Source organism: Hordeum vulgare, chromosome 7H (genome assembly GCF_904849725.1).
Source record: "Hordeum vulgare subsp. vulgare chromosome 7H, MorexV3_pseudomolecules_assembly, whole genome shotgun sequence".
Lineage (NCBI taxonomy): Eukaryota > Viridiplantae > Streptophyta > Magnoliopsida > Poales > Poaceae > Hordeum > Hordeum vulgare.
This window is the reverse complement of record NC_058524.1, coordinates 604,027,121-604,098,449: the sequence shown is the minus strand read 5'-3', so window position 1 is coordinate 604,098,449 and position 71,329 is coordinate 604,027,121. Positions and strand designations below refer to the sequence as shown.

Here is a 71,329-nt window from a genome sequence, read left to right as displayed (position 1 = left end):
TCCTAATGCTTCTGGTAATTTTTCTTTCCCATATTACTATTTTATACAACTTAATATGTAACATTTCCTAACTAATCCTTCTATTTGAATCAGCTTCACCAAGCAAGCACAAATCGTCAATCTCCCCAGCATCCGCTGCTCGCCTGGCTCAAGAGTGGACCGTCGCACTAACTGCAGAGGATACCAATGGAGATGAACAACAACATAGATACATAGTAGAAAATCCACCATCCCACCTTCTAAGAGATAAAAACACCCAAAAAATAAAGCGGAATGCGAAAATTTTACCCCCCTTTCTGACCAAGCAATGCTCAGTAACACGTACTGATACACGGGTAGCCCGCTCAACTTATTCATACATTCAAACAATATCGAATAAAGCCTTGTTAGAGTGAGCATTAGTAAAAAAAGTTTTAATATCTCAACAGACCTATTTTATGACTTTTAACTAATAATGTTTATCTCGCACCACCAGTGAAGTATGGCTTCAAAGTTTTAGTCCGTTCAACATCTCCATAAAGTTACGGACTCTCCAGGAATACATTGCACGTGGTGGCTGGATGGATACTGACTGCTTAAATTTTGCTATTCGCAAAATGTTCTTGAATAAGGTACAATGGTTCGACGGAACAAACTATTTGGGATGGAGACACTTCATAAACCTCGACTTTGTAATAAGACTTTATCTACAACACGAGCATTTCTTCAATCATTTTTAATCCATGATTAATTTGTACTATGCCTGTAGAGATTCGCCTTGGCGGGGGGCGAATTCTGGGTTCGAGAGCACCAGCTAGGACACTTCACTGGAACACATATACCATATGATGTTTCACAAAGCCATCAGGTATCAACATATATATACTGTACCGGGCACCACTATTTAATCATTTTACCTTATAATTTCACGATTTCATTTATCCTTTCCAGATACTCAAACCAGTACATCTAGTTAATCACTATGCATTGTATGCATTCGACATGGAGAACAAGAAAACATCGATACTCAACTCCCTCAGTGGATTAGTCCCCTTTAATGAATCTAGAATGGCTAGACATCAGAAGACATGTCATGCATAGCGTATCATCTCGCCGAGTGCATGAGGTTAGCTTTTCCTGGATGGGACGAGGACATATCAAGCTGGGATATCGAGGTGGTAGAGAACATACCCGAACAACAAAACTCGTAAGTTCTACTCTTTTCGGTTGCTTCTTAAGTCACCATCGCTAATTCATATAACATTCAAGAACTACCAGGGATGATTGTGGTTTTCATGTCCTGAACTTCATGCGGAACTGGAATGGCCTCCGTCTAATAAATTTAATAACCAAGGTATTTACTCGCTACTTAAACATGACAACTTTTACAATCACAAGTAGCTCAACCTCTTCATCATCAATTTATAATGCAGGATTCTGACGACCTAAGGTGCACTTTTCTACTGGACTTGCTCACGTTCAAGATGAATGAAGTTTCTCTTCCAGATTGGGTCAAACTCCAGCTCAGCCAGCTTAGGGATTAGAGTAATACTTACCATTATCCGCATTCATTTGTACTCAAACCAACTACCGTTTCAGACATTTACATACATATTTTCTTGATACGTATCCACACACACTATACCTCGCATCACTATGTTATTGTACGTGCATAATCTAGTTACTTTCAGAAATTAATATCGATTGCACTCTTCTACCTATATCCTCTGTGTCATTGACCATACTCCAATTTATTCAACATTAACATACCTAAAGACCCTTCACATCAAACGACATACTACAAGGTGCTCAAAGGAGTAGTACTACACCCCATACAGGATCTACCTTTTCACTTCATCCTACCCATTACCTGCAATATAAACCAACATTCCCTGTTCAATAACCCTATTACTATCTACAAGTACCAATCAACCACCCCCAAAATTAGGACCAAAGAAAAATTCAGCAACCTTCATTTTTCTTGTACGGTGTCGACTATATATAGAGAACGTTTGATCTTCCTTTATTCTCTGTGTCATTGACCATATACAATTTTTAACTTTTACATACCTCCCGACCCTTCATAACAAACATACTACAAGGTGCTCAAAGCAGTACATACTGTAGACCAGACACTATATACCTTTTCACTCCATCATACCCAATACCTGCAATATAAACCAAAATTTCCTTTTAAAAAACCCAATTACTATCTACAAGTACCATTCAACCACCTGCAAAATTTACGACCAAAGAAAAATTAATCAACCTTCAGTTTTTCGTACTGTGCCTACTATACATATATAACCACTCATCACCAGTACCATTAATGTATGAAAACTGTTCACGCAAACTTTTGCATTATCAATGAAGACCAAACAAGACTAGAATAAAGACATGTTCCAAAATTTGCAATACGCAGTGCTTACAACCTATTTAGTCACCGCTAAAAAAATAACAACCACTAAAGGCAACTATTCCTTGTAAACATACTTCCTCTTGTATGTGGACGGCTTCCCACAAGTCGACTTATTATGTCCTGGGTCGCCACATTCTCCACAATACATAATGATGTCTGTCTCTTTCTTCCCAGAAGCATTGCCACCTTCGCATGTGGTATCACTACTGCCACCCACTTTCTTACCACTTTTCTTCGTACTAGCTACTTCCCCACCAGTTTTCCATCTTTTAGTTTTTGGCCTGCCTCTGGGACGATTCTTAACAGGTGGCAAAATATCTTCCATACTCACCCCTTTATCAAATGGGCCTTCACCGACTTCATGGACATTCAGACTACTATTTCCTTTACTCTGGGTTGTATCACCATCACCTGTTGTAGGATCATGTGTCTTGATTATGTTCTTCAGCCTGCATTTCAGCCCCTTCCATATTAGCCTGCTCTTCCTCCAAAATAACCTTTCTTAGGTTTTCCACCAACTGATTTAGGTCTTCCATCGCCACCTTGTAAGCCTTCATGCTTTTGTTACCAAGACGAGTTACCTCCTCTGATGTCGTATGGAGCACCAAATGCATGCACATCTGAGAAGCGGCGGCATCAACATAATCTTTGTAACTCTCCACGAATGAAGGCACACGCTCTCTAGCATCCTTCCTCCATCGCTTCAAAACATACTCTCTGGGATCTCAGCGCAGCCATCATGTATCAGGACCTACAAAAACAATGAAAAGACCATTATATGATTTTATACTAAGTGTGTCCAAAATTGTATGGTTAGGGCCTGTTCGGCAGCTCCCTAACTCCTGGAAATCCTCAAATCCAGCTTCTTGTTTCAGTCGCCAGCTTTCGAGTGGAGCGCTCCCGAGATCTGAAAATCGTTCGGTACGTCAGCTCCAGTTTCCTCTCGCTACCTATGGGCTGACATCCTTTTTTACTTGATCCAGTTTCCTCTCGCTTCCGAGTGGAGGGCAGCCGCCAGCCACGCGCGAGAAGAGACGGCAAGGCCTGGCGACGGGGGTCAGGGCAGCGGCCTTCGTTCGCTGGCTGCTGCAGGGGTCGGAGATGGTCATCGCTCGTCGGAGGGAGGAGGAGTCAGGGGAGGACCGGGCGGCGGGGTGAGGAACCCTAGCGCGCTCGGAGGGGAATCGAGCGAGGAGACACGGGACGAGTGGGGATCGAGATGTATCAGGCTCTCTATCAAACAGGTATGGCACTTGGCGGTGGCACATCCTTGTAATATAAGCGAACTCCAGCTTTTGCGTTTTCTGGGAGGTCCAAACGAGCCGCTCCAGTTTTTTGTACGTGCCCAGGCTACACATCTCAGAAGCTAGCTCCCGGAGCCAGCGTGTTCGGGCCAGTTCCGCTGCTAGATTCGGTGAAACTGGGAGTTGGCGAGCTGTCGAACAGGCCCTTCAATGCCAAGGAACTTACACTAAGCACCTGACAACACAGTATACCCTTGTGCTCAAACATCTTATGTTAGGGCATAGTTTATGCCTAAGTAATTTTGGTGATTGATGACAGTACCGCAAAGGACTAACCGTGTGTGTTAAGATTTCAGATAACACATGTCAACGGCACAAGACGACTCGCCCCCTCTTTCCATGGAACACAAGCACGGTGTACTCTACGATTCTCTTTCTTTGAGTCATAGGAACGTCGTACTATTAAGAGGGGACCCGTAGTGGAAAGGTTTGGGTGGACTCAATTTTGCACGCACTCACTTTATCTTCCTTCCCCTTACCTGCAACTTTGGAGTGGCTCCCGCCTCTGTGCTTATCTCATCTAAGCAAATGGTCCCTCAGCGGTAGTACCACTGTGCCTAGCGGTAGTACCGCTAGCCCTAGCAATAGTACCGCTAGCCCTAGCGGTAGTACCGCTGCAGCCAGCGGTAGTACCGCTAGCTGGCGGTAGTACCACCCCTGGTCAGCGGTAGTACCGCTCCAGGAGCTTAGTACCGCCTTCCTAGCGGTTGTACTTCGACGGACCTTTTTGCGAAGACTTTTTGGCGGTGGTTGGCCCGGTAGTGCTTATGCACTACCATGGGCCCAGCGGTAGTACCGCTGTAGCCAACGGTAGTACTGCTGGAGTGCCAGCGGTAGTACCGCTGCAGCCAGCGGTAGTACCGCTGCATCCAGCGGTAGTATCGCTAGGCACGGGCTGTGAGTGGGAAAACGGTTGGATTCCCCCCCCCCACTATATAAGGGGTTCTTCTAGCTGTGGAACCCTATCTCTTACCCTCCCAAGCTCCATTGTTGCTCCCTAAGCTCAAAAGTGCCCGATCTCTCTCCCTAGCCAATCAAACTTGTTGATTCTTTAGGGATTGGTTGAGAAGGCCTACATCTACACTTTAACCAAGAGAAAAGTTGATTCCCCCACCAATCCCTTGTGGATCTTATTACTCTTGGGTGTTTGAGCATCCTAGACGGTTGAGGTCACCTCGGAGCCACATTCCATTGTGGTGAAGCTTCGTGGTCTTGTTGGGAGCCTCCAAGCTTTGTGTGGAGTTCGCCCCAACCTTGTTTGTAAAGGTTCGGTCGCCGCCTTCAAGGGCACCTATAGTGGAATCACGGTACCTTGCATTGTGTGAGGGCGTGAGGAGAATACGGTGGCCTTAGTGGCTTATTGGGGAGCATTGTGCCTCCACACCGCTCCAACGGGAACGTACTTCCTATCAAAGGGAAGGAACTTCGGTAACACATCCTCGTCTTCATTGGTTCCACTTGTGGTTATCTCTAACCTTTACTTTGTGTATGCTTATGTTGTTGTCTATCTCTTACTTGTCTTAGTAGCTCTTGTTGTTAGCCTCATTACGGTTCACCCCATTGTTGTTATTCTTGTGAACCCGTATGTTGTTTACCCTAACTTGCTAAGATTAATTAAAAAGAGGTCGTTGCCTATTCACCCCCCCCCCCTCTAATCAACCATATCGATCATTTCATCTTACATACATAGGAAAATGTCATGCTTTGAATGTCTGCATACACTTCATAATGGTGTCGTCGCCAAATGTTTCGAGCAAAGCCCCCAATACGTACTATTTTAAAAATAGTCTCGTCATCAGTGGTGATGACCTTGAAGGACAAACTTTCGGATAGCTGCTCCACGAATAATTTGAACACACCACGAGTATATACCTTGGAAGCATGTCTTTCCAATGGCGATCTAGTCTTCATAACAACTTTGTCATGCATGCTCTGTTCTGTCATAATGTATTACTGTGCCAAAGTGGTATACTCAAAAAATTAGAAAGCAACAAATATACTTACATGTCGAGTATGAAATTCCTCATAATCTTCCATCTGCAATCTATCTTGAAGAATCTCTCATACTTCCATACAAAACCATTCATCGAAGAGGCTGGCATAACAAACCTTTTCAAAAGAAAATTCACAGACTCACTCCTTTGTGTAGTGGTCATTCCAGCATAGAACAGGTGTCCAAAATATGGGAACGCCCACTTTTCCCTGATATCCCACATCTGCTTTAGGTACACACAATCTTCCAGCTTATACTCCGACATTAATTCCTTCCATGCCCCCTCAAACTCATCGACTATCAACATCTGAGTTAAAACCCTGTGGAAGTCTTCTTTGAACGTTTCTATAATGCTGTAAATATTTCCACAATTTTCCCTCACTTTCTTAAGTATATGCCACTTGCAAACACGATGGGAAGCTTTTGGAAAAACTTTCGCAATAGATGCTGCCATCTGTTGGCAATTATCTATCATAAAACTCTAGGTAATCAGTAAAACAAAGTAACTTACATATATATACTCTACAATAACATAACAACATTACCAGTAAGTATGCACTGCGGCTCCTTTCCATTCATGCACTTCCTGAAAGTAGAGGACAACCAATTGAAAGACTCAACTGTCTCATCTCTAAGTAATGCACACCCAAACAATATGCTCAGAAAATAATTATTGACTCCTACAAACGGAGCAAACGGCATGTTGTAACTATTAGTCTTATATGTAGTATCAAATGTCACAACATCACCACAGGCCTGATAATTCCTCCTAGATACAACATGTGACCAAAATATATTCTTCACACGGCATGCCTTGTCAACCTACACACTATAGAAAAAGTTGTTGGAATTGCTCTGCAACTCTTTAAAAACATCAAGGGTCAGCTGAACATCTTGACCGCACTCATCCCTCTTGATAGCATAAGCTAGCCTATCCATCATCCTACGCGTGAATGGGACCATTGAAGCTCCTCCATTAAACCCTGATAATAAACCATACATGTTGGTCGACCTCATACCACTATCCACCATGTCTGCAATGACATTTCTAGTCCCCTCATCAATTTGATTATGTGACTTGTAATTCTTAGTCACGCCAATTGTCTCCTTCGGTTCATGGTTATGGTCCTCTACAAACTTAGTCACTGTCCACGAACCCTCACCGGTTGGTCTATTAATCCTCAACATGGCACCACAACCAACACGTACATAAGGTTTTTTTGTCTTAGGATTATTTCCCTACAAAAAGACCACAAAAATTGCATAGTTATACCACATTGTCGTACATATATGGCCAGTCCCAAAAAAATACATCGTTATCAGTTACCTAATGCAAACAACAAAATTCCCGCATACTCAATTTCTTCGCTGCATTGTAACGCAGCTTCGATAGCCGAATTCCAAAACCAATCCGTACATCATAGATGTTGTACAGATTGAAAGCATCTCTTTCAGTCATGAAAATCTTTCCCACCTTAGAAACTAGTATCGCATGATCGGCGTATTCATGTGGCAAATCAAGTAATCCTTCTTCATCATCTACAACAACCCTGTCGTGGTATAACAAAATAGTTTACAAAAAAATGAAGTAGTACGTACGACATTTCCTAGTTACAAAGGAAGGACTACATACGACATTCACAGGAAGTATATACTTATAAACAAATGAAGTATATACTTAGCACCAAAAAATGAAATACGTAATAATCAGAGATAAATGAAGTATACACTAATCACAGATAAGTGAAGTATATACGGATCACAGATAAATGAAGTATATGTGCTGCAAAAAACAGATAAAAGAAGTACATAAGGAATCACATATAAATGAAGTACATACTTAGCATAAAAATATGGAAGTATATACTAATCATGAATACATGAACCATAACCTAATATGTCAGCAAGAAAGCCCGTACAAGTACAAACAGCAAGAATTTTTTTAGCAACGATGGAACATACTCCTACTCCCTATATGAAGTATATGCTCCTACATAGAATTTTTCAACACCCATGAATCAGGAATGAAGTATTTGATACTACTCGTCTAAAGTATACAGATAAAGAAAAGGTATATAGTGCTACTTCAATCGACACTTATACCACGTCCGCATGATCCATCTTCGCTGGAACTCCTTCAGTCCAATCAAAACACAACGGCAGATCCCTATACCCAGTATCATAAATAAGTATTCACCGAAGTCGCCGCCGGACGTATATTTGTCATACTCGCAAAACGACGGCCATCCGTCCGACCAGACAGAGGAACAAGAAACATAGAACACAAGTTCATATACATATTGGATGCAAGATGAAATGGATACCAAATACGTGTTCCTTATAAGTCCTGGTTCTTCCTAGTTAGCCACTTACTGTCACAATAGTGCATGTAGATCACTGCGGCATACTTGCATAGATCTATCAACATGTAGGTCTTCTTATTTTTGTAAGTAACTAAAGTGGTGGATATAAAGCATTATGCCAAGGATAATTTCTTATCTGAGGACCTTTTGCTATGGAGTTTTCGTTTTTATTGTTGTTGTAAATGCGCATACATGCAGATAATATGTAGGTGAGTATGCTTTTTTTCTAAGGTTATTAGTGACCATGCATAAATGCTCTTTGAAGACTAGAAACAATTCATAGCAATGCATGGTGGCAATGTGAATGTGTCATGTATGGATACGTGCAGCCTAGTCTAGTCAAATTTAAAATTCTTTTGAAGCATTATAGTGGGAGAATAATCATATACCCATTAATTAATTGTTAATCCATCCATCCAATTACGTCCCAGGGTAGGGTAGTCTCAGGAGTCTACTTTTAAGATACACGTGGTATAGAGTTAGTCTTCTAAATGGACATAGATGGAAAGGGGCTTCGACAAGGGGACCCTATTTCCCCGCTTCTATTTGTCATCGCCGTCGACCCGCTTCAAAAAAATTCTTGACATGGCAACACAGAAGGGGCTACTCCATAAAATCCGGGGAAGGGGAGTCATGATGAGGACTTCTCTCTATGCAGACAACGCGGCCGTATTCTTGGCACCGAACAAGCAGGATGTTGATAAAACTTTGCCGTCGTATTGAAGGGGTTTGGGGACGTCACGTGCCTCTGCACCGACTTCCAAAAGAGCTCGGTCATGCCCATTCATTCCAACCATGTTGATCTGGACCACCTAACTCAAAGCTTTCCGGCTGCGTGGACGTCTTTTCCGTTGCGATACCTGGGACTCCCCCTCTCCGTCTAGAAGCTGAAATTGATGGACCTTCAATTTGGACAAAGTGACTGCCAAGCTGCCAGCATATGATGTCCGGAACATCACCATCATCGGGCGAACGACCCTTGTCAAGTTCGTGCTCACATCCCAACTGGTCTACCCCGTCACCACGTTGATCATCCGGCCAACCATCCTCCACAATGTCAACAAGCTCGAAAGAGCTTTCCTATGGTCCGGCTCGGACAAGACAACCGGGACTAAATGCAAGGTGAACTCGGGGAAAGTCTGTCGACCACTTTCATATGGTGAGCTTGGGGTGCTCAACACCAACAAGTTCATGAGGGCTCTCCGGTTGCGATGGCCATGGTATGAATGGACATAATCCACCAAGATGTGGGTGGGATTGGGGAATCCATGTGATGCGGAGGACCTCAGTATTTTCTATGCTTCCACCACCATCACCGTTGGTAAAGGCACAATGACACCCTTTTGGGACTCTCCTTGGCTTCTAGGGCGTATGCCAAAAGACATTGCCCCTCTCATATGAAGCTTTTAAGAGAAATAATTGGAAGGTTAGGGAGGCCCTCAAGCACAACGCGTGGATCCTCAAGATCAAAAACCCCACCAACATCACAGCCGAGCACATCACACAATTCCTCACTCTTTGGATGCTTCTCAATGAGCTCCACCTTGACGAGCTCACCGAGGATGAAATCATCTCGAAGCATACAAGCAACGGGCAGTACTCGATGACTTCAGCATATACAAGGAGCAAGTCCTAGGGATGGTCCTTGTCAATGGACATGATGGTATGGAAGGTTTGGACACCCCCAAAAGTAAAAAAAAAAAAAGCTGCCTGGCTCGCTCTTCAGGATAAAATCTGGATGGCGGATAGATTGTGAAAGCGGGGACGGCCAAATTTTGATGTTTGCCCTCTCTGCACGAGGATACAGGAGTGTGGGCCCCATCTCTTCTTCAAGTGTCGCTACACCCGGCGCCTTTGAACTTTGGTCATTGCGAAATTCCCCATGCTCGGGCTAGACACTTCCACTTGGCCCCTGTTTGACACGATTGAGGATTGGTGGGCAAGCACTTGCATCGATGGAACACCAGATCGACAAGCCAAGGCCTCCATCACCATGCTTGTCTTTTGGATGGTCTGGAACTAGAGAAATGTGTGGGTTTTCAAGCATAAGAGTGCCCCGCCGTCAATCCTGCTTGCTTTCATCTCCACCGAGGCAAACCTTTGGGTAATTGGTGGAGCGAAGGAATTAGGGTCTTTTATTGATCACGAGTAATCCGCATGTCGTATATTTTGGTGGCATGTAGCAAACTCCATTCTCTCTTATTTAATGGATGAGGCAAATTTTTTGCCTCTGTTTCAAAAAATGGACATAGAAGGAACCTTGCTTAGGCCATTTCTAGCCAATCCCCAATAAGGCCGGGCTGGTGGCCGGCGAATGGGTAAGTCCAGTGCTCCGACGTGGACTTTGAGGAGGTCTACGTGCCGGTGGCACGTCTAGAGTCGGTAAGGGTGCTCCTGGCCATTTTCGCACATCGCGGATGGGAAGTGCACCACATGGACGTGAAATCAGTGTTCTTCAATGGTGTCCTTGAAGAGGTGGTGTACGTGACACAACCGCCCGACTTCTCATGGAGGGGCGAGGAAGAGAAGGTGTACAAGCTACGAAAGGCGCTCTACGGCCTCGGGCAAGCGCCTCGCGGGTGGAACCCCAATCTGGACAACACTCTTGTGCCGCTGGGGTCACACACAGCAAAACGGAGCACGCCGTGTATACTCGCGGCATCGGAGCATCCCAGCTACTTGTCGCCGTCTATGTAGATGACCTCGTCATCACGGGAGACAACACACAGGAGATGCACTGATTCAAGGAGGAGATGAAGCGTCTCTTTGACATGAGTAACCTGGGGCTGTTGAGGTACTACCTCGGCCTCGAGGTGCACTAGAGCACGCTCGGCATCACCATAAATCAAGCATCCTACGCCGAGAAGCTGTTGGAATGGCATGAAGCAGTGCAACCCAACGCACTTGCCGCTCGAGCCAAACTACAAGCTGAGCAAGGCGAGCTCCGTCCCTCCAGTCGATGCCATGCTTTACAGGAGCATCATCGGCAGCCTTCGATATCTGGTTCACACATGTCCTGACATCACCTACGCTGTTGGGCTCATGATCCTGTTCATGGAGGCACCAACATCGGAGCACTTCGCCGCTGTCAAGCACATCCTCCGGTACATCTCCGGGACGCTCACCATCGGCTGCACCTATCTCCACGGTGACCGTCTGGAGCTTGTAGGCTTCAGCGACTCCGACATGGCCGGCGATTTGGACGGGAAGAGCACATCAGGAGCAATCTTCTTCCTTGGTGGGATTCCAATTATCTGGCAATCACAAAAGCAAAGGATGGTGGCTCTCTTCTCATGTGAGGGAGAGTACATCATCCGATCGACCGCGGCCTGCCAGGGGATATGGCTGGCGCGCATGCTTGGAGAACTGTTGGGAAAAGGTATAGGTGCATTCAAAATTTTCATCGACAACAAATCTGCTATTTCGCTTGGGAAGAATCTTGTTGTGCACGACAGGAGTAAACACATCGACCTCAAGTATCACTTCGTACATGATCACATCAGGAAGGGGACTTTGGTGGTCAAGTTCATCTGCTCCAGCAAACAGAAGGCCGATATCTTGACCAAGGTCAATCGGAGGAACCCGTTTCCAAGAGTTGTACAAGAAGAAGATCGGCATCCTCGACGTCAGGGGGTGCACCTGAATTAGGGGGAGACTGTTGGATATGTCAGATGCGTAAAAATAAGGTAGGTGTTAGTTTTTGCATCATAAGTTTAGTAGTTTCAGAAACTTTCCGACTTTCGTTTTTTCTTCAGTTAGTTTTCTCTTAGTGCATGAGGGCACAACCGCTTTGTGCTCCGTGCGAATAGGGAGCAAGCCAGCTGCACGACTTCGCCCGTGGGATGGCGCAGGCACGACGGGGTTGTTGCGAGTTGTTCGGCAACACGTTGAATCACTGAATAAAAGGATCGAAGAAACCAAAAAGCAGTAGAACTTGCGCTGCACAAATCGTGTCTCTATAGTCTGCTTGTCTGTGTACGAGCGCTTATGTGAGCGGGTGCACTCGCATGAAGGGCCTTTTTTGCTTTCATGCGCATGGCGGCTTGGCTTCCACATGGAAGTTGATCCATGTTACATGATTGGCTCTTTGGTTTCCTTCTATAATTGATATTTCCTGTCCAACAATAGAAAAACAAAATGTCTTCTCTTTTCGAAGGAATAGCATTATAAATAACTGAGAAGTGGCATGAACCGGTGAAAACCAAATAAGAATTACTAAAAAATAATCACAAATTCTCGAGCAATCAACTTCCCTAAGCTTAAAACTTGCCCGTCCTCGAGCAACTAAGAGATCGAGAGAATGAAAGGGAGCTTGACATGAGTAGAAAGAAGTTTTACCGACTCAGAAAGATATGATATATCCATCTTCACTTACCCTGCAATTTCAGTTAGGAGAGCATTTGCATATGAATAGTTGCACATAAGCTCGTTGCCTAACCATGTATAGTCTCCTATCACTAATTATAATTTCTCAAACCAAAATTTTCGTTGTTGACCAAGTTTTAGGCTAGCAAAAAGTGTTTCTCTCAATAGAATGGCTTTTCTTTGAAGTGTTTATAAAACTAAGGAGTTTTGGAAGAAGAAAACAAAGTACTCAAGTATTTCATTAACACCCACAAGCACCTCCTAGTCATGACTTACAAATACTTCTCTCAATCCTTATTCTTTAGAACTTCAATTTTCGGTGGCGGGGTTATGCCAAAATTTACTAAATGCAATGGGGTTCTGTCATGGCTTAATTTTGTTCATTATGCATCAAAAATGGTTGCTCTTTCAAGTTCAACGATCAGTGCTCTTATTTACCTCATACATGCTTCTTTGGAGAAGGTCGGTCATGTACCACTCAATCTGCAAATTAGTGACGGCATTGAAGTTAAGCGAATTATCTCAACATATAGCACACAAGATATAAAGCCAGCCAAAATATGAAAATCAAGTATCTGAAGTCTCTTCATATGGCACATATTACAAATATCAACCGTGAACAAAATTTAGTTCCAGATTTTTTTATCAAAGTTTGCTAGATCGGAAGGTAGAACTGTAGTCTGGCTGGGCTCTGGCCTCCGAGAAGTTATTCAGTTATGTAAGGTAGATTGTACGGTTGATGATCGAATAATATAAGTTTTACCAGCAAAAATATTGTTAGGACAATTTTTTAAACCGACAACAATGATGCAGCCGCCCGACGATCGGCGTTTTTTGGGTTGATGTGGCGACCATCGGCGACGAATCAAGCAGGGCGGGACAATCGGTTTACTAAGAGCATCTACGGCCTGACCCCTCAAATCCAGACCCTCAAACGTCCGCGGACGCTATACCTTTGCATCTCCGGACCGGACCCAAAATCCAGGGCCTAGGACTATGGGCTTGGCCATGAGTCGGGCTTGGGCCTGAGTTTTGAGCCCACCAGCAAGGCCGGACCGGTTTGGGATTGACATATTAGGATTTTAAGAAAGAGGCCCGGCCCACGGCCCCAAGCCCGACGGGCTTTTCAATAGATGGGCTGGGTTTGGGCTTCAAGGTATGCCTGATGGCAGGGCCTAGGCTGGGCCTGGGCCTCATTTTTCTGTCATGGGCTTTTTAGGGCCCGGCCCGGCCATGGCCAGATATAGCGGACGCGCCCGGGCACGTCCGTAGACACTGACCGGCCACGTCTCAAATAATGCAGTTTTTATTCGGACACACACGTCGATGCACACACGTCGTCCGGCTACTCCATCACTACTAAACATGCCATCGGAATGCCAAAATTTGGCATGTCTGGCTATGGTGGAGATCATCTACAGCTGCCCTTGTCCTTTCCGACGTCCTTGCCTTGTCACGGAAGTACCAATCGAATATGCAGCACGAATCGAGTCGGATTTGCTCATCGCCGGAGCTGTCCATGGCACCACCCCGACCTCCTTCTCCTCCTTTGGCGGCAGTCCGGCCATTCCATGGAACACCTGATTCTGCTCACGGGCGAGGACGTGCGTATTCCGTCATTACCGTTTTTTCAAAATACAGGCGCGGATGGCTTCCTCCTCTACGACCGCCCACACCGCCGCATTAGCCGCCTCTGCCTCTGTCATTTCCTCCGCGAGATAGGCCTATCCTCTCTGATGGGACTCGAAGTCCACGAGTCCGATCAATGGATCCGCGCATCGGGAGATGGACGATCCCGTCCTAGAGGAACCGGGTGCTCTTTGAACAGACGCTATGAAGTCACGGCGGACATATCCTCCCGTCAGCACAGGGGTTATGGTTTGCTTTTGCTTTCTTTTTAACGAAGCGGTTGGGGAAGAAAAGGACATCGTGCGGCTAAAATCACGCTTATTTTACGTGGGCGATTCTACTAGTCGAAATTTCATCCGGACAATTTGCCAATAGAAATAAACAGTTAGGAGGTCCCATTAACATAGGACATCTTAACAACGAGCTGTTTTAGCATGTTTCCCTCTTATCCTCCTTTTTTTAGAAGAGATGAGAGTAGATAATATATCCTAGCCATTGATCAAATCATCAATCACTCGCTGTACTTTAAATTGCAGAAAAAACAATTCTTGGGTAGTCATAATTGGGTCATATGTCTGACTCCGAAGAAACGACAACGGTTCTCCTTTTAATATTAAGGGACTGATCTGCATCGGCGTGTCGGTCGAAACTTTCGACCAGTCGAACGCGAGCCGGCAGATCTGCCATATCAGTCAGATCGAATATTGTTTGATCGTCAGATCTGTCCATGCAGCAAAAATCATTGATGGTAGAAAAAACAAGCAGCGATGTAGCAAATTTCGACCACGAATGTAGCAAAAACATGGTTGTAACAAAAATTATCAACGTGGTCCTAGCAAAAAAAAATGACGCTGATGATGCGTGGTAGCAAAACAAAATGTGGGTTATAGCAAAACAATCTGGTGAACTTGGGTTGCAACTCTGACGAACGTGTATAAAGCCGTTTTAGTGAATGGTTGTAGGAAAAATTAATACCGGTTGTAGCGAAAATCAACACGGATTGTAGCAACGATCAAACGCCGATTGTAGCAAAAAAAAATCGACGAACTCGGATTGCAACCAAACATGGATACGGCTTTTTTCATAGATAATTGTAGCAAATTTGAACGTCGATTATAATAAATTTGAACACCGGCCTAGCCAACTACAGGCTACGTGCCTGCCCAGCTACACGCACGGACCGCGTGTGACCGGCCGAAAGGTTCGGTCGACGCGCCGGCTACCCAACGTTTCCCTTAATATTATCAACAAGATTCAGATTGTGACCGGCATTGTACAGACAACAGCAAACTGATCTCCCAACGAGATGAAACGGACATCAAGAATAGGGCTCCCATTTTTACCTTTGCAATGGTCCTTCTTTTTTCTAAGACCCTGGTTGTTTCATAAGTCCTAAATTTTTTTTAAGTCCCAACTTATAAGTCATAAGTCTCTATCTCTTTGTTTACAGGAACTTATAAGTCTTAAGTCCCTACCTGTTTGTTTACAGGGACTTATAAGTCCATGTTGCACCTAATAATACACTTGTTCACATGGATCGTCATCGGCCAACGCATACGGCACACAGGATAAGCACCGCTGCAACGAGGCTCGGAAGAGGGTCTGTCCGGCGATTGGAGGCACCGCTGCAACGAACCGAGGCAGAACGAACCGAGGCGGGGCGGCGACGGGGCGGCGAACCGAGGCAGAACAAACCGAGGCGGGACGGCGACGGGGCGGCGACGGGGCGGCGAACCGAGGCAGAACAAACCGAGGGGGGACGGCGACGGGGCGGCGACCGGAGCGAGAGGCAGGGCGGCGACGGGGCGGCGACCGGAGTGAGAGGCGGGGCGGCGACGGGGCGAGAGGCGGGGCGGCAGCGCCGATTGGACCGAGAGGCGCGGCGGCGTGCGGGGAACGAGCCTGGAGCGATGCGGGGTAGGTCCGGCCCGGGATAAGTCCCGATAAGCTCCTCCCTGAGAGTCTTATTTGATAAGTCCCAAATCATCACAATAAGTTCCAACAAGTCCCTTGTGTTTGGTTTAGGTGGGATTTATAGAGACTTTTTAAGTCCCTAAACCAATAAGTCCCAGGAAACAAACACCGTCTAAGAGCATCTCCAACAGGCGCGCTATACAAGCGCCGCGCCGCAAAAAAGGCAGTTTTAGAGCGCGCGCAACGCGGCGGGCAGCTCCAGCGGGCGCGCAAAAACGACGCGCGCGCCATTTCCATTTCAGCGCGTTGGCCGAAACGCAATCCCGCGCCCCTTATTTGCTGCGCCGGCTCCCGCGCGCACGACTCTCCCGCGCTCGCTCCTGCTCTCTCCCGCGGTTGCTCCTCCTCTCTCCCGCGCTCCTCCTCTCTCCCGCGCTCCTGCTCCTCCCTCATCCGACCGCGCCGCCGCCGCCGCTCGCGCCCCCGCGACCGTTCAGCGCTTCCCCAGCCTATCCCCGGGCCAACGTCGCCGCCCGCGCCCGCCGGCGACCACTCAGGCGCTTCCCCGGCCTGTCTCCGCTGCGGGCGCCGCCCGCGCCCCCCGGCGACCGTTCAGGCGCTTCCCCGGCCTCCCCGCGCCGCCGCGCTTCCGCCCCACCCCCTCCCAGTCCGGCCGGCCCTCGCGCGCCTCCGAAGTCCTGCGTATATGTGATGTATATGTCGTTTGTGCGTGCTGCGTGCGCTGGCTTTTTAGGCACTGCTGGAGCGATGCGCGCGCTGTATTATAGCGCGGCTGTTAGAGCCAGCGCCTATCCCCGCGCTAAACCAGCCGAAGCGCACGCTATAAACGCATTTTTTGGACGCGGCGCGAAGCGTGCCTGCTGGAGATTCTCTATGATAGTACAGTGGCCAACTTTTTTGGTGGTGGGAAGTGCAGCGTCCGGTCTGCTGGCAGCACAAGCAGGCCTTCCACCCGGCCCGTCTTCTTTCCTTGCGAGCCGTGTACGTACGTACCTCTGGTTGCTCGATCTGACCGGAGCAACTGACGTCCCAAGGATCCACGGCCCGCCACCTTGGACGGCTCGCTGGAACCCGGAGCTCTCGCATCGCGCCGACTCAGTCTCTCAACTCCAGTGATCTGGCTCCGCCTCCGTCCGCAAGCCGATGCCGCCCGCGCCGCCGCTCCCGTGGCGCCTCCTGCTCCCGCTCGCCGCCTTCGTCTCCGTCCCGTTCCTCCTCCCGCTCACCCTCCCCCTCCTCCTCCTGCTCCGCCCCTCCGCCACCTCCCCGCACGCTCTCTCCTCCCACCGCCTCTCCTGGCTCCCCTCCATTCGCGTCTCACACCCGTCACCACCACCACCTCCACGGACGGCGAGAACGCCACCACCTCCGCCACAGGCTACCTCGTCACCTTCTTCACCACCACCACCGCCCCCGCCGACGGCGTCACCTCTCCTACCGTCCACGCCACCGCCGCCGCTGAAACAGACGGCGTCACCTCTCCCACCGCCCACGCCACCGCCGCCGCTGAAACAGACGACGTCACCTCTCCCACGGCCCACGCCGCCGCCGCCGCTGAAACAGGCGACGTCACCTCTCCCACGGCCCACGCCACCGCCGCCGCTGAAACAGACGACGTCACCTATCCCACGGCCCACGCCGCCGCCGCCCAAGGCAGCCGGCGGGGATACATCTGAAGAACGGTGCGACATCTACGACGGGACGTGGGTCAGGGACGACGACGAGGAGCCGACGCGGCCGCTGTACGCGCCGGGAGCGTGCCCGTACGTGGACGAGGCGTACGCGTGCGCGTCCAACGGGCGGCAGGACGCCGGGTACACGCGGTGGCGCTGGGCGCCGCGCCGGTGCCTGCTGCCCAGGTTCAACGCGACGGACCTCCTGTGGAGGCTGCGCGGGCGGCGGCTGATGCTGGTGGGCGACTCCATGAATCGGAACCAGTTCGAGTCCATGCTCTGCATCCTCCGCGCCGCGCTCCCCGACAAGTCGAGGATGTTCGAGACCCACGGGTACCGGATCTCCAAGGGCCGCGGCTACTTCGTCTTCAGGTTCCCGGTATGGTAACCTCCGTCCCATGCATGGCCCGCGCGCGCGATCGATCAACCAAGCAAGCTCCATTGATGGAAGGTTGGACGATGGGTGATTCTTGTTGTACGTAGGATTTTGACTGCACGGTGGAGTTCGTGCGGTCGCATTTCCTGGTCCGGGAAGGGGTGCGGGTGAACCGGCAGGGGAGCTCCAACCCGACCCTCCAGATCGACCGCATCGACAAGACGGCCGGCCGGTGGAAGAAGGCCGACGTCCTCGTCTTCAACACCGGCCACTGGTGGACGCACGGCAAGACGGCCAGGGGGTACGTGCCATTGCCACCGCTCCGATCCGTCCATTGATTTGCTCCTCTGCAGCAGGTTCAAATCATCGATCGATCGATCGATAAAACAGATGAACAATGCGTGTGTGTGTGCACTGCAGCACGAACTACTACAAGGAAGGCGACACGCTGTACCCGCAGTTCGACTCGACGGAAGCCTACCGGCGAGCCCTCCAGACATGGGCGCGGTGGGTGGACAAGAACATGGACCCCGACAAGAGCGTCGTCTTCTACCGGGGGTACTCCACGGCGCATTTCAGGGGCGGGGAGTGGGACTCGGGCGGCTCGTGCAGCGGCGAGACGGAGCCGGCGTTCAGGGGGGCGGTGGTGGACAGCTACCCGGAGAAGATGCGGATCGTGGACGAGGTAGTGGCGCGGATGCGGTTCCCGGTGCGGCTGCTCAACGTCACCAGGCTCACCAGCTTCCGCAAGGACGGCCACCCGTCGCTCTACGGCATGGCGCCGGACAAGAGGAGGAAGGTGTCAAAGAGGAAGCAGGACTGCAGCCACTGGTGCCTCCCCGGCGTGCCGGACGCCTGGAACGAGCTCATCTACGCCTCCCTCGTCTTGGAGCCCAACCCCAGCTCATGGAACAAATCATATACATAGACTCACACATGAGACAACATAAGATAGAGCAGGATTATTATTTTATTTTTACCCGAAACTGTTGGGATTTCTTCCCACAGTAACTGAAGATAGGTTGTAAATTGTCTAAAGAAAATGATCTTCTCGAGCTAATATCACAAATTAAGTGGAAGACCCTGGATTATTTGGTGCGTTTGTACTTTGTCGACCTCGAGATGTCCGGAAAAAAGTTCTAGCATCAAATGAAATTGAGTGAAAATTGGATTGTCTACTCTGGTAGCATCATATTCGTCGGCGCGCTCGTAGTGTTTTGTTAAAGCATCTCCAGTAGCTTGTCTATATGAACACCTATATTAATTTTTAATGACGTGAGCTCAAAACAGAGTTCAATAGCTTGTCCATATGATTGTTCAAACACGCACATCCTCTAAGTCGACCTCGACAATGTCCATCGCTGGACAATGTGGAGGCATCATCTAAACCCAGTTGCACTTTCATGATTTCTCCCTTTCCATAGCGTCAGTCCATCTGTCATGATTCATGTATATAGACGATGCAAAATTAGATGTGTATATGAAAGAATTATTTTAAACCATTGTGACATCCAAATATAGACATGGACATTTTTATCGAAGATGCTCTTATGTGTACACCTGTTGTTATGTCCTCAGTTTCTATTTTGTGCATGTCTCTCTTTTATTTTCTCAATGGTTCAGGTTCACATGAACTTATTGTGTAATAGGCCGCATAGTTATATAGACTACAAATAAACATAATTTACGGGGGATGCTCCCTGCCAATGAGTGATAAGAAAAATGAGTAGGAAGTTGCATTGTGTTTTTTACTTGCCTTTTATTTTCTAAAATATTACTGTCTGTTCCTTTGCTTTTAGTAGGTGATCTAAATGAAACAATATTCTAACAACATATAAACATACTTTATTAAGACATGGCATCGAAATCACCGGCCACCAAACAGCATATAGAGTTGGTGGGTTCGTCATCAACAACTTGTGCTGTCCAAAAACTTCCTTAGTACCCAACGTCTGCCAACTCATGTGCTCGGTTATTACCAACACTATATGCTTATGGCACACAAAACTGACTACACTAACGCGTACCATGGCCATCACTACTGGTAATTCGTGAAAAAGGTAAAAAGAAACACCGCGAATACCTCATCGGTGCCACACCTTGACAGGTGTTTGGTACTCACTTTGTTTTTAAATATAAGTCTTATTAAAACGGAGGGAGTAGGTTGCATGGATTTTGGGCTACTTGCATATGTGAATGAGTTGAGAAATGTTTCCCTTCGGCGTGATCCAACATCTTAATTGAACCACTTCTAATCCAGACATACCGATTAGGCCTTATTTTCCTCTTCTTCCTTTCATCCTCCTCTACCAGGCCTTCATCTTCTTCAGGAGGTTATTGGGAAGGGAAGAAACCAAAGGCAAAATCTTTCTGGGGCTTTAGGCATTTGCGCTTCTCCCCCCTTTGCTTTTACACATGTTGAATTTTCATCATCAGCTGGGCGGATGATTAGATCTGACCCCTCCCTTAGCGAAAAAAATAAGGGTTTCACTCGCTTCCGGCGCCCACGCCGGAATTTACCTCGTATCCATGCGGATCTCCCTGGTTCTCCTCCCTCATACTCGGGCTGATCAAGGGGGATCCTCGTGATCCTACCATGCCATTGTTGCGAGGGGGGTCGGGGGCTTTGCGAGGGGAGAAGTTTTAGGGTTTGATCGTAGCATCCCGATCGAAGATGATGGCGGCCGAAGACCCTGGATCACAGAGGAGGGGGCCAAGGGAGAGTGCGGAAGATCTGGTGGCTCGCTTGAACCTGTAGGAAGAAGAAGATGATGACTTCCTTTGGGAAGAGGAACTCCCTAACCTGATGACGGCGGCCAAGTGGCTAGCCATTGCTAGGGTTCATACCCCAAAAACCTTCAGTCCGAGTGCACTCTGTGGGGACATGCGACCAGCATGGAACCCAACAAGACTTGTAGTTTGGAGGAAGGTCAATGAGAATCTCTTCACTACGCAATTCAGTTATTTAGCAAATTGGAACAAGGCGATGTTTGAAGGTCCATGGCTCTTTAGGGGCCAAGCAGTGATAATGAAGGAGCATGGCGGTTTTACAAACCCCGAATCCATCCAGTTGGACAAAATTGCAGTTTGGGCGCAGATCCATCGCCTCCCAAACAATTCCTTGATAAAACAAGCACATCGACGGATGGCTTCACGCATGGGTGAGGTAGAGGAGATTCAGCTAAGGCTACCGGGTGGGTTCTTCGGAGAATTTGTCTGTGTCAAAGTCAATATTGACATCAATGCGAAGATAAAAGCGGTTTGTGACAGGGAAGAAGGGAGATGAGCGAGTTCGTTATCAAGTAAAGTATGAAAAGTTGCCCACCTTCTGTTTTAGTTGTGGGGAATTTGGCCACTGGTATGAAGAATGCGAGGATGAAGAACATGACGACTCATCCTTTGGATGGGGGTATTTGTGTTAGCTAATGCTTTCAGAGCTGGTCATGCTGGTCATGGTGTGGCTGGACCCGAGAGAGGACGAGCTTTTGGAGGAGGTGCAGTAGGAAGAGGAAGGGAGAGAGGCGCGTATAACCCTAACCAAAGTCGGCACTTCAATGCAGAGAATCAGAACCCGGTGAATGCTGGGGGAGAATGGAAACTGAAAGGGGGAGGATGATGATATTCCTGCAAACCCGGAGAGCAACATCATGGTGGTGGTGAAAGATAGCTCGCAGTCGCAAAATAAGCGCCCCTCTGTTGAAAATGCATCAAGCTCTAGGTCTGCGAGGCAAAGTCCGAACATTGATGGAGCGGGGGATGGTGGGACGAATCCACTAGCTTTGGTGATGGCTGATGTCATGTCGCATGTACCTTTGCTGCCTCTAGTTTATGTCTCCCCACGCAAACAAAATAAGAGGCACAAGCAAGGGGAGGAAGCGACTGGCCAGTTGGAAGAAAATGTTGGTACTAGAGATAAAAGCTCGGGAGTGGCAATAACCCAAATCAATACTAGCTGACAGACACATCAAGATCAAGTCACATTGCCTAGTTTGCAACCAAGGGTCGGAGAATATCCGCCATCTCCTATTTGAATGTCCTGTTGCGGTTCAGGTATATGGAAACTCCTTGGAGTGCTCGATGTGATAAAGTCTGGATTACAGATGAACTTGTGTGGTGAGGCAGTGGCTGAATTCCTTCTAAGCTTACCAGACAATCATATCCATGTGCTAGGATTGCCGAAGCTGAGAGAAACTATGTCTATATGTTGTTGGTTCTTGTGGTGGGAAAGGAGGAAAACTACACATGGAGGTGTTCCACAAACGGCAGCACAAATCAACCTTGTTGTACGAGCCTTGGCGGCAAATTTCATTGCTGCGAATTGCTCAAAGCCAAAAATTCGTGTGGGTGTCTTGAAGAAACCGAGGCGTGATTATGTCAAGTTAAATGTGGATGCGGGTTTCGATCAAGACTCTCTTGAAGGCTCGGTAGGTGTTATCATGAGAGACCATAGTGACAAGTTCATAGCTGCTACGAATGCAAAAATTGAAATCTGTTATGACGCCTTCACATCAGAAGCAATTTACAGTTAGGTTTTGTTTAAGCCTCTAGATGTAGCAGAATTGAAGTAAACTCAGATAATATGGAGTTGATTTCAGCACTCAAAGAAGGATATTCATCTTCAGTGGCAGCGCGATCTTTGATGATTGTTACTTCTTGTCCTTAGATTTGAATCATATTGTTTTTGAACATTGTTATAGAGAGAACAATATAGTAGCCCATGAATTAGCTAGACTAGCTAGATTCACTCCTCCTCAAGTATGGTTGGATGCAACCCCGTTAGTTGTTATTCCTCTCATTGTATCTGATGCTAAAATTGTACCTAATTAATAAAGGGGGTGTGGTATTAAAAAAAGGCCTTCGTCTTCTTCATAGTCCCTCTCGAACAATTCATGTTCATCCGCCATGGCAATCGCCGGCCCCATCTCCGCCCACCTTTTAGCCCCCCCTCACTAGTGTTGCCTCTCCCAGGCCACCTGCACCTCGCGCCACCATCGCTACCGGTGTTGCTCAGGGGAAACGGCTAGCCGCAAACCATCATCGCTGTGAAGGATGAGCTCGGGCATCACCCGCTCAAGAGCTGCTACAACTGGCGCCGCGAGGGACGTTGCAACCGTTGATGTGAAATGTTGGAACCAGGCAACGGAGGAGCTGCAACCTATGATGAAATTTGCTACATCCAATTCTGACGAGGACAAGGCCTCCGACGACGGCGAATAAAGTTTCTGCTACTACCTATGTCTACATTTGCTACCACCTGCGATGACTTTTGCTGTCATTCATGATGATGTTGCAACCCTGACGATGGCGATGATGTTTTTTGTTACAACCGGCTGTGGCGAAAGCTACCACCAAAATCTTTCGGCTAGATTGATGTGTGCATGAAGAAATGCTGAAGCTGGTATGAGCGTTTAGGCCTTTAGCCTTTTGGGTCTTGGTGATGGGTGGTGCCTTTGACATGCTCGATGAAATGCCCAAGTAGGTTTGGCCGTTGGCTGTTAGAATTTTCGTGGGTATTGGCCTCGATGTGATCGATTGAGTGTTTTAGTGCATAAATTGTTTGGGCCCAGATCGTTCTATTGATCGCAGTTACTGTTTTAAATCAGAGCTCAGGTTTGCACTGCTCGAGTGGCTCGTGTGACCTGTTTGCTTTGACTACTGAATAGAAGGGTACAGTGTTTGAATCTTTCACGTTCTGGGGTTCATAAGTATTCTTGGGGAAAATGGCCAGTCAGTAAGTGATTCATGTGAGTCATGAGATGGTAGCATTGCCCTTCTGCTCACCCCTTTTTACGATCCTTCTGGCTGCCACACATTGGCCACCAACCACAGTTCCGGCGAGCTCACCAATTGGGCTTTTCTTACATATCAGTCACTGCTGCCATAAGCTCCAGCTTAGCTGAAACCTCTGCTTCTCCCACTTCCACTGCCGCACATGGTTCTCTGTCTGTCCCAACCACTGGTGTTAATTTCGTTGGCGATTCAAATGGCCAACATACAGGCACATCCCGGACCCCAAGGAGTCCAATCACTGCAAGTGATGTCGCTTCTCAAGTTCATTCTCAACAAGTGCGAGCTTATCATAGCTTTTGGAGGTGTTCCCAATCCGATGGGGCCGGATAGACGCGCCAGTCATCGGGTACAATCACAGCCAGATGCGGATGACCTGCAGATTGGACGGGCGATGCGTATGGCCAAAATGAAGGAGGTTCAGAATTCAACAGGTATGAATTTTAATACTGAACATTCTATTCTTCATTTCACTAAGCAAGAGATTTTAGATAATGCTAAGGCAGTGGGGGTGTCTTTGGGTGAGACTACTCAACAAGTTTCAAAATCTATTAATGACTTATTAGACTTGAAAGTTGATAGGGCATTGGATATTATTCGAAACTTAGCGGCAGTTAGACCTATGAATGATAAGGAGATATCGGATATGGGGGGAGTGAATTTAATATGTCAAAACTTACTACCTGAAGAGGAAATTAGACAGACGCAAGCAGCGTTCGATGATTCGCACGTATCTTCTACCCATCTTAATGATACGGCTAAAGATATTCATGGTTATATGGACCAGGAGTATGCTTCGGATAAACCAAGGCGCAATTCGAAACGAAGAGTTTATCCAGTATCGGCTGTTCGTAGGAGTGCTAGATTCAAGACTGCAAAAAAAAATTATGATGAAATATGAAAGGACTTTTTTGGAATAGCAGAGGTCTTAGAGACTTGGCTAAAATTAGGTTCCTTGCAGAATCAACGTTACAGCATAGTCTTGACTTCATCGCGTTGATGGAGACGGGGCGGGATAACTTTACATCGCACTTTCTTAACTCCCTTTCTGGAGGAGTGGATTTTCAATGGCATTGTCTCCCTCCAAGAGGAAGGTCCGGAGGGATCTTACTCGGGGTTCGTTGCAATACACTGCAAGTGCGTGAAGTAATATTAGGTGACTTCACAGTAAAATTTAGAATTAGAAACAAGGACGATGGGTTTCAGTGGGCACTAGTTGCGGTCTATGGTGCCGCTCAAACGGAGCTCAAACCTGCTTTCTTGGCTGATCTGGTTAGAATTTGCGATGAAAATCTACCACTGGTGGTGGGTGGTGATTTCAATATCATTAGGCGACCTGGTGAGAAAAGCAATGATAATTTTGATGGTAGATGGCCCTTTATGTTTAATACGATCATAGAGAGTCTGAATCTGCGGGAGATTGAACTTTCCGGTAGGAAATTTACTTGGGCAAATTCCTTACCTAACGAGACTTTCGAAAAACTGGATAGAGTACTGACTGGTGTTGACTGGGAGCAGAAGTTCCCTCTAGTCACAGTTAGTGCCATGCAGAGGGCTATATCTGACCATACTCCACTATTGTTAGATTCTGGAAATGCCACACACAAAGGAAAAAAAGATGCCTTCTCATTTGAGGCCAGTTGGTTCTCTCGTGAGGGATTTTTAGACATTATTGCTAGAGAATGGAGTAAACATACGGATGGGACATCAAGTGTCGACATCTGGCAACGCAAAATCCGACATCTTAGACAATTCCTGAGAGGTTGGGCTAAGAATGTGTCTGGACAGTATAAAGAGGAGCAAGACCAACTGCTTCACTTTATAGATGCCCTAGATCGTAAGGCTGAGACCGTCATGTTAGATGAACATGAAAGGTCGTCAAAATATGAGGCCGAACAAAGGGTGCGTGTGCTGCTAAGGGAAGAGGAAATGAAATGGGCTGTCAGAGCCAAGGTTAGGGCACTTGTCCAGGGGGACAATAACACAAAGTTTTTCCACTTGATTGCAAATGGCAAACATAGGAAAAAGAGAATCATACAACTCGAGCAAGATGAGGGTACCGTAGTAGGGCATGAGAACCTTAAACTTTACATCACAAATTACTATAAACGGTTGTTTGGTGCTCCAGATCATAGCTTTGTGTCTATGGACGAGCATCAGATTGCGGATATTCCTCAAGTTGGACAAGCCGACAACGAGAGTCTATCCGCACCATTCCTAGAGAAAGAGGTGTTACAGGCAATTGAGGGTATGAAATGTGGTAAAGCTCCTGGTCCAGACGGGTTTCCGGCTGAGTTTTATAAACGTTGCTGGCATATTATTAAGGCGGATCTTATGTCTATGTTCAATGATTTGTACTCTGGTCACCTGCAACTTTTCCATCTTAATTTCGGTACGATTACGCTATTACCGAAGAAAGAGGGTGCCTCCAGAATTGAACAATTTCGTCCTATATGCCTGCTCAATGTCAGCTTTAAAATTTTCACAAAGGTGGGAACAGATAGGCTAACTAAATGGCACATTCGGTTGTGCAATCTTCGCAGACAGCGTTTATGCCGGGTAGGAATATTCTTGAAGGGGTTGTCGTTCTGCATGAGATTCTGCATGAACTACATTCCAAGAAACTAAATGGAGTTATATTCAAGGTGGATTTCGAAAAGGCATACGACAAAGTTAAATGGTCTTTCCTGCAACAAACTCTACGTATGAAAGGGTTTGGTGATATTTGGCGAAAGCATGTGGATTGTTTTATAAAAAAAGGAAGTGTCGGTGTTAAAGTAAATGATGATGTGGGTCATTTCTTTCAGACGCTTAAGGGACTTAGGCAAGGAGATCCTATGTCTCCTATTTTATTTAACATCGTAGCGGATATGCTGGCGCTGATGATCAGGAGGGCTAATGACAAAGATTTAGTAGGGGGACTAGTACCGCATCTAGTTGATGGGGGTGTCTCGATCTTACAATATGCGGACGACACGATCCTTTTCATGGAACATGATCTCAATAAGGCCAGAAATTTGAAGCTCATATTATGTTTATTTGAACAACTATCTGGGTTGAAAATTAACTTTCACAAAAGTGAGCTTTTCTGCTTTGGGGATGCACAAGCTGAATAGGTCACGTATTACCAACTTTTTGGATGTATGGGTGGCATGCTACCGTTTTCATATTTAGGTATCCCCATTCATCACCGAAAGTTGACCATAAAGGAGTGGAGATGTATCGAGGATCGTTTTGAGAAGAAGCTAAGTTGCTGGAAGGGCAAGCTTCTATCCTACGGAGGATGTTTAGTTCTTGTCAACTCAGTGTTGACAAGTATGCCAATGTTTCTCCTGTCCTTTTTCCTAGTGCCGGTTGGGGTGAGGAAAAGGTTGGATTTTTATCGATCTCGATTTTTCTGGCAGAGCGATGAGGTCAAGACTAAATATAGACTTGCTAGATGGGATATTATTTGTAGACCCAAGGATCAGGGGGGTTTGGGAATTGAAAATCTCGAGGCCAAGAACAGATGTCTACTTAGCAAGTGGTTATTCAGATTGTCTGTCGAATCACAAGGGATGTGGGGTCAAATTCTAAAGAACAAATATCTACAGCACAAAACCCTAGCCCAAGTCACTGCGCGACCGGGTGATTCCCCTTTTTGGAAGGGTCTAATGAGGACAAAGGCTGCTTTCTTCAACAGAACTAGATTCGTCGTTGGGAACGGTGAAAGTACTAGATTTTGGGAAGATACTTGGTTAGGACCGCAGCCTTTGGCTTTACAGTATCCGCAACTTTATCATATTACACAACGAAAACAGACTTCCGTTGCGGCAATACTGCGGCATACTCCTCTTAATATCCAATTTCGCAGAGCCTTGATCGGAAATAGATGGGTAAGTTGGTTACATCTAGTCAGAAGACTGATGGATATTTCCCTGTCTGATTTTCCCGACAGCATTCGTTGGAGGCTGACCACCAATGGTATTTTTTCAGTGAAATCAATGTACGACCATATTATTAATACGTCGTCCATTCCAAAGTCCATACATATTTGGAAGGTCAAGGTTCCCCTTAAGATAAAAATCTTCATGTGGTTTGTTCATAAGGGAGTTGTTTTAACTAAGGATAACTTGGCTAAAAGAAACTGGAAAGGAAATAAAAGATGTAGCTTCTGTCAAACGAATGAGTCGATTAAACACCTCTTTCTGGATTGTCCTATGGCGAAATTAGTATGGCGCTCACTACAAATTGTTTTTAACATTACCCCACCTACTAGCATTCGCATGTTATTTGGGACGTGGCTAAACGGGGTTAATGTACTTTTTGTCAAACTAATTCGGGTTGGAACTTGTGCCTTGTTGTGGGCGATATGGAACTGCAGAAATGATCTAGTTTTTAACAGATTACATCACATTAACTTTTTGCAGGTTATCTTCAGGGCTACCGGATTGATCCGCACGTGGTCCTTACTCACTCCTGTGGAAACCAGGGAGCCTTTGGTTACTGGGTGTGTCCGATGAGAGATGGTAGCTCAGGTTATCTTCAACCGATATGGATGGCGACATGCTAATAGGATTGGTCCTTAGCCAGCTTATCTGTGGGTTGTAGTCGGCTTTTCGGTGGTCTGATCACCGTGTAATTTCTTTTGTCTTCTTTTTCTCTTTTCTCATACTACCTTGTAGTTTTGTCTCGGACCATTTTGCTTTATTAATAAAATGGCTGCATGCATCACTTGATGCAGAGGCCGGGGCAACGCCTTCTTTTCTAAAAAAAAAGTGCGAGCTTATCAAATTGACGGTTTCAGCACCTTTTTTTACTCCATATCCTTGGAGATCCTCGATATTGTCATGCAGCTGAATGACACTGCTTGCTTCTCCTGGAAGCGCTCAAGGTCAACTTATGCAAATGACCATGATGGTGCCACCTTCCTTCACTAAAGAACTGCACTATCTAAACAAGGAGGATCGTCTGCTTCGCTGGCTGGTGGTGAAGCACAGGCATGCGGTGTATGGTCTGGAGTTACGTTCATCAACGAGGATGACGGGAGGTACGAGATGAACAGTTCCGCCGTAACAGTGCTAGTACTCAAGATGACGATGTCGATGAATACGACGACGACGACCACGACCACGACGATGAGTACCAGGTCGAGGAAGAGTAGATTGGTGTCTCAAGATATCCACATGTGTTCCCTTGCAAGCAGTATGTGTTTGTTGTCTTCCCAATATTGTTGACTGGAAAGTAAGTAGGGCAAGAAGTAGAACGATTGAACCTGGCTCACCTAGAAGCTGATTTTGCATGGTTTTCCCATCATGCATGTAAGAGCATCTCCAGCCACACCACCAACAGGCCTCCTAGGCATCTTTTTTGTCGTCGGCGTTGAAAAATCCTCCCACTTGCCTCTCGGACGCCGAATTCTGTTGGTTGGGCCCATTTTTTGTGACGACGATCCCAGACCGAACCCAGCACGTTGAGGGGTACTTAGGGCTCCGACGAAAGGAAAAGCGACGTGTGGGACATCACTGTCCGGCGAGAAACGCCTTTTCCCCGGCAAATTCGCCCTTGCGCGCCACAGGATGCCGTCATGCCGATCCCGGCGCCGCCCGCCTCGCCGCCATGCTTTCCAGGGCCAAGCAGGCGGCGATACAGGTGACTGCCCATCCACCACGCCCGCCAGGTGTTCGGTATTTTGACTGTTCGGCCATGGACCAACACAATAAGGATGCGTTTGCGGCTCTGATGGAGGAGGAAGCCAAGGCCGACACCGCCGACAAAGAGCATCTCATGATCCTCGCCGGCAAGGTCTTCATGTAGTTCTTGATCATCAGGTACCGACAATATGGGCTGCCTTCTTGAATACGCGCCAGGAGATCCGAGACCCATAGGTGCATCAAAAACTGCTGGTGGAGCATCTATGGAGGCTAAAGGCAACACCTAGTTCGATTCGTTTATATTTGTGTTGGAATTATGAGCTTGCTTCGTTGAACTATTTGATTTGTATTGATTTCCATAATGAACTTTGTCATAAAAAAATTTTGTTGAAATTGTGCCGAAAATGAGTCGAATGTGGGCCGAACCTGGGCCAAATTTACGCCAAAATTGGGCCGAAAGCACCGGCTTGGGGGCGACCTTGGAGGGTCGGCTGGGAACCCAAGCCCCCCCCCCCCCCCCTCACCGTCGAATTCAGCGTCGATTGGCCCCTAAGCGACGCTATTTCAAGCCGTTGGGGGGTCGAACGACTGCAGATGCTCTAAGCTTCCAATAAAGAATGGACCCACGATCTTATTGGTGCAAGTTTATGATGTGGTACTTATTTGCGTTGTCATAATATACTATAACACTAATCTTTTTAGTATTGGAAAGCCCACATTCAATTAAGGTCTCTAATTGACATCGTGACATTCAATTTTGACTTGATTAATAATTTCTGAAAGCTATTTTTATTTAATTATTTTATTAATACCTTTATAACACTATACTCCTTAGTTTTAAAGAGTTCACATTCAATTAAGATCTTCAAGACATCAATTAAAATTGGGTCATCCGGTTTTGACTGGGTCAACACTTTTTGAAAACTCACTCGTTCAATTCTTTAGACAAATACACTATGATTTCTAATGGGTTTGGTTTACGATTTTGACTGAACCAACAGTTTTTTAAATCAATCAATAACAACTGGCCTATAAAAACATATCAATCACGCTCATGCAACCGTCGGCGTAGAAATTTCTCACATATACAAGGTTGGTTGGCATATAATATAGAATCACACCACGAAAGACTCATCAAATTACCAAATTAAAAAATAAAAATAAAACACACGATGTCATCTCCCCCACACATGAAAACAAAATATTCCATTAGTTTCAAAATATAAGGGGTATTAGTTTCTTGGAAAATCAAATTCTTCAACTCTGACCAAGTTGAGAGCAAAAATATCGACATCCATAATATTAAATAAAAATATGAAAATTCATTTAATGATGAATATAACCATAACAAATTGATATTATGATTTTTTTATATTTACCTATAAATTTAATCAAATTTAAAATGGTTGACATTAAAGATAATAATACATATTGTATTTTGAAATATAGTGATAATTTTTTTTAATCTAACAACGCAGCAAAGCGCGTCCAGTCCTTCTAATATAAACCATTGTGAAGAGGTTTAGGAAATGTTGTATACTCCTTGGCACAACAGCACTGGATTTGTTGCAATTTATTCATCAAATATATTATGTACAGAATTGTCTACCTCCCTTCATTCCGCAAGTATTTCTTCGATGATTTAGCTTCTTCCAAGAACAAAAAAGGATCATCGAATTCTCCCATTCACTTCCTCCTGATTGATTAAACACATTTTCGGTTGTAAATAGTGTTATCATCGACGCTCCCGACTTCGCACCTGTTTGCGATGGCTTCTTTCTTTCCAAAGCTCGAATAACGGTTAAACTCACCATTCACGACATGAATTTTCATCCGTTGTAGTGCCGATGAATAGTCGTCGGTCCATTGTTGTTGGTCGACAAGATATACTCCATCCGATTCAAAGCAAGTGTCATAGTTTTGAACTAAGGTTAGTTATACCTTAATTCAAAGCTGTGACATTTATTATGAATAAGAGGCAGTAGAGTAACCGAAGAACAATGAAATCCAACTTGCGGATCAATTTTGCTTCACACTGATCTTGGCCGGTGATTCTTCTCTATGAAAAATAATAATCTTTTACTCCCTCTGTAAATTAATATAAAAATGTTTAGATTACTAAAATAGTGTTCTAAATATTTTTATATTAGTTTACGGAGGGAGTACTCCCTATTTTTGCGTACAAAACAGAAGAGGAGAAGCCATCGCGGACGTATTTTATTAGCTTTACACGGCCGAAACAAGAAGACGTATTCCCACGTTCCGTGACCGCGACCCGAACGAGGCACGGAGCCTATAGCACGCTGGGAAGAAGAAGAAGAAGAAGACTCGTCAGACCAGTCGATCTCCCCCAAACCCAGAGCCCACCTCGCCGTCTCCGGGCTCCCTCGACCTCGCCGGCGGCGTGACCCCGATGGCATCGACGACGGTCCGGCGCTTCGGCGTGGCGGCGGCGGCGGCCGCGTTCATCGCGCTCGCGGCCTTCGGATCCGCCTCGGCGTCCAAGACGCCGACGGCCTTCGTGAAATCCACCGTCAAGGCCCACGACGTCGTCATCTTCTCCAAGTCCTACTGCCCGTAAGCCCCCCCTCCCTCTCCCTTCTCTCCTCCCCCCGCTCCTCGATCCGCTGCCTGTCCGCGCCCATGAACCTTAGGATTTGGGTGTGGTTGCTGCGCGTCGCGCTCTGATCTGACGGCGGCGCTGCAGGGCGTCTATCTAGGGTCTTGACTAGTGGTTCAGCCCCATGGCCTAGACAAAATCGTATGGATGTGGATGCAGCCGGAGGAACCGAGAGAATAGCCTCTCTCTCCTTTCCAGGATCCGACTGTAGCATGGCGATTTCTTGCTTCGTTTTGCAGCAGGAGCAGAGCCAGGATGGTATGAACCGTCCGAACGCAGGTCCAGGGTTCTATCCGCTTTGGAATTCTTCAATCCAATACGGGAAACCGGAACTTGAGCCGTAGCAAGCTTTAGGCAACACCTGATTGTTGTTGGTACTGAACGAATCGGGGGGACACCGCGCTTATCTGGCCTTACCTGTTGCTGGTGTTCCGACTGTTAATTTTGCTCAAAGTTGTTGATGCGCTAGACGACGAGAGAGCGACGGTGCTTCTTTACACTGCTTGCCGTATCTGAACCAATCTAAAATTCTGTTTGTTCTGATTTAGTCGTTTTATTAATCGAGCCTCTGGTTCATGTCATAGATGATGTAGGAGAATGTGGACCTCTTCTTTTCCTTTTTAGAATGCTCTATTACATTAGCATTTTGAGTTTGCCCTGTACAAGCTCGAGTCTGGTTAGCTCACCAGAACTCTTGCAAGTATAATTTGATAAGCTAAACTTAAATGTTTGTGTGAAGTTGAATACTTGAACATGGAAACTTGTGAAGAGCACATGGCTATGCGGGGTGGCACTGATATGGTCAGATAATATGGAACTGGAAGCCACTGATGTAGTCAGATGATGTGCATAATGAATTATGATGATGATGCCCATGGTCATGGGCGGAGCTACGGCTCGTGCTACCTGGGCTGTAGCACCGGTCCAGCCAATGGCGCAAGTGAGTATGTATTAGGTGTAAGCGCAGCACCAGCCGCCCCATGGCACCAGCACCTGGCTGACTGGAGCGACGATATAGTGATCTGTACATCTCTATTACTCCATGCATCGCTTGTGCTAGCACCAGAGGTTTATGACTCGCGCTTCTTCTTGTCTTTCCCCTCTCAAAATTTCTAATCTTCATAAACCCAGGCATCAGGAGGCAGGCAGCAGCGATTCCTGCTGGCGCTCCAGCGGTATTGGTACTACGATCAACTCCCCAACCAGCTGTTCCCCAATTTAGTCGTTCGGCAAAGGCCAACTCTAGGATGGTGTGTAAATTTGTCCTTGTTTATTCCATCCCATGAAACCCCAAATATATTGTAACTAGAAAACTGGTGTATCTTTGGATGGATGCATGCTGAACTCTCAGTAGACTCTGTTTTGTCTTTTGTAATTTCACAATTTGCTAGGAATAGGGTGGATAGATATACCCAAAAGATGCCAGACACTTGCAAAAGTTTTTAAAACAAAGAACAGCACTAATTGAATAATGATGAAATTGTTGCCGGTTTGTGGCTTAAAAAACAATTGGTAGTTTGATCTGGAGATTAGAGGTTCATGTTAGCGTCGGTGGTAATGCACTCCTACTATGGTGTATGTTGGTTGATATTGAATAATTCATCGCCACGCCTGCTCGGTTCCTGACTCTGCAACTGCCCATAGTTGCAGAACCTAACAACTACCGACTTACCACATTTTAGTGTTTTCGTACTGTCAGAAGAAACACTATGTTAACAGTTTAAGTACTCAAAATTTGCAGGTATTGTAGAAGGGCAAAGGCTGTGTTCAAGGAGCTTGAACTGAAGAAGGATCCATATGTCGTCGAGCTTGATCAGCGAGGTACATCCATGTTCACTGGTTTGCTGTACCTTATCAGTCTCTTTTTTTCTTTATCTGTAAAGATGTTGCCTTAAATATATACTGTTATGTCCTCTACTACAAGTACAGTTGATTATGTCCTTTTGTTCTCAGAATCGGGTCATCTTGGGGTATATATGTCTAGGGCATTCAGCCATGATTTTACCACCAGTGGAAGTTCCATAGAAAGTAACCTGGTGGTATCTATGAAATAGATTTTTAAGAATGATATCACATACTAAAACAACAGGGTTCAAATTACTCTTTGGTAGCACGTGATGGAATAGGTGTTTGTTTGTGTGTTATTCTGCACTTATGGGTGGCAGTGGGCACATGTTTGCCCTGCTGCTATTCTCTTGCAACAAAAACTGGCTTTCTCCTTTTGATGAAAAGATGCACAGAATTCTTTTTGTTACATTACATTGGTTCTTAGACTGGGAATACCAACATTCCGGACATGTTGTAAATGCTTACAATTCACAGAATTTTTTCAATGAAAAGATGTATTCCGGTTGTGATGCAGAGGATGGTGGGGAAATCCAGGACGCCTTATCTGACATGGTTGGCAGGCGTACTGTTCCTCAGGTTTTCATCCGTGGAAAGCACTTGGGAGGCTCTGATGGTACATAGATCAGTTACAACAAGTATTTCTGTGAATTCTTGTTCCGTCCCGACTCCTCACCTTTTTATTTTCATTCATGGGGAAAATGCAGATACCGTTGACGCATATGAAAGTGGCGAGCTGGCTAAACTTCTAAACATCAGTGTCAAGGATGATCTTTGAATATCATTGTAGTACATATCTTGTCCTTCTTGTTGAGGTTACCAATGCCTTGCAATGCAACCCCTGGATTATCTTTCTTGCAGAACCTATCACTGGGATTCTGTCTTATCTTTACCTAATAATAAAGAGGCTATCGCTTCCGTCGGAAAACCCACCGAGGTGATTTTACAAAAAAAGCACTTACTGTTTATGATATTAAACTCGTAGTATATATTAAATATTTTTTTAAATACTCATATCTTTTAAACCGTAACTCCAAATTTAACATATTATACATGGAATTTGATTAGAAAAATATGTAGAATTTAAATATGATATTATTTTATCTGTTAAGCGTTTCATAAAAATACTATCTCGGGTGCAATCTTAATAAATAAGTCATTATTTGTCTTTCTTTTATACCGATACTCATCCGGGTTGGGAATGAACACGTCAACAAAATCAGGATTAGAGATGAAACTGAAGGTCACTTGACTGATTCATTGTACGTATTAAATCTACATGCAAGCCGTGTTAAAATAGAAGACCTGTGAAATTTTGAACTGCATTTTTGTAGGTTAAGACCATCTTTATTTGTATCGTAACTATAAATTCTCAAACTATAGACATTTTTTATAAATTAAGAGCGTGTGCCGTGTGGTATTTCTTTCTCCTGTTGCAACGCATGGGCCCTTTTGCTATATATATATATATATATATATATATATATATATATATATATATATATATATATATATATAATAAAGAGGCTACTGCTTCCGTCGGAAAACCCATCGCTGCCTTTTTAAAAAGCCCCTATCTTTTAGGTAATTAAACTGGAACGACATGAACCCGTCCGACACGATGCTCCCGCCGTAGTCGTCCCCGTCGCCGCACTCCAGGCTGCTGCCGGTCAGGTCCGCCTCCTCGTCCAGGTTGCCCCGCATGGCGCGCAGCGTCTTCCTCGCCATCTCGTGCCGGACGCCGCCGGGGGTCCCCTCCTCGGCCACGCAGCGGAGGGCCTTGTCCGCGCCGGCCGCGCGCGCCAGGCTGCGGAACCGGAGGCTGGCGCGGCTCAGCGCGTAGATCGCCGCCACGCACCACTCCTCCAGCTCGGCGACGTCGTGGGAGGAGAGGAGGATGCCGGACACGGCCGCGACGACGCCCGCGTCCATCAGAGAGGCGCGGCCCTCCAAGCAGCCGCCCACGTTGCAGATCACCATGAGGGCCAGCCTGCGGATGGGCGTGGGCTCGGCGGCGCTGGACGCGACGCTGAGGAGCGCCTTGGATGCCCCCGGGAAGCGGGCGACCTTGGACTGGTTGACGGCGGCCAGCGAGAGGTGGTAGATGGCCATCCCGGCGTCGCGGCGCGCGCGGGTGATGGGCGGGGGAGGTCAGGAGGTCCAGCAGGGGAGGCACCGCGCCCAGCACGCCGATGGTGGCGCGGTTCTCCTCATTGAGCGCGAGGCCAAATTTACTATGTGGTGTCACGGGCTAGGTTAGGGGATTTAGGAGTGGGTAAGGCTGGGCATTGGCACGCCTAATGGACTGTGCAATACTATTATCTCTTTCCTTTAATTTCTTTCTCTAAATTCTTTAATTAAAAATATGTGGTATTATTTTTTTCCCGTTGCAACGCACGGGTGCTTTTGCTAGTAAAAGTATAAACTGTTTTAACCGTACTTTGTGGCGATCCCTCGGTTGTTATCTCGCACTGTGATTGTTCGATCGTTGCGTACTGATTGATTGCATTTCAAGCACAAACCACAGATTGTTTCTGCATATCACCATACACAGGAAGTGCATATATGTTTAGTTTAAGTGACAAGACACCCTCTCAATCTCGCTAGGATCCGAAGTTTGAACTGCAAAGGCGGATTTTGCCGATGAGGTTGGTCGGTGTTTTCACGTCTGTGCATCTCCCCAAAAGAGGACCATATACTTTTAGATGTAGCTGTGAAGTGTTTCCATGGTAGTAGAAGAGCAGCCCACCCATATGTTACTCTCTCAAAGGCACCATATAATTGATGACTTTCCAATCCCCATGCACAAAGTCTGTTTCGAACTTGATTTTGATCTCTTTATCGAGTTCCCTTGAGCGATGAGACACCACGTGAATTGTTGAAATCAAAAGAAACAATAATAAAATTATCAAAAGAGATGAAGGTGGAGTTGATAGTACAACCCTACCATGTAGGAATCGCATTGGAGTAACCAAATTTATTAAGGGCATCATATCAATCAGCTGAGTACTCCCAAAATGAGCGAAAAAAGAAATTATGTTACATCGAAACAATTTGCAGGGCATGATGGCCGCTACAGCTTGCGAGCATACATAGGCTTAAAAAGCTAGGTCGCTGATGTGGAGCTATTGGGCAAGAATGTTTGAAAAACCGATTAAGGAATCTCATACGCATGTCTGCTATTTTGTGAACAAAAGGATACATGTTCTAGAAAAACTGGGCAGTGAAGGGGAGCCATCATGACTATATCAATATCATATAACGAAAATATAAAGGAATAACTAAAGCACAATTACTTCAATATACCCCAGCTTAGCTTACAAAAGGCACCACATATGTTGTATGTGTTCCCTAGAATCCCATGAAAGGCTTTGCCATATCTTGATCATGGGGAAACAACAAAAGAACTTTTCTCTCAACTCCGCTAATCACTTATCTACTTTAAGATAAGAAAAGTGATTTGTCAACATAATTAATTAAGCCCAGTCTCACTGTTCCCAGAACATAAGAACTCATGTCATAGAGATGCTCGTGTGGTAAAAAAAATATGTTGATAAAGTAGCTCTGGCTCTGAAGAGTCTAAACTGAAGAATACAAAAAAAATAGCCAAAATGGCACCTTCATCAAAACAAATCTAATCTGCAACGCTCTTATATTATGAGTGTCTCAATAGGTCGTTTTGTTTTGGTTTGTTTTGATGAAGGTGCAATTTTGGCTATCAGTTTCAATACGAATCCTTATGAGTGTTCTTTCTATCTACAACTTCTCCGTCCCACAATGTAAGAACGTTTTTAACACTACATTAATGTCAAAAATGCTCTTATATTATGGAACGAAAGGAGTATTATCTAAAAATAATCAAGTTTATTAATGACTTGACGAAACCAAGAAATAACCCTTATATGTGAAATTATAGAAGTCCCCTTTAAGACCAAACAATTCCATCGAATTGAGTATGACTGTATGTGTGATAACATCAATGAACCCCATTCTTGCAATTGCTCAGAATACCCTCTTTTAGCTTCTAGGTCTATTTCTTAGTTCAAGACCCCTCTTACTAACTGTAATAAAAGAATTAGTAGATCCGTTCCGCTAGGGTTATGAATTTATAATCGTGGAATCAACTCGATCATCAAATTATAAGTTGATTCCATACCGGACTAGACAAAGGATGAATTCATGTGTGAGAGAACAGAGAGCGGCTGTCACGTGCTGCCCCCACTGCTATCCTTGCCATATGAAGGACAATAGCGGGGCCAAAACTGTTGTATTAGGCATGATATTCAATTTGTATAGCGAAAGGGAAAACTAATACTCCCTTCATACGGAATTACTTGTCGCCGAAAAAGATGTATCTAAACATATTTTAGTTCTATATACATCAATTTAGAAAATTAAAGCTGGCTTTTCGAGCTTTTAGAAAAACCAATTTTACATATACGCAGATTAGTTTGATTAGCCAAACGAGTGTTTAGGTGGTTACAGTAGAGATCCCGTTTAATGAGATCTCCTTCTCTACAATCTTCTTAATTACCCAGACAACCCTTTAGGAATGAAGATCTTCTAGTTACATTGAGAAAACGCGACACACCTGTATCGCTCTTTGCAAGTGATATATTATAGCAAACAGGACGCACGCCTGCATATAGTTTCTTAGGAGTGGGTCGCCTTAACAGAGGTGCTAGGGGTTTGGTTTGTCAGAGGTTTCATGTATTTGGTTTGTTCTTTGTCTGCGCTTTTTTTGTGCTTTCCCATTTTGTTAAGTTTTTATTCAAAATGTAATCATATTTTAACATTAAAATTCGACTTACAAAAATGATAATTAGAAGAACTTTTAAAAAGTGTATATGGTTAAAATTACACTACATTCTTAAAACAGGTTTTCAGCCGGGTTTTTTCTTGTTTTAGGAAATTATTATAAAAGGGTACCTGAATCATCGTTTTTGTTTTCTTTGTTCTTTGTTCTTTTCTGTTTCTTTTTTCATTTTTATTTATGTTTCAAAATATGTTCTAGATTTTTAAAAAAAAATTGGGATTTTTGAAATTTTTTCTTCAAATTCGAAAAATGTTTTTGCTTTCTAAAAAATGTTCTAGATTTTCAAAAAACATTCTACATTTTCAAAAAATGTTCGGCATTTCAAAAATTATTCTTCAAATGCTAAAACTGTTTTTGCTTTCTCAAAAAATGTTCCGGATTTTCAAAAAATGTTCTGGAATTTAAAAACATGTTTGTGAGTTTCAAAAATTGTTCTTCAAATGCAAAAACTGTTTCGTCTTTTTAAACAAATGTTCTGATTTTTAAGCAATGTTTGGGAGTTTTTAAAAATTGTTCTTCAAATTCCTTTTTTTTTCCTTTTTAGAAAAATGTGCTGTATTTTCATAAAATGTTCAGGATTTTCCAAAAATGTTCTAGATTTTCAAAATTTGTTTCCTCAAATTTGAGAAATATTTTAACATTTTAGAAAATATTCTAAAATTTAAATGGTTGCCGTTTTCCAAAAACATTCATAACTACAAAAAATGTCCAGGAGTTTCAGAAAATCTTCGGTATTTCAAGACAATCTTTGGTTTTTTAGGAAAATGTTCGGTATTTTTAAAAATTGTTCAGCATATCAAAATTTTCTTACATTTTTAAACTAAGTTCGTGTTCGAAAATTATTCTTAAATTTTAAAAAATGTGCTTGCTTTTGTAAAATGTTCAAATTTGAAAAATTTGTTGTTTTTCAAACTTTGATCAGAAATTCCAAAAATATACTGGAATTTAGAAAAAAACTTCGAATTTGAAAAATGCTTTTGCTTATTTAAAAATGTTCTATATTTTCAAAAAAAGTTCTTAAATTTTGATGAATATTTGTTATTTTGAAACAATGTCCTGTATTTTCAGAAATTATTTTCTAGTTCGATAAATGTTTTTGCTTTCTATGGAAATATTATGTATTTAAATAGTTGCTGTTTTCAGAAACATTTATCACTTGAAAAAATGTTTGGTATTTCAAAAAAAAGTTCAATATTTCAAAAAAATGCTTTGTATTTCAAAAAATGTACATAATATCAAAATTTCTTAATTTTAAACTAAGTTCATGTTCAAAAATTGTGCTTAATTTTCAAATAATATTCTTGCTTTAGAAAATGTTTAAATTTGAAAATTTTGCATTTATACAAATTTGTTCATAAATTCAAAAAATATACTGGAATTTAAAAAATTGATCTTCGAATTTAGAAAATGTTTTTGCTTGAAATTGGAAGAAAAAGAATAAAGGAAAGAAAAAGCGAGCCAAAAAATTAAAAAGAAATGAAAGAACAAGAAAAGGAAAAACAGAACAAAGTTAGTACCTGTAGGTAGTCCCTCCGCTCCACAACTCTGGTATGGAGCGGATCGTTGCGGAGGAGGCTGTAGTGCAAATTTACAAAGCCACGGATTGGGTGCTCCGCAGATTCTGAATCTGAATATTAAATGGAGCTGGAGGACTAACGAACAGGCCCTTAGTTATCAGATTTTTATGACACAAAAAAATAGGCCGTTAGTATTATCATCACAAATGATTGTAAGACCATAATAATTAATTAATGAAATACTTTTTCCCGCAAAAAAATTGCTCTTCACGCCGGCACAAAACACGATGGGCCTATGCTTATTGTTAGGAATAAAGTATCTTTAGATTTTATCTAATTAAACAATTAGCATATTTATTAGAATATTATATCTAACAATTAGAATATTGGTTTTGTCCATACGATGTGTACCTTGAACCGTCGTTGTGCGTCTTCTAAACGACACAACTCTTGTAACCGACATTACTCACGACTGTTAAGGACATATAAATACTTACAGTCACTATCAATGAGATAACTCCATTCATTTCAATTTCATTCTTTTCTCTTCGCGTTATCATGCGCGCATCGCTCTAGTACAGAGAGAATAGACTAGAGAAGAGAAGAAAGGTGAGAAGAGATGGATTCTCTGTCGGACCTTGTTTTTGCTTTTGCCTGGTTTGTGGCTAGGGAGCACCGTGGCTTCCGTCTTCATCGCCGGACTTTCGGTCTAGCCGCCGCTCGTCATCGGAACTTCGGCCCCCGCCATCAGCGTCGCCTGAACTGGAACGGTGGCCATCGCCATCGCTGGGCACTATACCATACCATGTTCCCCATCGTAGATATGGCCCTGGTGGTGGCCCCCGCCGCCGCCATGCCCATCGCCAACACTTGCATCATGTCCACCATCGGATGGCCGTCGAACCCAGGGAAGAGGTCCTAGTCATGCCTCAAAAGGTTGCCGCGGGACCAAATGTTGTTGACGAACAGGTTGCCGCAGTGCCGAACGTGGTTGACGAACAGGTTGCTGCAGTGCCGAACGTCGCTGCAGAGGTTGGGATCAAGGATGAGGCATCTGCCTCCAACATCACCATGAATGCCGCCCAACTGCCGGCTTCTCCGCCGATGTACGCGCCCATGGAGTGGATGCTTGCCGGACCAAGCGCCGGATGGCTCGTTGATGACCCAGATTGCTCCTTCACCGACGAGGAACTCGCGACACCGCCTCCGCCTCCGCTAATGTACTCTTGTCCAAGCTACGGGTGTGGGTCGAGCCTCCTCTCTCCGACGCCATCTGACGAAGACCCGGAGCACTTCGACCCGCCGGGCTATGATCCACTGCCGCAGTTCTCCTCGCTGCCGTTTACAGTCCCTCTCGACGCGCCCAAGCCCCGGCTCGTCATCAACCTCCTGGCGAAGGTGAAGATAGAGGAGATCGGGGCCGCCGCACCGATGCTTGCTGTCCCGACACTCCCCGACCTCAACGTTCGAGCGCCAGATGTGGAGGAGAAGGAGCACCAGGAAGCAGCGCCACCATCCGCACTCCCAACGCCCTCGTTGGAAGCCCGTGTGCTACCCTGCCGCCTTGCATCCGCCATGGCTGCTCGCCCTGCTGGAATCCACGTCGGCACCTGGTCGCTCGAGGCACTCGGCCTCACCGGCCGTGTCGTGGATCTCCGCCTCCACGAGGCCACCCTCCCCTCCTCCTCTCCGGAGGGGCCACTCCGCCGCTGAAGAAGCCGGTCATGAGCGCCGACGTGAAGCAGGGCCAGTGGGCCAGTGTCACTGGTGTTTCGGGAGAAGAGGCGTTAGATTTGGGACCGTACCCGTCCAACGCTACAGCGGCGCCGACACAAGCCATGGGCCACAAAAATAGACCAAACAGGCACGTCTCCTATCACTCGTGATGTGTAGTACTAATATACTCGAGTTTGTATTAGACATACTAATTAGACGTACTCCCAGTTTGTATTCCCAAGCTGGAGATCTACTCCTTTAGCAATATTAAGTGTGCTATAAACTTATGTTTAGGACTCTCAGTTTGTCCTTTAACCATGTATGATTTGTAAATCTATATCGTAGCCCATTAGCCCTTATATCCATTAATATCTGTAATATGACATGTTTATTAATATTTTTTTAGTATATTACAACATGTTATTTGGTACAGTAGTTTTATTTTTGCATTTGAGAGAGATTTTTTTTCTTGCAAAATTGTCTTTTAGTATGAGATACCAAAAAAAGCCAAAATAAAATATGTGATTACTTTGAATTATATTTGTGCAATCACACAGTAATTGCATCTTTACTATATATTACAGTTTGCCTATTACTCAGAGGCATTTTTTTATGCCTCCATAGTGCTCTTCCAAATATATCAAAATTCGATGATCTTCAAATATATGGCTTACAAATTATAAATGTTTCTCTAAAACATATTTGTTGTTTACCAAAATAAATTTTACTATCAAGTAAAATTAATCAAATGCATGATCATACATGGAGGAAATATGGCTGACATCAATAAGAAAGAATTCCAAGAACTACAAATAGATGGAAGTAACTATCTATCATAGGCCATGGATATGAAAATATTCTTAAGTGGACATAGCCTTGGTCCTTGCATTGCCGCACCCCCCGAAAATACTCCAGAAATACCTCAAATGGCAAAGTATGCAGCATTGCACTACATAAGGCACCACCTCCATCCTGATTTAAAAACTGAATATTCAATGGAGGAGGATCCATTAGCTTTATGGGACTCCCTCAAGGAGAGATATGACCAAAAAAGAGAAGTAATGTTGCCAGAAGCCCAAAGAGAATGGTCTCTTATAAGGTTTCAGGACTTTAAGTCTGTTGTTGCATATAATTCTGTCGTGCATAAAATTAACTCCAAACTGAGATTTTGCAATCAACAAGTTTCAGATGAGGACTTAATGGAGAAAACCTTATGCACTTTCCATCCCTCGATGAGGATATTGCAATGGCAGTATCGTCAACAGAAATACACAAAGTATTCTAAGCTCATATACACATTACTTCAGGCCGAGAAGCATGATGAACTTCTCATGAAGAATCACAATGCTCGCCCAATGGGTCATGCCTATACCTGAAGCACACGCTAATGCTCATTTTACTAGTAAATTTTGAAACTGTAAAAGGAACTTCCAGAAATCCAAAGGAAAATGGAAAAAGAACAATGGTCAAAAGACCAACGGTCAAACTAAGGGGAAAGGTCATTTCAAGAAAAATGATCAAAATGACAACTCTCAAACTTGTCAAAGGTGGGGATGCATGAATCATCATACTAATCAATGCCGAATTGCCAAGCACCTTGTGGATCTATACATGAAGTATGGAGGAAAAGGCAAACAAGTTCATGGAAATAAAGCTGAAGCTCACTTCAGCGCTATTCAAGTATACAAGCCAAAGGATGATATCATCTCGATGAAGACATACTTGTGGATTACACCAGAGATGTTTTTGGAGACCTCGGTTAATCCCCATAAACAAGTTGACATCACTTAGCTATTTAATACTACAAGATGTTGTATATCGTATAACAATAAGTTGAATAAAGATTTTTCAGACTACGTATATTATATTATGTGAATAAGATATAATATTGTAACAAATTTATATTTATGATTGTAATATAAATATTATGTATGTAAATTGATGAATATATGAATAAGAAGTAAATTTATTTTCTAAAATATTCTCTTTCTATCTATAGAATTTTAACGGGAACAATCCGATGGAAGAAGAGTTATGTTTAGTGGATAGTGCTACCACTAACACGATTCTAAGGGAAGCAACTCTTACTAAGAGAAAGGAAAACGTTATGACCATAACAGGAAGTAACAAAGCAATTATGGGTTCAGGAAGAGCCACATGCATTCACACTCCCTATGGGTACTACTATCGTAATTCAGAATGCACTCTTGTATCCTGAATCTACACGTACCGTTGTAAGTTTCAAAGATATCCAATCTAACAATTTCCATCTAAAAACAATAGACATGGATAACAAAGAATATTTGCTTTTAACAAAACACAACGGACATGAGGAACAAACTCTTGAGAAATTCCCTTCATTTTAATCTGAATTATACTTTACATACATAAAACCCGTACCTTATGTTGAGTACAAAATAAAATTTTCAAATCTTGATAAATTCAAGACTTGGCATGATCGCCTTGGTCATCGTGGAATAGGTATGATGAGAAAATTTATAAGTAAATCGGTTGGTCATAATTTACCAATTAAAAGATTTCCCAAATCATTAGATTTTGTATGCACCGCCTGTGCTACCGGGAAATTAATTATTAAGACATCTTACCTAAAAGTTAAAAACGAGTCACTTAATTTTATTCAAAGAATTCATGGAGATATATGTGGTCCAATACGACCACTATTTGGACCATTTAGGTACTTCATGGTGCTAATCGATGCATCTACTAGATGGTCACATGTGTGTTTATTATCAACAAGTATTCATGCCTTTGTCAAATTAATTGCTCAAATTATCAAACTGAGAGCGAATCATCCCGAACACATGATAAAAAAGAATAAGAATGGATAATGCTGCTGAATTTAGTTCACGTGCATTTAATGATTATTGTATGGCTTTAGGAATCCATCTAGAACATTTAGTGCCCTATGTTCATACTCAAAATGTAATGGCTGAATCTTTAATCAAAAGAGTAAAATTAATTGCTAAACCACTATTACAGAATTGCAATTTACAAACCTCTTGTTGGGGACATGCGGTTTTACACGTCGCAGATGTGATGCAAGTCAGACCAAATGCATATCATGAAACTTCCCCGTTTGAAATAGTACATGGAAATCAATCAAGTATTTCCCATCTCCGAAAATTTGGTTGCGTTGTATACGTACCGATATCACTACCGCAACGTACCTCTATGCCCCTCATAGAAAATTAGGAATCTATGTGGCATATAATTCTCCGTTAATTATAAAATATCTAGAACCCCTAACAGGGGACCTGTTCACAGCCCGGTACGCTGACTCAATTTTTGATGAGGACCATTTCCCGACATTAGGGGGAGAAGCAAACAACAAAGAATGCCAGGAAATAGATTGAAATGTTACACGCATTCAGTCCTTAGATCCACATACTAAAGAATCTGAATTTGAAGTTCAAAAAATTATAGATTAATTTGCAACACTTTGCAAATAACCTGTCATAAGCATTTACTGATCACAAAGGTGTCACTAAATATTATATCCCCGTAGTTAATGCACCGAAGTGAATAGAGGTACCAAATAATACTACTCAACTCCCAATTACAAATAAAAGAGGGAGAAATATGGTCACAAGGGAAAAGGCTTCTCTAAAGCCTCTGCGGAATAAAGAATATTAAAATCTATGACAGAAAATGCAAATCAACCTCAAGTTGATGGACACCAAATAGATGTTCAACATCTAGAACCCAACATAAATGTGCACACAAATTATAATGTTGGGATACCGAAACAAAGACGCCGTTGTTATGGGAAATCACACGGTGCCTGAAGAAATTAATGAAATATCCATAAATTATATTGATTCAGGCGAAACATACAATAGAAGCACTACAGTTGTCGACACAGATTTCTCCTCAAAAATGGCTGAAACCCTTCAATTGGATTCAGAGCCAAATTAAATCTATGAAAGAGTGCCTTAAGCGCTCGGATTGGCCTAAATGGAAGGAAGCAATTGAGGCAGAATTACACTCGCTTAACAAAAAAGAGAGGTATTTTCTAAAATAATGCCTACTCCTCATAAAGTCTTCCCTGTGGGAGCTAAATGGGGTTCTGTTCGAAAAAGGAACGAAAACAATGAGGTGGTGAGATATAAAGCGAGACTAGTAACTCAAGGGTTTACGTAGAGACCCGGTATCGACTCTACGATACATATTCTCCTGTAATGAGTGGAATTACATTTCAATACTTAATATCTTTGACAGTACAAATGAATCTATCAATGCAGTTAATGGATGTGGTGACTGCTTATCTATATGGGTCACTTGATGCGTAAATTTATATGAAATTCCCTGATGGACTTAAATTCCGAATCCAAATATAAATCACAACATGTATTGTGTAAAACTACAAAAGTCACTTTATGTCTTGAAGCAGTTGGGAAAATGTGGTATAACCGACTAAGTGAGTTCCTTCTGAGTAAAGGATACTCTAATAACAATGATTGCACATGCATATTTCTAGAGAAATCCTCAAAGGGATTTTGCATCATCTCAGTATAAGTTGATGATCTAAACATCATCGACAATGCAACAGATGTAACTGTAGCGCACAATCATTTAATGACGGAGTTTGAGAATGAAATTTTGGGAAAAACCAAATTCTGCTTAGGTTTACAACTTGAGCACTTTCCCTCAGGAATACTCGTTTATCAACCCGCTTATATTTAGAAAATTTTGAAAAAATTCAACATGGATAAATCATATCCGTCCAAAACACCTATGGTCGTCCGATGACTTGATATGAATAAGGATCCTTTTAGACCTAAGGATGATAATGAGGAGGTATTGGGACCTGGGTTTCCATATCTGACTGCCATAGGAGCACTAATGTGCCTTGCAAATTGTACTAGACCAGATATTGCATTTGCAGTAAATTTACTGGCTCGACATAGTGCAGCTTCAACAAAACGTCATTGGACGGGAGTAAAGAACATCTTCAGATATTTACATGGTACTAAAGATCTTGGTTTATTCTATCGGAAAAATCAAGACATGACCCTCATTTGTTATACTCACGCTAGATATCTTTCTGATCCTCATAATGCCATATCACAAAAAGGGTTTGTATTTTTATATGGTGGAGCTGCTATTTCATGGAAGTCACCAAAACAAACTTTGGTAGCAACCTCCATTAATTATTCTAAAATAATTGCATTATTTGAAGCCTCATGAGAATGTGTATGGCTTCGCAGAATGATAAACCATATTCACATGTCATGTGAAATCAGTTCATTAGAATCACCCACCATTATCTTTGAAGATAATGCCACATGTGTTGCCCAAATGCATATGGGATATATTAAAAGTAATATCACAAAAAATATCTCCCCAGAACTATTTTTTCTCATCAATTACAGAAAGATGGAGAAGTTAATATTTTGCAAATAAAATCTTGTGTCAATCTTGCAGATTTTTTCACTAAGTCTTTACCAGCAGCAACATTTCAAGAGTGCATTCATGACATTGGTATGAGACGACTACGAAATTTGCAAAGTTCAGAGGGAGAAAACTCTTAGAACTAAAAATTATTTATTATCATCCTTTGATGATAAATATATTATGTTCTCTCCTTATGAGTTTTTCCAACAATTTTCCTGAGATAAGTAATTATCCTAACAGTATATATCAAATTCTATTTGTTTTCCTTATATTTTTGCAGGAATTTTAGAAAACATAGACAATTTAAGATCAATGATTCTCAAAGTTACAAGATCAAGACAATCAAGACAATGCAAGATTTTACACCACTCAAGACAATGAAGATTACTAACAGCGTTGTTCAAGAGGGAGTGTTAGGAATAAAATATCTTTACGTTTAGCCTAATTAGATAATTAGCATATTCCTTAGAATATTCTATCTAGCAGTTAAAATATTGGTTTTGTCCATATGCTGTGTATCTTGAACCTCTTCTAAACGACACAACTCTTGTAACCGTCATTACTCACGACTGTTAAAGACATATAAAAGCAAATCCAAGGGGCCGACCCAAACGGACGGCAATTTTGTCTGCTTTTTGTCCGTTTGGGTCGGCCAGGCGGACACAAACGTCCGCTTTCGCAAATGGGTCGGCGCATGCGCCCAACACTGACCGGACCCTTTTTGTCGGCGTGCGAAAAAAATACATAATTAAAAACGACAGCGAGGGGTAAGTGCATAATTAAACATTAAAAGCCGACCACGAAGGCCGGCGAGAGTCCACGCGTTCGCATTACATTAATTAAACATAAAAAAACCTAAAACTACGAGGGCAGCCCTAGGCGGCGTCATCTTCGTCATCGGGGCCGGTGAGGTAGACCAGCGCAAGCGCAGGGTCGGCCCAGGGGAACACCGTGTTCCAGAGTGCACCTGTCGGCGCCTCCATCGTCTGACCCGCCGGCGCGGGCTGTGCTGGTGGTGGTGGCAATGCAGCAGCAAGGGCACGCTCCTCCGCCTCTGCCTCTCGTCGTTCCTCCTTCTCCAGCTCCATGAGCCGAAGGCCTTCGACGCGCTCCGCAAACATGTGTTGCGCCCTCCAGTGCTCGAGGTAGGCTTGCTCCTGTTGCGGTGCCGTGCTCAGCCAGATGGGCGGTGCCGTGACGAACTCGTGGACGACGCCGGTCCACTGGTAGAACTCCCGCGGCTCCGTGGGCTCGGGCTTCGACGGAGGTGGCACGACGCAGTCACCGGCGGCCGACAGCGCGATGGCCTCCGCGAGCTGCTGCTGGTACGCGCCTCCTCGTCGATCATGTGCCGCGCTTCCTCCTCATTGTCGCGGAGGACAGCTGCGAGCGCCTCCCGGTAGGTGGCCTCAGCCTCCTGGTCCTCGTCGCTGACGACAGGCGGGGACGGCGGAGAGCCTTCTGGTTGCACTTTGCGCACGCCATGACGGCGCTGCTCCTCGTGCTCCACCGGAACCACATCTCCCAGTTAGGGGAGTCGACCGCGTACGTAGGGTCTCACCGCTGCTCCATCGTTAGCAGACGCCGACGATGGCTCACCTCCTCCGCATGCACCCGCGCCGACCGCGGCATGGCCGACACCGGAATCCTTTCCAGATCCAGATGCAAGCTGTGCGGCAGCGTGACATCGGGGTAAGGAAGCGGCACGCGGTGCTCCCAGTGCCATCGCGCTTGCTGCACCGGGACGCTCACACACTGGCGAGGCCGTTGGGAAGATGGCGGCGGGGAGATGGCGCAGGGGTAGAGCGGGGCCTTGCCCTTGTTTGGAAAGTCGCCGGTCATGGTGCTAGGGTTTTGGTCGCCGAGGACGTGGCTGGATGTGGACGGGTGGGGTTCTGTAAGTAGATGGCGGAACCCACCGCATGCTCGGATAAAAAAAGGCCGGCCGCGGTCGCTGATGCGTGGGCCCGAGGATGGCGGCCGTCATAAATAATATAGACCGCGGTGGTTGGGGACGGACACCGAGAGGACGCGCGTCCATTTGCATCCACGCCGACGCATTTCAGTCCTAAATTTTGATCGAAAATGGATCGGCGACGCGAAGCCGATGCGTTTTGACATTGGGTCGAGGCGTTGGACCATCTAATATTCTTCAAGTTAATCTAAAGCTGCCGCCGGCGGCCGGTGCCGAGGATGGGCCGCGCCAAAGAGTCAGAGACCACCTCCGAGAAGGTTCCGCGGCCTGTATGAACGGCAGCCCGGCCGGTGGGTTGCGGACTTCCGGAGCCACCGGCTCAACGTCCGCCGATGGATCGGCACCTTTCCATCCGAGGCGGACGCCAAGGTCGCGTACGACGACTTCGTGATGCGCTTCTCGCTAAGCGGCTACGTTCAGGTTACCATTGCGACGGCGTCGCCGACAGACTTGGGTGGCAACGGCCACAAGATCGATCTTGTGTCAGATGAATCGGATCAGTTAGAGACGAGAATGAAGCAAGATGCGGGGGCGGCGACGGTGCCGTCGTTGGCGCCATGCATGCCTTCTTTGACATCGCCGCCGTCGTCGCCGCTGCCACTGCCGGAAGTGATCATGCCCCATGAGGCGCTGCCGTACGCTGATGAGCGGCAGATGGTCGAGCCATTCCTGGCGGAGGATCTCGCCAGCAACGACCTCATCGCCGTCGCCGATCTTGCCAACCTGCCTTTGCCGTCCTTGGATGACAAACTGGACTTGGTGATTGGTCGCTCGCTAATTCCGAATTATAGTGAGAAAATAAAATACAATGTACTCAATCGATCAGACTTCAGTTAAGAATGTACTGTAATTTAGATCTTCTTCTCAATGATACAACTTCTGTTAATCTATCTTTATTACAATATGGATAAAGCAGTAGAATTCAATCTCTGTGTACGGAATGTGAACTGGCGATTTGGTGTAGACATTGACGCAATCAATGTAATGAGAGATCAGCCTAGTGGTGACAAGGTGGCAGGGCACTCGAAGTTGACCTCGCAGCCCTCGACCGGCGTGAGCTTGATGACGTGCCTCACCGAGACCATGAACACCGGGAGGCGCGCCGACGCCTGGCAGATGCACGAGTTGTCGGTGGCCATCAGCCGGCGGCAGCAGGCTGTGTCATACGGGTCCATCTCGCCGTTGTCGGCGCTGTGGCGGTGCCGCTGTCGACGTCGGTGCCGCCCCTCGTGTTCTCCCCCTTCTTCGTCGTCATCGTCGTCGTCATGGTGACGGGCCCGAAGCTCGTAGTCCTTGCTGCCGGGTGTCGTCGACGTGGAGGTTTCGTTGAGTAGCTGCCGGGGCACGTAGGGCCTCGACCCCGGGAAGTTCCTCAGGCTGCACGCCTCGTTTGCAAGGCTGATCTGGGACCGGCAGTTGGCCTGACCTTCCGCGAACCGATGCGTCGGGATGAGGAGAGTGAAGAGTAGCAGCAGAGCTAGTGCTACAGTTTTCTCCATGGCTGAGAGTAGCGAACTTTGGAGATGAGTATGGGCGGTCCTGTCTTGGGTTTTGCTGCTGTGTTTGGGTTTTGGGTAATCGTTCGATGCGCAAGTGATCAAGCTACTTAAGTAGCCCGTGCTTGCACGATCAAGATCTTTAAATAATGAGGCTGCATTTTAGCTTACCTTTCCATCTTTTTTCAAGAACTCATGTGCTGACAGAAGTTGTGACTGTTTGATTAACATGACATGCATGCACGGTATACCTTGTGATCATCTGTGTGAGTTTAGAGTTTAGTCCCTATAGACAGTACATAGGTTCAACGAACAATATTTTTCTTTTCATAATGACATGCTACATTTGTCGATGCATCATAATTTTTCATACATGGCAGTGATAAATATGCAGGCTTGGATCTAGGATCTTTATGTGCATCTTGGTAATTCTTTGGTTGTTGGCTAGCTAGCTAGCTAAGCCAGACGAGAAGATGGGTAGTTGTGTTGAAAGTTGAAACGAAGAGGGGCAGTTATGTGATCAACAGCAGGTAGTCAGGTTAAGATCAATAAAGTTAATCGATTCTACATAATCACAGGATCTTTGTATGCGTCTTGTTGATTCTCCAACTGGGTTTTATATGCACCCTGTTGATCGTCCAATTGGATCTTTATATGCATCTTGTCCATCCTCCAACAATTGTTGGACAAGAGGGATAGCTATACGAAACCTGGATCAAAAGTAGGTAGGTGGGATGGGATGGTGAAGCGTATTAACGCAATATATTATTATTCATTCGCTCAGTATATCCCACAATCCCACTTGAGCTGCAGCTTCGTATTTAATATTTTCAACAGAAGGATAACCCTCTCCTTTGTATGATCCATTACAGATGACTAGAAAGGAGCCAGACACTCATCTAACTATAAGGCGGACACACCAACAATAGCTGACAGTACGGCAGATTGAACACACGAAACACATGAATGCTCAAGAAAACCTCTGTGTACATATGGAAAGTACCAACAGAATGAGCAAAAAACCTGAATGAAGGCGTTATAGGCATGTTGAGGTATTGCAAGTTATTCTAATTTAAATCAAGAAAAACACCATCGTCATGAGGCGTATGCACTAGGCATAGGAAGTAATTGTACATAACCTTCTTGCTTTCTTTCAACATCGTTCGATAAGAGACCTTTTTTTTGCGGAAAATTCGATAAGAGATCTACCAAGCTAAACCGAGTTAGAACTTAGAACTGGCGAGGGCAGCAATCTGTTCGCTTCAGACAATCCAGAAGTAGCACGGTCCATATATCATTTTCCTGTCTAAGACTCATCTTGATGATACAAGCGGGGAAAGGGTACATGCGAAGTTAGATTATACCAGAATGTTTGCTTCTCCTAGCGATCGGTTAAGTGGTGGTTCAATCATGTTTAGTAAAAGTAGTGCACATGCATTTGAATTTTTTGCATACGACCAATTACATTGATGTGGTAGTGCAAGGAGAATTACCTTGTCAGGAGTCAGGACTGTGTTGACAGGGATGTAAGGCGAACAGTGAACACGTATGGCGTAACAAACACTGTACATGGAGGAGAACTAGGGATTTTATGACCCCTCGTGGGAGGTGCTTGCTTTGGATTGTGCATGATTCGATCATTTCCGCAACGGGAGAGTGGGATGAACATCTTTTCAATGACAAATTATGGCTACAGATGCCAAGAGGTTCTTTAATATGCGATCTGCCTTCTTACGGTGAGAGTGATTTTATTGCCTGTCAATTTACCAAATATGGTTGTTTCACAGTTAAGAGTTCATCTGAATGAGGGGGTTGGGATGATATATCTGGATCTAGTTTGGAAGGGGCTATGGGACTGAAACATACCTCCAAAATTCCATATTTTTAGGTCGAGGGCGCTACACGACATTATTCCATGTTACTCTACTTTTGGTATGCATATAATGAGACACCCACTATGTACCTGTTGTCCAAAATTGATCCAGAGAATTTGGGTCATATGTTAAAGAAAATAAATATCAACTTGTTAATTGTATGGTCTTGTGGATATTCATCATAGAGCTAAATTTAAAGCGATAACCATACACATATTATAATTTCATTTTTTTGTATCTAAATTATAACATGCACAACTAATACAATAAATATTTGAGATACATTTTTATGTGATCCCATATATATGATTTTTTTGTGACTGTTGTCCGTTTCACCCCCCCCCCCCCTATACTCAAATCCTGGCTCCGCCCCTGGTGAGTTTCACTTTTCTGAGAAATACAACTGCGCTTTTAATTTTTTTTAAAGCAACACAGATGTGCTTCACGTCGAAGCACAACTGTGTGTTTTCTCTTTCAGGGTAGCATAACTGTACTTAACGAAGAAGCACATCCATGTTTTCTGCATGATGTGCTTTAAGGAAGGAACAGAAAACTAAAAGAAATAATGAAAGCCTCGGAAAAATCAAGCACAATCCAAAACACGAAAAAAAAACCCAAAACACTTGCAGGACTGCAGGAGAAAAAGAGATCCTGCTAGTGCACCCAACGCACGGCATGTGTCAGTGACTTAGCGCACCACAACTTAATTCAGGATGAGCTCCATATACGTACTGCCGAGTAACCGCTAGAGGCCGTTGCGAAAGGTTACCCATAGGATCTCGCCGTGTTGACGTAACCATTGGAAAGCTCAAGAGTCCTCCTACACTGACACTCAGGTGCACCTTCGACCTTCGTAGAACTATCTCTACCGCAGCCACGCACTTGGACCAGCCCAACGTGCTCATTAGCTCGGCTCACTGTTACTTTCGCTCGCTTGGCCGGTCCACTTCCTTAGCTCGTTCATGGTTGAGTGGTGAACTCTGGCTGTTTAGCCATCGACTTTAGAAAGGTTAAATCTTTCTTTTTCGCAAACTAGAAAAAAAGTTCATGAACCTGAAAAAAGACCAAACTATTTTTTTTTGCGAGTTTGGAAAAAGTTTGCCGATTGGAAACATTCACGGATTTGAGAAAAGCTCAAAAAATTTGAAAAAAAAACGTGAATTTGAAAAATGATGGTATGAGTTTGAAAAGTTCATAAAAATGAAAAAAGTTCACGAATTTGGGAAAAAATTGCCAATCTATTTTTATCAAAGAATTTAGAAAATGTTCATGAAATTCGAAAAAACTTCACGAACTAAAAGCTCATGTTTTGAAAAACGAAATTCACGGCTAAAATTTTACAAATTCGTAAAATTCATCGAATTTGAAAAAGTTCATAAAAACTGGAAAAAGTTCACAGCTATTTTTTTTAAGTATTGGGAATAAGAATGAATGGATATGAAAACGAGTTAACTATTTCAAAAAGGTCATGACTTGGAAAGGGTCGTAATTTGAAAAAAAGTTCATCAATTTGAATTTTTCCTGAATTTGTGAAAACTTCACGCATCTTGTTGATTCACAAATTTTGGCAAATTTCATACATTCAATTTTTTTGCATATCTGAGAAAAGTTTCACCAATTTAGAAAACAAATACCCATTTGAAAAATATTCGCAAATTTTGAAAAAGTTCATTGATTTGCCAAACTTAAACCATTCATGGATTTGTTCAAGGACTCAAAAACAAGTTCGGGATTTGAATTTTGTGATGATTTTGGAAAAATGTCAGCGGAGTTGAAAATTTTGATAGATTTTAAAAAATGTTCAAGAATTTTAGAAAGTTCATATTTTTTTGAAAAATAGAAAAGTTAATTTATGAAAAGAATTAGGAAAAAGTAGCGAATTGAGAAAATAAAAACGGCTTTTAAAAAAACAAAAAAAGACCAAATAAAATAAATTAAAACAGAAAAATGAAACATATCGTGCGTGCACAGAAAATAGAAGAAAGGCAAATTAGTACATGAGGTTACATTTCTAGTTGGTTACCGCGTGTGGTACAAAATTACCAGTCTGGAGTTCGAATCTCCCCCGTTACTTGATATTTATTGAAGTTTCAAAAAAAGGTAACTGGGACGAATGCATGACAGTGTGTGTTGAAGTAGATGTTGTCAGCAGTCGTGCGAGTGCGCTTCCCCAAAACCTGATCGCCCGTCTGTCGTACAGAATCACGAGAGCCGGGGTTCCAGACGCTTGTTGTCCCTTCTCACGGTGCACCCCAGAAGAAGCGATGGAGAAGACTTGGATGGCGGTGCAATGATCTGGAATGGTGCGAAACCATATATTATGGCGACGACTAGGGTTGGTAGGGACCTCACGCATAAATATACGCGTCCAGGTGCAAATACGTGGGTTATACGACGTCTCAGATCCGGGAGCATTTGGATTCTTCATTCTTGACCGACAAAAATAAGCACATAGTTAATCACGCAACCTGCGTCATGACGAGGCGTGGCGAGGCGGGCGGTGGAGGAGGAGTGCGCGAGAGCCTCTTCTCTTCTCATGCCCCTACAAGTGCTAGAAGAGCTCACCTTATAAGGTGGTGTAGCTGTCTCCCAACTAGCAATATGGGTCAAACCTTTAGTCCCACTCACACCACACACAAACCCAAGTCAAAAAAGGGCCATGGGAATTTCAGATTCTAGTTGGGCTTTGGACCAAAGGCCTACTAGCAAAAATCTGATAACCCCCCACAAAGTTTCATTGGCACATCTCGTCTCTTAGTTTAAAAACATTGTTTATATACCTGTTCTTGATGAAGATTGTTAAGTTGAACTTTCATTTAGAATTTTATGCTACACTAGATCATAGCTTGAATAATGGACTATGTCTTAAACTACAACCTTTCTGTGGGATTAGTTTCACACAAATCCTTTACGATACTAGGCTGCCACATGGCTTCCCCGTGGATGGAGCGTATACACCATACTCAGGGGTCTTTCATGAATTTATTAGAGAACACCAAATTCTCATAGACTGCGACATTTAACACTCAAATTCATATAGGTGTTTCCTCAGGAGATGCTCTGCAAGATAATATCTGTGCTTACACAAATGAGCCACTTGGAACATATTAAGATAAGTATCAACCTACCATGCAGATTATGAGAGTATTCCATCTTCATGGAGTGGGATAACAAATATAATGATACTTTCCTTCCAACTGCCCAACAACTTGTCTCCCACTTCTTTCATGGGATCTACGATCACATAGAATGTGTTACTACTATGGACAACTCATATGGTGGTTATCAGATCCATATCATCGATGCATTTTCCATCACATTACGTGATAAACCCTTTGTAAAGGAATCTGACAAGTTTTTGGACGTTTGGATATAATCCAACGCAATAACTCCGGAGTTCTTCATTTTTCTGATAGCTTTCAATCTCCTCTTCACATGCCTTGAGGACTTCATATTATCCTTAGAACTGTTTATCTTTATGGTCACGGTTTGAGTATCACAGTTCATGAGGATAACGGGTATTGTTTTTTCAACCATAGGTAAGTCCATCAAGAGCTGATGAAGCCACTTTGCTTCAACAGTGGTCATATCTAATATTATGAGTTTTGCTTCCATAGTTGACCTTGTTAAATTGGTGTGCTTGCAAGACTTCCAAGACACAGCGCCACCATCAAGTGTGCAAACATAACCACTTGTGACCTTAATCTCATCAACAACAGATATCCAATTTGAATAACTATGACCCTCCAGTACTCTCGGGTACCCGGTGTAGTGAATCCCATAGCTCGCAGTGTTGTTTAAATAGCGCATAACTCTCTCAAGCGCATGCCAATGATCATCTCCTGGGTTTGATACAAACTGACTAAGTTTTCTCACATCCAACGAGATGTCAGGACACATGGCACTCGCCAAATCCATAAGTGAGCCAATAATCCGAGAAGACTTAAGTTGACCTCTAGCTATTCGTTGATTCTTTCGAAGCAATACACTAGCATGATATGGAGTTGGAGAAGGCTTATAGTCGTTGTATCTAGAACGACTCAAGACCTTTTTCACATGGTGAGATTGAAGCAGTGTAATCCGACCATTCTCATCTCTCAGCAGCTTGATGTTTAAAATAACATCTGCTACTTCTAGATCCTTCATCTCAAAACAAAGAGATAAGAAATCCTTAACCCCCTTGATTAAATCAAGTTTGGTTTCAAAGATCAGTGTGTCATCGACATACAGATAGAGAATAACTCCTTCACCCCACCATGGCGTAGTATATACACTTGTTAGCTTCGTTTACAACAAAGCCTGCAGAAGTTGATGTTCTTTCGAACTTCTCATCCCACTGCTTAGGTCAATGAAAAAAATAATATCTTTAATGATCAATATTTTATTTGGACAATGAAAAACGCAACATCTTTAATGATCAATATTTTAATTAGAAACTCGTACGAATAAATAGACAGTTCATAGCCTCTAAACAGTTGTGTAACTAAACATTGGAATCCACTAAACGTTGCAAAGCAACATCAGATGTCCCACCTTCGCTAGTGCACTTGAGCACCACATGCCTCAGATCTCTCATTCTTTCTCTGACCATTTCACCTTCCTTTCCATCCATCAGTCTTGTGATGGCCGTCTGGACTTCCCCTCTCTTCAACTGGTTCTCCACCTCCACCCTAACCCCCACCTTCCACACATCACACACATACCTGGCAGTGCCCATTTGATCGCCGAACAATGGTCTGCATATCATCGGCACGCCTTCCGATATGCTCTCCGTCGTCGAGTTCCATCCACAGTGCGTGAGGAACGCGGCCACAGACGGATGCCTCAACACCTCCTGCTGCGGAGCCCAGCTGACTATCCTGCCTTTGTTGCCCATCTTCTCCTGCAGTTCGCCGGGGAGCGTGCTGGACTCACTGCCACGCACCAGCCCCGGTCGGACCACCCACAGGAAAGGGTGCTGACTGTCAGCCAGACCCCAGGCCATCTCCAAGAACTCGTCTGTGTCGATGCCCACCAGACTCCCAAAGCTCACGTAGAGCACAGAGTTTGACCGCTGTGTGTCCAGCCAGTCCAAACAGCTGCGATCTTCTGTCAGTAGGCTGCTGTCGACTGATGAAGACAATGTCATCATGTGCAGAGGGCCGACGGCGAACACCGGGAGGGTGATCTCTCTGCAGATTCTCTCGATCTCCATGCCCTCGATGTCTTCAAACGTGTTGATTATTAGGCCGGACGATTGCCGCACGCCGGCGACGATGTGGGCGAGAAGATCGGCGTACGCGAGGTGTCCAGCCATGTCCTTGACGCAATCCAAGTCTCGTACAACGAAAACGAAGGGGGGAAGCTCCTCGACTGTAGTGTTCAAATTTGACTCTGTGGACAGATGAACACGATCATACAATATCAGCTCCAACCAATCAAAAAATAAATAAATTCACACAATTAAGTAACAAACCGTGTGGTTGCCAATGTGCGACCGTAAAAGTGGAATTTCGCTTTTAATAGGACAAAACCCGTTTGAATACGCAATGTGGCTGTTTTCGATCACGCATGTGTAATGAGTACGTACAAGCTAGCTACAAAGTATATTTAATTTCATACACTGGGTCTTCAATTTTAAATTGGGTCACGAAATTATAGCTGGTTAACAATTTCTTCAGAAGCTCTTTCATTAAATTATTTGAATTCAATATGCTTTTTTAATTTTAGAGCTCTACCATTCGATTTAGGTATACAATTTTGGATTTGGTTCACATTTCTGACCGGGTCAATGAATTTTTAAATCAATAGACAACAACTCACATATAAAAACATATCAATACTGCACAGCCTCTTATTACCTAAAAAAACGAAACACGAGCATATATAATACTATAGCACCAATATCGTACACGTAGTGATTAACATAGAATATTCCCCAAACTACGAAAGGCCCACCAAAACAATACATTATAAAAAAATTACAATACATCGTAGTCCCGACTCATAAAACCAGGTATTCTCTCAGTTCCAAAATATAAGGTGTATTAACTTCTATGAAAGTCATATTTCTTTTGATTTGACGTAGTCTAGAGCCCAAAATATTAACACCCACAATATTAAATAAATAAAATATAAAAATACATTTCGTAGTGAAGCTAAGGTTACTTATTTGATATTATAGATATTTATATATTTCTCTACAAATTTGGTCAAACTTAAAAAGGTTTGTCTTGTCTGAAACAATTAGAGTGAAAAAGTTTTGAAACACCAACAACACCAATTGCACAACAAAAGTATGCCCAACCCTTCTAGCACTAAATGGCTTTGGTCATAGAAATCTAAAAATATATTCACGTGTTTAAAAAATTCTCTATTGCAAAAAGAACAAATTATAGTGTTTGTTTTATCGAAAAAAGGTTTCCCCGCTTTGTGTACAAAGCAATCAACACTGTACATAGATCATGGTTAGGGCGAACAACACCTCAAACCAAAAAAAGGAAAAAGAAACAAATGCCAACAATGTTAGCTCGACAAAGAGCGGATGATCCGCCACTGCTGCGCCTTTCGAAGACAAACCACCACAGCCCGAGGCTTCGATCCGCCGCATGCCAATTAGCACCTCCAAGAAGGGAAACGACGTCGACGAAGCTGCTGCCCAGAAGAGTCCTAGGGTTTCCCCCCCGACACGTGGAAGGTGGTAAGGGATGGCTACCACCGACACCCTCCAGGTAGGAATGGTGGCACCCGTCGGTGTCACCTCATCGGAGCCGGATGAACCGATGGGTTTCTCCCGCACTCCACACCCCACCGCCTAACCGGAGCCGATCATCCAAACCACCGTCTAACCCGATGCGCCAGCACGGTTGCGCCACCATTCATGCAGTCTCACTGCGAACACCAACACGAGGCGAATGAGACCGGAGAGCTTCGCCAAATGATGGAGCAGTAGCACCGAAATCGAGCGGGAGGAGATCCACCTCCACCGCAGACGTGCGGGAGGCCCATGCCTCCGGCACCGCCGCGACCACTGTCCGAACACGATAACAGGGCATACCAGGCCATCCATGGCCCAGCCGGCCCCGAAACAAGCCCGCTAAGCCCTGTCGGCCATGCTGCAGCGGGCTGGCAACTACACCGCCAACACCCAGCCGCTCGTCGCCGCTCCCCTGACTCCCGGAAGTTCCGCTGCAGACCCGCTCCGCCGTTGGCCCGCTCAAGCCTAGATGGGCCCTGCAGGACCCATATCTGGGCCGGGAGGCCGCTGCCAGATCGCGCATCCTGTTTTTTTTTTTGAAATTTTTAATCCTTGTTTTTTATTATTCGATGATCGCAACCACGTGAGAATGGAGATGGACTAACGTGATTAGGTGATGTTTCGGGGTCACAGTCACACACAACCTTATCTTTGACCATCATATCGTGAGTTTTGTATATGCATGTCGTCTTCATGTACTACTCCTATTATTTTTTTGCCGGGACACGTCAGGTTGTACTTAAAAAATGCAAGTACTGGCAACGCTGTTTTGTTAGCGATAGTTTGGATCTAGCAACGCTGGTTATGCTGTTGTTCCGAGAACGAACCTAGCTACTACTATGTTTTTTTTTTGTTTTTTTTTTTTTTAGAAAAGGAGGTTCAACCCCGCATCAATCGATGCATACAACCAAGCTACTATTATGTGATACACAGTGTTCTCATTTCGATTGAAACCAGAATTTTTGGCGGATATCCATCAAATATAAACTTGTTTCGTTTGACGAATTGAAAACATGGGCAGCTAGACCTCCAAACTCCGAACCAAGAACACAACAATGGCGATTTGGCATTACCTTGGACGGGCAAATAGCCCTGCCGGCACAGACTTGGGTAGGCCAAGTACACCAGGAACCTGGCGGCGCTGGTGGTCATGAGAGCCAGCGCGGCCACGCCCAGCTCCCTGGCGACGGAGAGCGGCGCGAACCAGTCGACGTCGGCGACAACGAAGGCGAGGCGGCCGTCCTCCCCCTCCTCCTCCTCCCTGAGGGCACCGGCCAGGTAGTCCCGGAACGGCGCCGCACAGTTCTTGTTCAGCGCGAAGACGAAGGACGCGATGTCCTCGGACGCGGCGAGCTCCGGCGGTATGTTGTCCGGGATGGTGACCAGGCGGTAGTCCGCCGGGAGCTTCCGGCGGTCCGGCGCGCGGGTCTCCGGGTGGAGGATGGTGACGGCGAGGCCGCGGGAGTGTAGCGCGGCGGCCAGGCGTAGCATGGGGTTGATGTGGCCTTGGTATGGCAGCGGTAGGAGGACCACGCGGCGGCGCCCGCGGTTGGTGCTGCTTGGCGCCATGGTGATTGTGTTAGGCCGTGAGTGCGTTGTGTGGTGGATGCATTGCAGAGGAGGAAAACTTTGTTTCTTTGTCTCGCAGAGAGATGCTGTCCCCTCAAGCCTATCAGAGCTAGTAGTTTGGTTCTTGTACAGAGCTGCATATGCTCAGTGGAATGCGATTCCTGGCCTCGGCTTAGAGCATCTACCCTCAGACATCTCAAGCCCTCTTCAAACGAGTTCGGACAAACAGCTCGGTTATTGTTCGATCATAAAAAAATCATTTCGAACGGACCTTTCAAACTGACCTCAAACGTTCGGACAAATCGACACCCTACATTTTCAGTCCATACATGGGACGGATATGCGAAAGCCCAGAAGCGCACCGACACATCCGTCACGTCGGATCCGACAGATTGACCCTACCTCAAATTGCACCAAATCCCCAAACCCTTCCTCCTCCTCCTCCTGCCGCCTAACAATATTTCCCGCGTCCGACCCCTCGCCGTCCGGTACCCTTGCTCTCCATCCTCACCACATGTCCCGATGCACCGCCGTGATGTCTTCCAACCCGTCCCCGACTGCCGTGATGGAGACGCAGTCTGCCTCGTCTATCGGCGGGCCTTCCTCTGCTTCGTCTTGCAAGCCGGAGAACATCGCCCGTAAGCTGCGCCATCGCCGGCAGTGACTGAGGGAGTTGGCCGCACAGTTACATGCGAGCGCCCTTGTTGAGATGTCTCCTCCGACGCGCCGGGCTCCTCTTACCCCATCCATGCAAGTGCCGGCGCGGATTGTGCCGTCCGATACTGTCGAGACCGAGGAGGAGGAGGATGAGACGGTTGGCTGGTCCCTTCCGGACAGCTTTTCGGCCATGCAGTAGCCATCAGTCCAAGAATGTGAGTCCCCGCAGCTCGTTCGGGAGTGGGTGATCATGGGCAACCCGCACACGACATGTTCGATGAAATTTCTCAACAAGAGCGGGTACATTTGCTAATCGCTTGGGCCCGTGACCAACCGTCTTCTATTTTTCTTCTTTCTCTCACGACCGCTTCTCTTCTTCCTCTCGTTACTTTATTCACTCTCCTGTGGAACCCGCAATATAGCCATGGTTGCGCCCTCTGCCATGACCGCACTCGACGGGGCCGAGCACCGGTGATACTACAAGGGGGCATGGCATGTGAGCTCAGAAGCGAGGGCGACCATGGGTTACAAGCTCAAGCGGACGGCAACGGGTATGACAGCGAGCTGTTGTGGGGAACAAATCAAGGGACACCGCCTGAAGTTGCAACTGGCGTTTTGAAAAGTTACAACTGTGCGGCAAAAAGCTTCAACTGGGAACCACAGATGCCGGTGCTGACGCATAGGACCGACGTGTAAGGCCAGATGCATTCATATTGTCGGTGCATACAGTTGTATGGGATCAACATTTGGCAGCATGCATTATTAATTGGGTTACTGATTTCGCGTGGCCGGTTGATCTTACGGTTCGTGGCTGACGTGGGGCATGCAAAACTGAATCAGCCTCGCGTGTTGTTTCCACCTAGGTATTGATCATATTTTTCAATAATACTACATCTATGTAAAAATTTACTTAATCTCACGTAAATATACAAGGAGAGTTGCAACGTCGCGCACATTGATGATATTAAATTCAAATAATATACAATCATGTTAATATAAATTGAAACTCGATTAATATATACCCTTAATATATAGAAAAGATGAACATTACATATATAGATATTTCCATAGATATTAATAAGGTTTATAGTAATGCCCTTACAAATAACCTAGCTCGGCATATTGGATAATACCGAACTCTACCTGGCCACTCCAGACGCGTGTTCACTCCTCGTCCTCGATGTTGTAGGGGAGAGTGCGCATGCCTTCATGGGTGGGGAAGATGTTGTCAAAGTTGGTGAATATGTTATGGGTGGTGAAGGCGATTGTGACGTCCTCGATTTGATCGTACACTAATCATATAGGCAAATGCGTGCGACCAAGCTCAAGGACTCACGGAAAGATATCACAACACAACTCCAGACATAAATAAAAACATACAAGCTTCATATTATAAGCCAGGGGCTTCGAGGGCTAGAATACAGAAGCTCGATAAACACACGAGTCAGTGGATGCAACAAATATCTGACTACAGACATGAAACATGTAAATTCCATAGAGAAGGCTAGCATAAAAGATACATCGATCGAACGAGGCGAGACCTCCTCCTACCTGGGAACCTCCTAAACTACTCCTGGTCGTCAGCGGCTTCCACGTAGTAGTAGGCACCGTCGGGGGAGCCGTCGTCGGCGACGGGATACGCCATCTCCTGGGTTCCATCATCTGATCGCAGCAACGTATCAACGGGAAAAGGGGGAGCAAAGCAACGGTGACTACTCATCCAAAGTACTCGCAAGACTGACATCAGAACTATGCTAAATGATGTATCTGTATCAAAGGAAGGGGTTATATGTCGACTGACTACAGCAATGCGAGAATAGAGAGGGGGGACTAGTCCTATTGAACACTAGCATCTTTAGGGATCTTGCAGCAATAGACGAGAGTACAGCAGGCAACACAATTAATAGTCATATTGTTGCAGCAATATTAATTAAAGTCATGCCCGGAGGTTCTTCGTCGGGTCCCTGCAAGGAATCAATCCTGAAGCAAACATTCCAGTTAAGTAATGTTGGCCCAGACCCGACGTCGGCAATAAACGCACGAAAAAACTCGGTTACTTTCCAAGCCGTCGGTGGACGAGGATGCAGCGTGCACGTACAATACTAGCCAAAGCTAGCAAGCACGCTGGTGGATGTTTTTTTGTGGACGCTAGCTATGAAGCTAGCTACGCCGGCTGCTTGATCAATCTATACAGCACCTTTGTACGTCAAACCGACACAACGATTCTATGGTAACAGGACCGTGTCGGTCCTGTGTATTCTTTCTATTGCTTCTCTGGTCTGGTATGATTACAGGGGGTATGTGACTATATATAGCAGCTAGGATAATCAACCTAAACTACTCGGTTTAGGAATTCTAATCCTACTACTACTATAGATTCCATCAGTGTTCGACTCGGACACACATATGCACGTCTTGTTTATTCCTACATTCACCACCTAAACATGACGTGGTCTTTAATGTCGACCTGGATCCCAAATGCGACTACTCGTAGGCTTTATCCTTGACGTTAGCTTCGTCGTTCCTTGTAGCGTCCCATTCACCGACTTTGCTACCATCGACTCATTCGTAGCTTGAGCAACACTTCTCGTTGGTTGTCTCTTCAACCTTCACATGTTCTTCGGTGCTTGGTAGACTGTTTTTTGAATCCTTGTGTCGACATATTTTGAACCCGAACGGGGCCAAACTTTGGTCTAACTTTGATTTCCAAGCTCTCGGCGCTTGCTTCAGCTCGCAAAGTGCCTTCTTTAGCTTGTCAACTTCCGCTTTTTCGTCTTTCTTCTCGTAGCTGAGGGGTTGTTCTACGTACACTTCTTCTGTGAGATCGTCGTTGAGGAAAGCGAATTTAACATCCATATGATGAACCTTTCAATCCTCTTGTGCTGCCAAAGCTAGGAGCACTCTCACTGTCTCGAGTCGAGCAACTGGTGCAAACACCTCATTATAGTCAACTCCTTGACGTTGTACGTAGCCCTTTGCAACGAGTCTTGCCTTGTACTTCACAATGGCACCCTTCGTGTCCTTCTTTAACTTGTAAACCCACTTCAAACCTATCGTCTTTTGGTTTGGAGGTCGGGTTACCAAAGTCCACGTGCCATTGCTCTTAATCGCCTTCATCTCCTCATCCATGACGTGCGTCCAGCTAGGACTTTTGCTCGCCTCTACGAAGTCTCCAGCTCCTCAACTGCGAAAAGACATAGTCCGGAGTATTCGAGCGTAACTGGCTTTGTGTACTTGTAGACTTTCTTGAGGGTCTTGTAGCGACGAGGCCCTGAGGAGTCCGTTGTGGCTTGCGAAGGAGGCGACACAAATTGTGTCGGTGTTGATGCACTTGAGGAAGACGGCTGAGACCCTGGTGTGTCATCGACATCCGCGTCGTCGGCGTAGTCGTCGTGACCGTGACCATCATCTTGATTGTCGTCGTCACTGTGCGCCTCGTTGTCGATGTTGTCGTCGAGGTCTCCGGCTGTGTCGTGCGTGGCGTTGTCGCTATCTCCTTGCGACCTATGCGCGTCGTCGTCTGTGTCGGCACCATGATGATCACTACCATTTTGGTCACCTTGGTTGGGCGTCTTGCCAACCATCTGGACATCCTCCCCTGCATCATCATCAGTTGGAAATTCAACCGTGAATATGTTACCGTTTGGAGCACCGTCCGCTGCTGCACTCCAATTCCACGCTTTGTTTTCTTCAAACAGGACGTCGCGTGAAATCTGTAGACGCTTGGTTTGTGGATCATAGAAGAGGTATGACTTGGTGCCGGAACTCCTCTCGTATCCGATGAACACCATCTTGGTGCTACCATCGGAAAGCTTTGAGAGGTGCGGCTCCGCCGTCTTCACATGTGCCACGCACCCGAATGTCCGTAGATGAGACACATTCAGCTTACGTCCGTAAATTGCTTCATACGGAGTCTTGTCGATCACCGCCTTCGTTGGAGCCCGGTTGAGAAGATAGACCGTCGTCGAGACAGCTTCTCCGCAAAAAGTCCCCGGCAGGTTCTTGCTCTTGAGTAAACTCCTTGCCATGTCAACGACGGTTCGATTGCGCCTTTCAATGACCCCGTTCTGCTGTGGCGTATAAGGTGCCTGAGGAACCTTTTTATGCCAATCTTCTCGCAGTAGTCATTGAACTCATTCGACGTAAACTCTCCGCCGCGATCTGTTCGTAGAGCGCGAACCTTCAACCTGTGTTCCATCTCCGTTGCGGCCTTCAGCTTCTTGAACGCTTCAAACACCTCATCTTTAGATCGTAGGAGAATGACCCACATATGTCTCGAGTAGTCGTCTACCACAAGGAAGAAATATTTCTTTCCAGCGTGAGTTGCCGGGGTGATAGGGCCACATAGATCATCATGGAGCAGCTCGAGTGCATCACTTGCACGGTAGGTAGACTGGACAGGGAACGGCCTGCGGTGCTGTTTTCCAACCAAGCACGCGTCACATACTCGATCAACATGGTCGATAAATGGCATCCCGGATACCATCTCCATCTTTGACATCTTCTTCAAGGCGTAGAAGTTAACGTGTCCAAATCTAGCATGCCATAACCACGAATCATCATCACTCTTGGCGAGCCAACACTCCGGTTGAGATTGATCAAGGTTGAGGATATAGAGCCTATTCCGTGTGCGATTAACACGAGCTAGCACATTTTGAAGGTTGTCGAAGATCGTCATCACTCCGTTCTCGATATTCACCTTGCATCCATTCTCGTCAAGCTTCCCAATAGAGATGATGTTGTTGCGAAGCCGTGGGATGTAGTACACTCCGGTGAGTATGCGATGTTCGCCTGTGAGACCCTAGAATATGACAGATCCTAGCCCGCAAATCTCCACAGCTGAACCATCACCGAACTTGACCGAGCCTTCAACATCGTATTCCAGCTCGAGGAATTTCTCCTTGCACCCCTTCATGTGGTTACTGGCACCCATGTCGAGATACCACGACAAGTTCTGATCACCGGATAACTTTGGTGTCACTTTTTTCTCATGAAGTAGCACCTTCCGGCTTGGTTTCACAACCACCGTTTCAGCGAGATCACAAACTTCGGCCATCAGAAGACCTGGACCTTAGTCTTCCTGCTTTGCCAAATTTGCCTTGATCTCCCGCTTGTTAGGCTTCGGACAATCCTTTGCAAAGTGACCCATCTCGTTGCAGTTATAGCACTTGACCTCGGACATATCCAAGTTTCGTTGCTTCCGCCCTTTAGATCGGTCTGCCTTACCATGATTTTGTGGCTTGCCTTTTCCTTTGCCTTTTCCGGTTTGTCCATCGCGTTTCACGTTGCTTGAGCCTTCGCCACCATCACGCCTTCCTTTGCTACTTGGGGCCTCCCAATCTGCGCGCGAGTACATGAGTTGGTCACTACCTCCTCCTTTGCCTTTCCGACAGCCACGAGCATTCTCTTCCCATGTCCGCAAGCGTTCGATCGCCTCCGTTATGGTCATGTCTTCGATGTCGTAAAGCTGCTCGAGCGTGCCGATGATGTACGTGAATTTATCAGTCACTGAACTGAAAAACTTCTCCACGATCTCGGTCTCCTTGAGCTTTGCACCAAGCGCGCGGATCTCTCCCACCAGAGTAGTAAGACACATGGCGTAGTCCTTCACCGATTCAGTTTCCTCCATCTGCAGCTTGAGAAATTGGCGCTTCAGCACTTGTGCCTGAGTCTTGGTGACGCGATCTTCTCCGATCCTCATCTCCTTGAGTGCGTTCCACGCCCGCCAATGTCATTAGCACGGAATCCGGCACGGACTGAGCGATGGCGGCCATGGCACCTTCATCAGACTCATCATCGACGTCGTCGTCCATGATTGCCTGCCACACTCGGAGGGTTCGGAGAATAATCTTCATCTTCACCGCCCACACACCGTAGTTGGCGTCGGTGAGCATCGGGTACTGGATGGGGATGTTGTGATGCGCCTGGACATTGACGCCGCTCTTTCCTTCACCACTGGTTGCTGACTTGACGCCCTTCTTTACCTTGTCGCCGTTCTTGTTCGCCTTGGCACCACCCTTGCCGGACTTGACCGACTCAGCGTCGCTGTCTGTCATCGTAGATCGTCGAGGCTCTAGATACCAATTGTTGGCCCAGACCCGACGTCGGCGGTGTTGCCGTATATTTTCCGGCAATACACGCACGGAAAAGCTCGGTTACTTTCCAAACAGTCGGTGCACGAGGACGCAGCGTGCACGTACAATACTAGCCAAAGCTAGCAAGCACGATGGTGGATGGTTTTTGATGGACGCTAGCTATGAAGCTAGCTACGCCGGCTGCTTGATCAATCTATACAACACGTTTGTACGTCAAACCAACACAACGATTCTATGGTCTTGTGTATTCTTTCTATTGCTTTTCTGGTCTGGTACGATTATAGGAGGTATGTGACTATATATAGCAGCTAGGATAATCAACCTAAACTACTCGGTTTAGGAATTCTAATCCTACTACTACTATAGATGTCATCAGTGTCCGACTCGGACACACATATGCACGTCTTGTTTATTCCTACAAGTAACAGTTGTAGTTGTATAAGATTCGGGCACAACTCTAAGTCGTACTGTAACCGTGGACATGGCTATCTGTATAGTTAATTTCTTCACCGCCGGGGTGCACCAAGTTTCCCGTCATGCTTGATAAACTCTGGTCGGACACACTTTCCTGGGTCTTGCCCGGCCTCGGAACATCAACACGTCGCAGCCCCACCTAGGCTCAACAGAGAGGCCAGCCCGCCGACCCAAAACGTAAGCGCGCAAGGTTCATGGGCCCATCACCCATTGCTCTCCTGCACGTTGCGAGGGCGGCCGATGTCTGACCTGGCACCTCTTATACAAGAACGATGCTTATCCAGACCACTCGTGCACGCGTCGCTCCATTGCTGATGTCTGAAGAGCTTCAGCTGATACCACGACGTCGAGTATCCATAACTTCTCCCGCGTAGCCGGTTAGTGCGAAAAGGTCTCCGACCAACCCAAATCAAATACCCAAATCCTTAGCATTTTAATTAACTCATCGACACATCCGCGCGGGAATCCACCCGCAACACATCATCCATCAATGTTCCCAGTACCAAGGTCAAGTAACCGTGTGGCTATAACATTAGAGGGATCCGATATATCACCCTCGATGGATTCCGAACGATGCAACCGTCAAGGTGGTCAGGGCGGAATCAGCCTCGGTGGACCACGCTTGAGGGGTTGTACGACAGAGTCGTTACCGGAGGTAGTGAAGGAGGAATCCCCCTTCGAGAACCGCCGCCGGTAAACTACACTACAAGGCTAACATCGGAGTATGTAACGAGGTGTCACCCTCGGTACTCGATAGTAGCCCTACAACATCGTACCTCGCTAGCCGAGAGAGTCCGGGAAGGCGTGTGCCTGCCACAGCCGCGGTGCGGTTGGATGTTTAGTCACACCTCGCTAGTCGAGAGAGTCCGGGAAGCGCTGGTGCGCACACCCTCTCGGGCTCCTCTCAACCGCAGGCTTCCGGGCCTAATTTGTCACTGCCGGTGGTCCTACTGGGCCTTCTGCGGGTCTGAATCCTGGCCCAACTCTCTTGTTGGGTTTCTAGTCGTATTCAGGTTGTGGTGGCCGAGTAGGTGGCATTTAAAAAAAACTAGTATTTTTGTTTCGTTTTTTACTTTATTTATTTTATTTTATGAATAACTTTACTAAAAAATAGATTTTTGAGTTATTCTTTTTCCTGCTATTTAATACTATTGTGCCACTAGCCCCGTGCCCTCCTATACCGAGCAGCAAGAGAGAGCAACGCGAAACGGGCTCTCAGCTGCAGGAGACGATCCTGAAACAATTGCTCTGTTTTAGAAAAACGGTCGCGGCTGACGCAGAAGCAGGATTGGTTTGGTCCGTCCGATCAATGACCGATCCGATGGTTGCCGAACCGGCAGACGAAGGAGCGCGGTCAATCAGTTGAAGGTAAGCTTTTTTCCTTACACCAAAGGCTTATTATCAAAACTCCAACACAAACTAGATCATCTCTCTCGGAAAAATCCAACACAAACTAGGTTTCCTCCTCTGCATCCACCACACAACGCACTCACGGCCTAACACAATCACCATGGCGCCAAGCAGCACCAACCGCGGCCGCCGCCGCGTGGTCCTCCTACCGCTGCCATACCAAGGCCACATCAATCCCATGCTGCGCCTGGCCGCCGCGCTACACTCCCGCGGCCTCGCCGTCACCATCCTTCACCCGGAGACCCGCGCGCCGGACCGCCGGAAGCTCCCGGCGGACTACCGCCTGGTCACCATCCCGGACAACATACCGCCGGAGCTCGCCGCGTCCGAGGACATTGCGTCCTTCGTCTTCGAGCTGAACAAGAACTGTGCGGCGCCGTTCCGCGACTACCTCACCGGCGCCCTCAGGGAGGAGGAGGGGGAGGACGGCCGCCTCGCCTTCGTGGTGGCGGACGTGGACTGGTACGCGCCGCTCTCCGTGGCCAGGGAGCTGGGCTTGGCCGCTCTGGCCCTCATGACCAGCAGCGCCGCCAGGTTCCTGGTGTACATGGCGTACCCAAGTCTGTGCCGGAAGAGCTATTTGCCCGTCCAAGGTAAGACCAAACTGCCATTGTTGTGTTCTTTGTTTGGAGTTTGGAGGTCTATCTTTTTTTCTTTTACAGTTTGTCGAACGAGAGAAAATTATAACCGATTGATATCCGCATCCAGTGTATTTGCACCACGGATGTCCATACCCGAAAACAAAGACACAATTAACCAGTGTTGCTAGATTTGAACTATCATTACCATAACAGTAGTAGTACAAGTACTTGCATTTTATCCGTCTACTAAAAGATAGTACTTGCATTTTAAAGTGGAACCTGATATATATACGTGTCGCGCCATGGAAAAATACCACAGGGCATAGGAGTAGAAAACTCAGGATATATGCAGTGGAGATGGTCGGAGATAAGGTTTTGGAGGCCCGCCCAATCGCCAACCAACAGTCATGCATGTGCGGTTTGTCGGATTCAGCTTTGAAGAAACAGACGTAGATCGATGGATCTAGTGCACGTACGAAAATAGGATCAATTGCATAGCGTGTGTGTGTATCCATGTCCGTGGGTGTGTGACTAGTCCGTTAGCTAGATCAGCAGTTCATATTGCCTACTCAAAATATTGGTCTGTGGTATATACTCAATGATTGTGCTCATGTCTCTCATCTGTCGAGAGTCAAATTTGAACACTACAGTCGAGGAGCTTCCCCCCTTCGTTTTCGTTGTACGAGACTTGGATTCCGTCAAGGACATGGCTGGACACCTCGCGTACGCCGATCTTCTCGCCCACATCGTCGCCGGCGTGCGGCAATCGTCCGGCCTAATAATCAACACGTTTGAAGACATCGAGGGCATGGAGATCGAGAGAATCCGCAGCGAGATCACCCTCCCGGTGTTCGCCGTCGGCCCTCTGCACACGATGACATCGTCTTCGTCAGTAGAGAGCAGCCTATTGAAAGAAGATCGCAGTTGTTTGGATTGGTTGGACTTGGACACACAACGGCCAAGCTCTGTGATCTACGTGAGCTTTGGGAGCCTAGTGGGCATCGACACACACGAGTTCTTGGAGATCGCCTGGGGCCTGGCCGACCGCCATCGCCCGTTTGTGTGGGTGGTCCGGCC

The 71,329-nt window shown here is 45.5% G+C and overlaps 6 protein-coding genes across 8 annotated transcripts in view; 3 read left to right on the top strand and 3 right to left on the bottom strand.

Annotated features, from left to right (window-relative positions):
* Window positions 1-17,130: 17,130 nt before the first annotated feature.
* LOC123413415 (protein trichome birefringence-like 5) lies at window positions 17,131-19,089 on the top strand. The gene is made up of 4 exons (XM_045106347.1): window positions 17,131-17,464; window positions 17,624-18,039; window positions 18,144-18,337; window positions 18,457-19,089. Exons 1-4 carry the CDS (start codon window positions 17,131-17,133, stop codon window positions 18,962-18,964), a joined length of 1,452 nt encoding a protein of 483 aa, XP_044962282.1. The 3' UTR covers window positions 18,965-19,089.
* Window positions 19,090-31,699: 12,610 nt separating this feature from the next.
* LOC123412396 (glutaredoxin-C8) lies at window positions 31,700-36,442 on the top strand. 2 transcript variants are annotated; one of them, XR_006613492.1, is made up of 5 exons: window positions 31,700-32,033; window positions 33,818-33,897; window positions 34,439-34,537; window positions 34,629-34,807; window positions 36,335-36,442. XR_006613492.1 is itself a non-coding variant. In XM_045105339.1 (4 exons), the coding sequence occupies exons 1-4, from the start codon at window positions 31,870-31,872 to the stop codon at window positions 34,697-34,699; spliced, it is 414 nt and encodes a 137-aa protein (XP_044961274.1). In that variant the 5' UTR covers window positions 31,848-31,869; the 3' UTR covers window positions 34,700-34,808. The 2 variants fall into 2 exon arrangements, 1 of the variants encoding a protein (XP_044961274.1); XM_045105339.1 differs by lacking the exon at window positions 36,335-36,442 and having other exon boundaries at window positions 31,848-32,033; window positions 34,629-34,808.
* On the bottom strand, window positions 35,449-36,033 carry LOC123409466 (U-box domain-containing protein 38-like). Its single transcript, XM_045102359.1, has one exon. It carries the CDS (start codon window positions 36,031-36,033, stop codon window positions 35,449-35,451), a length of 585 nt encoding a protein of 194 aa, XP_044958294.1.
* A 13,787-nt stretch (window positions 36,443-50,229) lies between the features above and the next one.
* LOC123413554 lies at window positions 50,230-51,016 on the bottom strand. Its single transcript, XM_045106484.1, has one exon. It carries the CDS (start codon window positions 50,857-50,859, stop codon window positions 50,353-50,355), a length of 507 nt encoding a protein of 168 aa, XP_044962419.1. The 5' UTR covers window positions 50,860-51,016; the 3' UTR covers window positions 50,230-50,352.
* A 6,123-nt stretch (window positions 51,017-57,139) lies between these two features.
* On the bottom strand, window positions 57,140-61,172 carry LOC123412582 (DIMBOA UDP-glucosyltransferase BX8-like). The gene is made up of 2 exons (XM_045105532.1): window positions 60,540-61,172; window positions 57,140-58,103 (listed from the first exon to the last, which is right to left on the bottom strand). The coding sequence occupies exons 1-2, from the start codon at window positions 61,033-61,035 to the stop codon at window positions 57,214-57,216; spliced, it is 1,386 nt and encodes a 461-aa protein (XP_044961467.1). The 5' UTR covers window positions 61,036-61,172; the 3' UTR covers window positions 57,140-57,213.
* Window positions 61,173-69,431: 8,259 nt separating this feature from the next.
* The window catches only part of LOC123410786 (DIMBOA UDP-glucosyltransferase BX8-like), a 12,250-nt gene continuing 10,352 nt past the window's right edge, over window positions 69,432-71,329 (top strand). The window contains exons 1-2 of one of the 2 annotated variants that reach the window (XM_045103725.1): window positions 69,604-70,264; window positions 70,882-71,329. The exon at window positions 70,882-71,329 is cut by the window's right edge and continues 118 nt beyond it. In XM_045103725.1, coding sequence (XP_044959660.1) covers window positions 69,772-70,264; window positions 70,882-71,329 — 941 coding nt within the window. In that variant the 5' untranslated portion in view covers window positions 69,604-69,771. Of the gene's footprint in view, window positions 70,265-70,881 lie in introns of both variants that reach the window. The other variant, XM_045103726.1, reaches the window with a different exon arrangement.

Coding starts and splice junctions, on each gene's coding strand:
- LOC123413415 (XM_045106347.1), top strand. CDS start 17,131: ATGCCGCCCGCGCCGCCGCTCCCGTGGCGCCTCCTGCTCCCGCTCGCC. Junction 17,465..17,623: donor GCTGAAACAGACGGCGTCAC/CTCTCCCACCGC, acceptor TCCCACGGCCCA/CGCCGCCGCCGCCCAAGGCA. Junction 18,040..18,143: donor ACTTCGTCTTCAGGTTCCCG/GTATGGTAACCT, acceptor TGTTGTACGTAG/GATTTTGACTGCACGGTGGA.
- LOC123412396 (XM_045105339.1), top strand. CDS start 31,870: ATGGCATCGACGACGGTCCGGCGCTTCGGCGTGGCGGCGGCGGCGGCC. Junction 32,034..33,817: donor TTCTCCAAGTCCTACTGCCC/GTAAGCCCCCCC, acceptor CAAAATTTGCAG/GTATTGTAGAAGGGCAAAGG. Junction 34,538..34,628: donor GCACTTGGGAGGCTCTGATG/GTACATAGATCA, acceptor GGGAAAATGCAG/ATACCGTTGACGCATATGAA.
- LOC123409466 (XM_045102359.1), bottom strand. CDS start 36,033: ATGGCCATCTACCACCTCTCGCTGGCCGCCGTCAACCAGTCCAAGGTC.
- LOC123413554 (XM_045106484.1), bottom strand. CDS start 50,859: ATGGAGAAAACTGTAGCACTAGCTCTGCTGCTACTCTTCACTCTCCTC.
- LOC123412582 (XM_045105532.1), bottom strand. CDS start 61,035: ATGGCGCCAAGCAGCACCAACCGCGGGCGCCGCCGCGTGGTCCTCCTA. Junction 58,104..60,539: donor GGGCTATTTGCCCGTCCAAG/GTAATGCCAAAT, acceptor ATCTGTCCACAG/AGTCAAATTTGAACACTACA.